General features: G+C 37.6%; 3 protein-coding genes across 3 annotated transcripts; all 3 read right to left on the bottom strand.

The window, feature by feature from the left end:
- Positions 1–34,255: 34,255 nt before the first annotated feature.
- Positions 34,256–35,656, bottom strand: LOC122003767. Its single transcript, XM_042558793.1, has 2 exons — positions 34,683–35,656; positions 34,256–34,579 (listed from the first exon to the last, which is right to left on the bottom strand). The coding sequence occupies exons 1-2, from the start codon at positions 35,646–35,648 to the stop codon at positions 34,322–34,324; spliced, it is 1,224 nt and encodes a 407-aa protein (XP_042414727.1). The 5' UTR covers positions 35,649–35,656; the 3' UTR covers positions 34,256–34,321.
- A 20,967-nt stretch (positions 35,657–56,623) lies between these two features.
- Positions 56,624–65,064, bottom strand: LOC122005825 (peptidyl-prolyl cis-trans isomerase CYP63-like). The gene is made up of 14 exons (XM_042561044.1): positions 64,884–65,064; positions 63,538–63,634; positions 63,379–63,433; positions 63,002–63,090; positions 62,731–62,755; positions 62,608–62,646; positions 62,393–62,510; positions 62,038–62,198; positions 61,568–61,958; positions 61,338–61,477; positions 59,481–59,700; positions 58,978–59,322; positions 58,820–58,900; positions 56,624–57,091 (listed from the first exon to the last, which is right to left on the bottom strand). Exons 2-14 carry the CDS (start codon positions 63,613–63,615, stop codon positions 56,743–56,745), a joined length of 2,091 nt encoding a protein of 696 aa, XP_042416978.1. The 5' UTR covers positions 63,616–63,634; positions 64,884–65,064; the 3' UTR covers positions 56,624–56,742.
- Positions 65,065–69,046: 3,982 nt separating this feature from the next.
- Positions 69,047–71,815, bottom strand: LOC122005821 (heat stress transcription factor A-2b-like). The gene is made up of 2 exons (XM_042561040.1): positions 70,681–71,815; positions 69,047–69,948 (listed from the first exon to the last, which is right to left on the bottom strand). Exons 1-2 carry the CDS (start codon positions 70,984–70,986, stop codon positions 69,208–69,210), a joined length of 1,047 nt encoding a protein of 348 aa, XP_042416974.1. The 5' UTR covers positions 70,987–71,815; the 3' UTR covers positions 69,047–69,207.
- Positions 71,816–72,089: the final 274 nt, after the last annotated feature.

Here is a 72,089-nt window from a genome sequence, read left to right as displayed (position 1 = left end):
TGGAGTAACTCCTCTCAGATAAGATGTGATTCGGGAATACATGTAATCTTCTACCGTGATAAAGAATCTCGTTCTTATCACATGAAAATTTTATGTGTAGTCCAGAGACTACTCTGCTACATATAAACTGAAGATGCTGATCTCTAGCTTGAGCCCTCTAAATCTGCTCAACAATAGGTGATTAAGCAACCATGGACACCAGAGTCCCTCACTCTACCTCTCTCTGCTTTACCAATCTCAACTCAGAAACTTTGCATCAATCCTATAATCATAACCCGGTGACAATCAAAACTCCTAATGCACATTAGCTTTCCCTGGAGGATAGCTAACTCTAAATCATAAACTTTATAATTCTTCACATGTTCTTTCAACTAACGAGAAGCATACAATACTACTCGCTCGTGCTGCATCAAAATTGCACCAAACCCCTGGTATGATACATCTGTGTGGAGTACAAATCTATCTACAAAAGGAAGGTAAAACTAAGATGGTTGATGTTACTAGCTTTTACTTAAGCTCCTAAGAACTAGCCTTGTAAATCTCTATCTAGGTAAAATTTTCATTCCCTTCCTAGATAGTCAAATCAATGACATAGCTATGTTGGAAAACCCTCAACAAATCTCTTGTAATATCCAAAGAGAGACCAAGGAAGCTGCGAGTCGCCTGTACAGACTTCAACTACTCTCAACTAGTAACAGCCTCTATCTTCTGTTAATCTACTGATATGCCCCTACTAGAGATAATGTGTCCCAAAAATCCCATAAAAGATAGCCAGAATGGTTATTTACTGAACTTTGTATAGAGATATTCTCTTCGAAGCATCTCCTGAACTATATGATGATGTTGTTCGTTATCCACTTTAGATTAGGAATATATCACAACATCATCAATGAAGATAATGACAATTGGTCCAAACACCATAGGAATACCCAGTTTATCCAGTCCATGAAACATCTAGAGTATTGGTAAGCCCAAATGACATTTCCAAGGACTCATAATGTCCGTACAATGGCACACACAACCATAAGATCACTGGCAATGATTTATTATCTGATCAGCCATTACAGGTCATCAAATCCATAAATATCATAGACATACTACTCCTCATGTCACTATCAACAAAAAATATCAAATAATAGACCATCAAATCAAATATCCGCTAATAGATCATCAGAAAATTACATATCACAACATCTGATTTCACCATATTCATCAATCCCAAAATCATCCTCAGCATCAATCAAATATGATAGCTTTCCGCACAATAATAGAGAAAAAAAAGGAAGACATCCAACCTCCAACATCCATTGACAACAAATTTAAATATAACCACCATGGTTCAATATTACATGTCTATGTTGTACCAACTAAAATGGATTATACCTAGTGGGCAAGTTTAACATCGTATATCTTTAGTGAGATAGATCAATCATGTGATCATAAATCTAACTTCCAATGATCAATTCTCATTATTCTAGATACTTAAATATCTACGATAAGGAAATGACAATCCGAAGTCCAAAGAGTCTACCCATTAAGAGGGTATCTCCACAACTCTCATAATCATGCTCGTAAATGTCTTTCGACAACTGTCAACCAAAGGTCGAACACTTTGATAAAAAATATAGACGTCGAGACCTTGGGTAAATGATCATGTGATCAAGGTCTTAAGCTACTTGATGTAGACAATGCTAATTGAGTCGACTAACCATTGTCTTGTAACACATCACACTACACCTACTCTACTAAAGGTTCAGAAACCTCTAACGATAAGTTATGCACACAATGGTAGAAGAGCACTATCACTAAATAGTTGGTCGAAATAATTGTCAATCTACACTTTGCTCCTCGAAGATTATTTTTTTTCAATTTCCACTCCATAACAGTTTGATTTCATTGGTGCAGGTCACATATGTCAGTACCCCAACACTACAACAAAAACCCTCATAGACATCGGTGGAACAACAATGATTTTAAGCAAAAACCGATGTCTTTGAGTATTTTACACCGGTTTTTTCAAAAACTGGTATCTATGAGCGTAGATTTTCGCTCATAGACATCGGTTTTTTAGGCGATGTCTATGAGCGCCTTTTTTTTCATTAATAGACATCGATTTTAACAGCGGTTTTTAAAATCCGGTGTTAATAAACTAAAATAAAATATTTTAATTTTCCCACTTGCCAAAATTTGCAACACTATGAAGTTCCCTCCAAACCTAAACCTATATCCCACCCCTTCATCCGACCATTTCTCTCAGCCTAAACCTAAACCTAAACCTCCGACCATCTCTCTCAACCTCATCTCCCTCTTCCCCTTCCTAGATCGACGCTCCTTCCTCTCCCGATCAGGATCAAGACACGATGCCCTTGCTTCTCCGTCCAATCACACTGCATCTCCTCCAACTCCTCCCTTTGGGTGAGAAGAGGAAGCCTTCTTCATATTTTGGTATGTTTTTTTTCCACAACACTTGTTTTTATATTCCGCAGTCAAAGACTAAGCTCTTCCCAAATCCGTCGGGTTTCCCTGAAAACAGACCATTTTTGTTCTTGCCTTCCCAAATCCGTCGGGTTTCTCTTTCCCGATCGCCATGTCCTCCTCCCTCCTCCTCCTCCTTTCTCTCTTCTTCCCTTCCTCCCTCTCCGCGGCGGTGACTGCCCAATCGTCGACCTTGCCGTCCAACAGCTCCACTGTCTACGACATCCTCCAGGAGTACAACCTCCCTCCCGGCATCCTCCCCGACACCGTCAAGTCTTTCTCCGTCGCTTCCAACGGCTACTTCGTCATCGATCTCTACGGAGAGTGCTACGTCGACTTCGAGTACGTCGTCTACTACGCCCCGCGCGTGTCTGGCTTCCTCGGCTACGGCTCCTTCTCCAACCTCGAGGGTGTCCAGATCCGGAGCTATCTCATCTGGTACGGCGTCAGCTACATCAAGGTTGACCTCCCCTACTCCGATTTCATCTACATCCAGTTCGGCTAGGTCACTCGCAAGCTCGGCATTGACCAGTTCCAGCACATACACTCTTGCAGAGGGAATCTCTCTCTGTTTCAGCGCGCCAAGAAGGTTGTCCGTTCAGCGTTCGAGGTAATGCCACTGTGTAGTTTCTGCGTTTACAATCGATTTACTTTAGTCCATGAGTCAGAGACACTTTCCAAGTAGCAAAGGTTGTAGGGAGAATTTAAAAGGGCTTATTTTATCCTTGCTTGATAGAGAAACTAAAAAGAATCCAGCTGGACTTCATTGATTCAATGTTCTTGTGAACAAGTGGAACGATGTCTTTAGTAGTATGAGAATTACAGACTCCGTCGGTCTAACTTTGAACTAAATCTTGCTAACAAAACAAAAAAAAAAAGAAGAAGAGAGAAATAGATAACCCTAGTAGTTTTTTCAATGTTCTTTTTGTCATTTAGTATAATTCAGGGAAATATTGAAGTATAGTCCTGAAATTGGTCAAAGAGAATCTCTTCCATAGATCTTGTTTCTTACGAAGTGTTTTTCTTTTCATTAGTGTTATTATAGATCTATCAAAACTTTTATAGGGATTTTTATAGGGATTTTCCGAGCTGCTCCACTGAGTCAAGGAATCAGCAAGTTTTAGTTCAGAAAGCAACAACAACAGAGCCATAGATACATGAATCACCATATGAATCTAATTCATTCTTGTAATAGACTAATTTCCAAAGCCTCTTATTCTTTGATATTGTACGGGGAAGCAAGCCCCAATGAAGCAAAAGTAGGACCTTGGCAACAACTTCCACCATACAAAGCCATTTGGACAATGAGGAACTAAACTATAGATGTTTGCCCTTTTTGCATTGTTAGTGTAAAATTTCTCATATCTTCATTCTTTTTGGCAGTTATGAGGAGCTAACCTTCATGTGTGACACAGAGTGAAGGTGAATTTTCCCTTCCTATTGCTTATAAGAAAGGGCTTATATATGTTTCAGCATTGTCAAGGTAAGAGAATATAGATATACTGAACACTATAGCATAATTAGTTGATTTCCAGAAAATTCAGTGATAACTAGTACATCTATCTTTCCTTGCCTTGAAAACTGGTTTCTGAACTATAGATATATAGAGAGAATATCTGCGGAGTCAATATAGGCATGGGTCATGTTCATTTTAGTTAGCATCATGCAGTGACTTTGCAATCCTGGTTAGGATGTTATGGACAAAGGAATCATAATTAGCTCAGATGAATATACAAATTGAAACTGTGACTCACAACATCTTGGACATATACTGTGACTTACTTACCCTTGAATCTCTAACCCCACAGCTGCTGAAACCCTCCCTCGACTTTGCTGGTGCCAGCCTCAACAACATCTAACTTGACTCCCTGCTGGCGTATTACCTTAATGGTGACTTTGCCTTCCTTGCCAACTTCACAAATCATTTATTAATTAACTCTTTTTAATGTTTTCATAGATATGAAATTCCATAGGTTGTAATAGATTTATTAATTAACACTTTATTTTATGCAAGTATGTCTATGATGGGGAATTTTGTTATTGGTTATATATTGAACCATTTTTTTTCCATTTCAAAATATTTTTGTTCCCCAACTTTGAGCAAGTCATGTGAAAGAAAGAACCATACTGCCCTTTTTTACAAGAATTTTTGTAAGAAAGCAGTTGCAATCAACATGAGTTGTAAATTTTACATATACTGCTTTATGCATTTCATTATACACTCTAGTCTGTGAACTTCAATTTGCCCATGGAGTATGTAAGTTTGTCATGCACTATTCATTCCCTTGGAAAAATGCTTGAAATTAATAGAATTTAATCTCTATCGTACATAATTTCCATTCAGGATGACAACAGATATAACTCAAGTAGAGGTGCACATTTAAATCTCAAATGTGCAGAAAAAGCTCGCATATTGGTTAACCAGATTCCAGGTATGATTTGCACAACCTTGATAAATTTAATTTTAGCTAAAATAATGGCATGTAGCCATGAGGTAAGGAATGTATCCGATCCACCTGGTGAAATAGGTTTGCTTTTTGAGTAATTATGATGATTTTCTTTTTTGTCTCCCTTTTACATATTTAACATACACTTAGTACTTGGACACTTTACAGTGGCAGCTTGTGACTTGTTGATTATTTTTTACGTTTATGTGCCTTATCTGACGATTCTCATGACTTGCCTTGAAACAAGGTAGTAGTAAATTCTATAATTGTGTGAGTGTAGCTGATGGGTAACTTTTGATTACAAAATGTGTATTATAACCAAGTTAAGGGATTTTTTCTTCCCTTCAAATGGAATCCAAATTAGTCCTTTTGCCGTCTGGATACAGAGAAACTAGGAGAAAAGGTGTTAATTATCAGAAGGCTAACTTGTCATATTAACACGAGGATCAATTTGAAACTGTTCAACCCTGAGCCTAAAAGTTTATGTTAGCATGTATGTCATTTGAATGCTAATTTATGGGTTTTTTTAGATTGTTCTGTTAGCTGAGTGGCGCTAATAATTCTGAATTATCTACGCCACAGCTAACTTTGCATTGGACTGATAAAGTGATAAAGCATTTTAAAGTCTCTCTTTCCATGTATAATAATTAAATTCTTTGTTGCTGCAGCTCTTGTTGATACTCTGGTCGGTAAGACTCATGATTGGGAGGAGGATCGTGGCATGATATTCATGTATGACAGTGTTCTGCTCCTCTCAGAGTGTCCACTTTTCATATGTAAGTAGGAAACATGGCAGTTTCAATTGGTTTTAACTATCAGTATTGTCTTTCAACTGATTTAGACCCATTTGTCGATCTTTTCATGTAGTTTCCATCTTTCAACACTGCAGATTCTGTTTTGGAGCACCTTTTTAACCCCTTGCATTGTTCTTATATCTTAACAACCTAGTGTTTGCTTTCAGTATGAAAGATTAGAGGAAGGGTCAAACAAAAAGAAGGAAATTCTCTCGGAGATCATTGAGATGATTATGCACAGAGCACACCTTGACAGTAGCATCGAACTCATCGGCAGTCTAATTTTTGGATCGGCTATTGCACCTTCAGTCCTCAAAATCGTGAGGCCATCTGGTCAGGCTCTAGTTGGTGATTGGGTTTGCTTGAAAACAGTGGTAAATATTGTGCTCTAGCATATTCATCTTCACAATCTATTTTATTAAACATGACCATGTGTTAACAAAAAACCTTAGGTCCAAGCATTCGAGTCGCATTGTGGATCGCTCACTCAATATGGCATGAAGTATATGCGAGCTTTCGCAAACATATGTAACGAGGGTGTCTCAAAGGATGCGATGGAAGAAGCTTGTGGTAATGTTTGTGGAAGCTACAACTCAGCTAAGTGGAGTCCCTTTATCCATGGCTACAGTGCATGATCTTGTATCTCAAAATTGCACGTCTAGTGCAATGTAAGCTCATCAGTGCTCATACATAAATATATACACACTGGCAGTAGGAATAGTCATATGCTTACTTAAACTTGTTCAAGGGTGTTGTTTCAGATAGCCAGAGCCACCTAAAATCTCGATCTTGATATTTTAATTGACAATGCATGTTAGCTAATATAATTAATTTAAAGTGGTAATTGGGTCAATACTGGAAGATGGTTATAGAATTTTAGTATTTATAAAGTTTGAATGTATTCTTGAGGTAGTCTCCTAACGTGAAGTTGCTCAACATTGATTTCAACTCAATTTGATTGTTCAAGGTGGAATTCTCTTCCTCAAATTTTGACACAGGTTGTATCTTGAATCTTCTTGGTAAGTCAAATTCAGTCTTCTCCTTGAGTTGTATTGACAAAAACTACATCAGCAATGCATTATTAACTGCATGTATTATTCTTCTTGAATCTTCTTGGTAAGTCAAATTCAGTCTTCTCCTTGAGTTGTATTGACAGAAACTACATCAGCAATGTATTATTAACTGCATGTATTATTCTTCTGTTTTTGTTCTTTGCTGTAGTTAAGTAGACCAAATGATACTTTTGTTTGACAGATTAGAACAGTGGATGTTTTAACTCAGAAAACTAGACATTTGAAGGTGAAAAGTGGTGAGATTAGGGAAATGAAAGGCGCAAGAAGAATAAAGCAGTATAGCAAGTTGAACAGATTCTGATTCTCATAATTTAATGTAGCCTCAGCTTGATTTTTGACTCACGATGTTTTACCTTGATGTGTTGTTAAAAGAATGTTCTACCTTGATTCTGATATCTATTAGCTTTTGATGTAAAAAGAATATTTATGTATTTTATGAATACTGTTGTAAGAAGAATATTTATGTAATTTGTGAATATTTGTGTATTTTATGGATACTGTTGAATGAAGAATATTTGTGTAGTTTGTGAATATTTGTGTATTTTCTTGGTTATTGTCGGTTTTTCACTGTTTCGGAAATCAAATTTGTGTTGGTAAAAAATATTGATATTACATCGGTTTTCCATCGCTGCAAAATCGGTGTCATTAACTAATATTACATCGGTCGTATACCGCTGCCAAAACTGGTGTTATTACCATATAATATTACATCGGTTTTACACCGTTGATGAAACGGTGTCGTTAAGTGATACTACACCGGTTAATAACCGATTCGAAAACCGGTGTCGTTAAGTGATACTACACCAGTTTTAACCCGATGTCTAAAATGGCAGACCTTTTACATCGCCTTCATAGACATCGGTCGAAAATGTAATAGACACCGGTGGAAAATCGATGTCTATGAGGGTTTTTGTTGTAGTGCAAGGTAATTTTGATGTGATCAACCAAATCAGGTTAGGTCCTATGGGTATTTAACCCTTGTGTCTAAGTGCGCAGGAACATAGTGTTAGTGCAAGTTGCATTAATGGTCTAACTCAGGTTTTGATGAATGACAAAGTAAGTTAAACTAGGTTTATTGTGATCTAACAAGTTAACTAAGTGTGCAGGAAAAGTCCGGATAGGTCGACGGACCGACTGGATAGCTGGTACAAAATCCAGCTAGGTCGACGGGCTGACCGAATAGCTCGTACGAAGTCCAAATAGGTCGACGAGCTGACTAGATATCTAGCACGAAGTCTAGTTAGGTCAATGGGCCGATCAGATAGCTGGCACGAAGTCCAGACAGGTCGACGGACTGACCGAATATTTGGCAAGATAGTAAGTTAAGGTAAGTCACAGGAGGAGAGTGACTTGGTGAGGACATGTTCCCCGTTTGAGGGAACAGTAGGCGTCGATCCAACTTAGATCCATTTTAGAAATCTAAGTCGAGATCTTGACTACATTCTGGTCTCAAGAAGATAGAATATAATTACTACTATGTTTTTATAATTGTGGTAATTTTTGTTTTGCAGGATAGTATAATGTTTATTGCCTCAGACTAATCTTTTTATTGCAGGAAAAAACTTTGCTGGAAAAAATGGTCCGGGCGCCCGGAAGGGATCCGGGCGCCCAGAGCTGGTCCGGGCGCTCGAAATTGGTCCAGGCGCCCGGAATGCAAAAGTTTATCTCATCGCAAATATGGAGCACTCTGATTAGTTGGGCCGACGTCATGGTCTAGGCACCCGTAAGGGATCTAGATGCCCAGAGCTACCTATATAAGGAGCCTCCACCAGAGCATTAAAAACAACTCTTTTCCCACGATTACTTTGTTGTGCACTGCTCTAAAGACACCCCTACGACGCTACGAAGCTCCTCCGACAACCTGCGACTATGTTTTAATTTTCTTGTTGTCGGTAATTTAGTTCTATAGTTCTTGTACTAATCTTGTAACTCTTTTTACGAACTATTAATGGATTGTCCAATAAAAGCACTCGACAAGTGCGGGCCTTAGAGTAGGAGTCAACGAAGGCTCTGAACCAAGTAAAATTGGTTTGTTAGCATTGTTTGTTTTTACTTTCCGCTACATACTCGATTTAGTTTACGATTTTTGACGATCGCTATTCACCCCACCCCCCTCTAGCGAACTTTACGATCCAACAAGTGGTATCAGAGCAGGTACCGCTCTAATTTGGTGCAACCACTAATTAGGCAAAGGGGGTGATTTTTTTTATTATAAGTTTTTTTTATATAATCCAAATTGGTATAATTACCTCATTGAAAAATTCTTTTTCGTAGCAAATTAAACTGAACTGGTGCAACACCAATTCAGTCTTAAATTTTTACTTTTTCTCCCGCACTGCTAAATCCAAGACCATGTGTTAGGATCCTCTTCCTTGTTTCTTTGTGTGCAAGAGTTATGGTCCAAATCGAGGGATTCAACACTGTCCGTCCTCCCTTGTTTAATGGCGACGACTTTCCATACTGGAAGAAGCGAATGGAGGTCTATTTGAAGATCGACTTCGACCAGTGGTTCAGTATCACCAAGGCTACAAGGCTCCCATCGATAACTCCGGAAATCCAATGGACTCGGAACATTGGAATCTGGAAATGAAGAAGAAAGCCCAGACCGACTTCAAAGCTCTCAACACACTCCAGTGCGAGCTAACGAAGGAGGAATTGAACCACGTCGGCTCGCATGAAAATGCAAAAGAACTATGGGATAAGCTGATCGAACTGCACAAGGGAACCAACGACGCGAAAGTAACCAAATAAGATCTCTACTTGAATAAGTTATTTAATATTAAACTTCAGGAAGGAGAATCTATGAGTCAACTCCATGCGAGGATAAAGGGCATCCTCAACGGGCTTCACACTATCAACCACCAAATGGAGAACCGCGATTTAATAAGGTACGCTCTAAACGCATTTCCTCGAAATGCACTGTGGGCATCCATCGTGGATGCTTACAAGATTTCGAAGAATCTTTCCAAATTAAACTTGATGAATTATTTTGTGAACTCGAACTCTATAAGCAGACTAAATCAAAACAGGTCGAGAAAGGAACCGCTCTTTTTGCAGGTTCCTCCAAGGAAAAGTCAAGCACCAAACTTGAAGGTGAGTCTGACCAAGACTCAGAAGACGAAGAATACCTAGTGAACTTGGTAAGAAAAATGTTCACCAGGAAAAAGAAGAACTTCAGCAGAAATGACTTGCATAAGATCAACTCCACTAATGACCCAAAAAATATGACCTGCTTCGGATGTAACAAGAAGGGTCACTACAAGAACGAGTGTCCAAAGCTGAAGAATGACAAAAAAAAACAAACAATAAGAAAGCACTCAAGTTGGCGTGGGATGAATCATCAGATGAATCGGATGTCGAAGATCAGAAGCATCGAACCTACCTCGCGCTGATGGCCCGCGAATCAGAATCGGAAGACGGGTCCAAACTTGAATCGAGCCACGAGTCTGTACTCGTTTTCGAAGGTTCCGATGAGGTATACTTTAATTTAAGCAAAAAGTTTTTTAAAGTCATCTCATGCTTAAATACAAAATTGACTGAATAAGAAAATCAAAACAAGATGCTTCTTGAGGAAAATCAACGCCTCAAGGAACAAATCGAAAATTCTAATCCAAATCAAGTTGTAAAACTTGAGGAGGAAAACTCAACATTAAAAATTAAAATTAACAAACTTAAAGGACTACTAGAAAATTTTACAATTAGATCCAAAAACTTGGATCTAATCCTTAAAAATCAAAAAGCTATATACAACAAATCTGGGCTTGGATACAAGCCCAGTTTAACAAATAAATCATTTATATCACTAGTAACTCAAAACAAAACACAAACTAAAGCTTAAGTTCCAAAAGCGTGCCTAACGTAACTATGAAAGTAGGAATTGACTAATACTATATATCTAAAAATAAAATATATTATGTAAAATCGAATAACCCAATTCAAAATCCTAAAAACAAAACTAAATCAACTAAACCAAAAATAAATCATAAAAATAACTATAGAACAAACTCAAACTCAAATCATCATCAAGTCTATTATAATTACAAAAGTAATCGACATAAACCCAAAACTAAAACTTAAAAATTCATATCAATAATTCAGGGGGAGGCTCCAAACTAGTTGGCACCTCCAAAAATAACCTACTCGGCAGGGTAATTAGGATTAGAGTAAAAAGGGACACAGTTTAACTTAACCTACGGTACTGGTGAAGTTTTGGATGATAGTAGGTTAGGGAAGCTCTGTCTATGCATGTCTAGGAAGATATGACTTCGTCTTTGTGCATTTGATTTATCCTTGATACTGAAAGGAAATTCTATCAATCAAACTGCATCTGCTGACACTCCTTCACAGTTCACCATATCACAAAGCTCTATAAATATCTCAAGGTGCAGATAAGGCTTTCTGATACTTCTCCTCTAAATTTGTGACCTAGTATCATAGCAATTAACTCTGGGTCTAGTTGGAAACTTTCTACTTCAATATGAGACTGCATAATGGGAGACATAAATCTAGCAGAAATGGGTGCAGAAAAGTCTCTTAAAGGCCTACATGACATGTTAGTGCTCATGGTATCTAGAAAAAATAAAAATGAAGAATTAAAGGCAAGAAAGAAAATGTAGAATTTAAATTGCAGAAAAGAAAAGTGCATAAATTAAGGGAAAGGAAAAAATAAACAGAACTAAAAGCTAATAACAAGAAAAGTAAATACAGAAATAAAAATAAACAAATAAATGAAAAATATATTAACAAGTATAGAATAACTCATATGTTAATCAACTAATGTTAATTGAAAACAGCCCCCGGCAATGGTGCCAAAAACTTATTATGAACCGCAAGTACACGGTTACGTCGTCAGTAATACAAAAGATATCGAACCCATAGAGACTGTTGATTAGGCACTAGTTAACTTCACATGATGAGTTGTCCAGACAATCGAAGGTTAATTGGAAAAGAGAGAGTGAAGGAAAGAGAGAATGTAAAAAATTGAGAAAGAGGGAGAGTTGGATTTGGGGATGGATATATACTAGGATTTCAGTTTCACTATGATGCTAGTTAATGACCCTATGTATTATTCATCTCCTTACCTCCATTCTTATGCACATGTAGAAAGTTACCGACTCTCCCCTGCAGTGAACAACCGGTAGGGTAGTTAGATCAACATCCCTTGCAATTAAATATAAATGATTCCTATGAAGTCCGTTAGCGGGATCTGCCTGTCGCTAGCGTCCCTACGTCATACAACATAGGAACACATGCACTACTTAATAAACATAAAGATGAGGATTACAATTGACTATGACTACCTACTTCCTTGTAGAGAATTTCTTCTCCTTTCAAGATGATACCCTAGACATCTGTTAACGGGATCTGCCTGTCACTAGTGTCCCTTGGTCATACGATCTAGGGTATCCCTCTACGGGATCCACAATCAATCCACATATACATATTTGCACCATTAACACACTTCATCAAACACATAGAAGGCACAACACAAATAGAGCACGACATAACACTTCATTGAATAAGGAAATATCCAAATGCATAGTTCATACATCCACAATCACATCATAGTTACTTCTTACATCCTAGATCTAGATATATACTCCATAGCAAAGGAAATACAACCAAAGACGAAGAAGAAAGCAAACTACAACCCAATACAAATAAGTAGAGAGAGGAGAGTGCTTATCCTTGAAGTGTGGCGTCCTTGGAGATGTCCCCTTGCTCCGGAGGTGGATGGATCAGCGAAGATGAGGCTTCTATGGTTCTCCCAAGGGGGAGAACCCTTCTCCAAGGAATGGGGGCAAGCCCCAAGCCAAAGATCCATAAAAAGGGGAGAAACCCCCCTTTTATAGCACTTGGCATGACCCTTGCACAGGCCATGACACGGTCGTGTGAATCCACACGGCCATGTGTTGCCTTGGTTCTGGTCTGATGGCACGGTTGTGTGGTCCACATGGCCAAAGTCTTCTTCTTCTCTGGAACTTCCACACGGGCACGTGTGGATCAACATGGCCTAACTCTGCTTCTTCTCTGGAAATGTGACACAGTCATGTGCTCCACACAGCTAAAGGCTTCTTCTTCTCTAGGAATGTAACACGGCCATGTGGTTCACACGGCTATGACTTAACCATTGCATGACCCTTGACATGGCTCTACATGGCTATATCTCATTGGAACATCTTTTAGACCATCAATATGGGGTTTTCTCTAGTTGAAGTATTCATCAAAGTTGTAGATCTTGAAGTTATCTACATTTTTATATAAAGAACAACCCGTAACTCTAACCGAACACAAAGTTATGATCATTTTAGTTTCAGTCTGTAGTACTAAAAATTTCACACGGTCGTGTGGATTCCACATGGCCTCCACACGCCCCCCCCCCCCCCCCCCACACACACACACACACAGCTTCCACACAACCGTGTAGTTTCCACACGGCTAGAACATGGAAAAACTTAGTTTTCACATGCCCGTGTGAGTTCCACATAGCTCGGACACTTTGGAAGCTCTAGACTTCATTTAAGCTCCGTTTTTACTCTAAACCACGTCCTATCAATCAAAATAAACAAAGAGTAGATCTTCAAACAAAAGGAGTAGAATTATAATATTATAATGAAATAGGGTGCAATAAACATAGATTATGCTAATGACATATAAGTATATGTGTGTTAAAGTATGCATAAAAGTGTATATAATCTACGTACATCAATCGCCGAAAGGGCAACTAGCTAGAGGTTGAAGAAGTTGAAGCAATAGAATCAATGAGTCAAAGATTTCAAAAGCTCAACTTCAAATGGATTTTTGAGATGGACTTGGATACGACACAAGGATGCCTCCACCATTCACATCCATGAGCTTCAATTCTTGGAAATCAAGAATCAAAAACTTCTTAATGATAGAGATAGAGTAATGGTTTACTCTAATGGAAGACTTTTAAGCTCCAACAAATGATAAAGGCAAGCTCATCAAGAAGAGCAAATGGAGCGAGGAACAAGTCAAGAAAAGTGAGGCCAATGACAAAGTGACCAAATTGTTAGTCAATTTATTGCCAAGCAATATCTTGAGCAAGATAAGAGAATTTGAAGATGCCAAAGAGCTTTAGAGAAAATTGTCAAATATTCATGAAGATCCCTCCACTGTACCAAATTAAGAAAAATCCAAAGAAGGAGATTCATTGAATCAAGAAGAGGAAGAGGACTCCGAAATTGAGAGGTGTTCAACATTGAAAGAAGAAGATGTCATCCTTAACAAATTACAAAGACAAAGGCAAGGAGAGAGCATACTCCTTGTTTTATGTGCATGAGGATGAGAATGAAGAGGAAGAGGCCTCCACCTCTAGGATTGAGGGGGAGTGTCACTCATTGACACTGGATCAAGAAGAGACTTCCACCTCCAGGTCAAATGAAGAGGAAGATGGTGCCACCTCCAAAAAAAAAATCAAATGGAGGATCATATGTCAACCCTATAAATAAAGAAGGTATAACAATTTTAATTTATAAAAATAAAGATCACATTATTTGCTTTGAGTATAGGAAAAAATGCACTACAAGAGCAAGTCTCCCACATTGACTATGAAGAAAGCTCAAGTGGCATCCAAAGTTAAGGAGAAGCCAAAGGAGGTTGGTCCCATGGTACGCAAAGGCAAGGAACACATTGTGTGCTTCTCTTGCAATCAAAGAGGGCATTATCAGAGTCAATGTCAAAAAGCGAATAAATCAACAAAGCTTAAAGGAGGAAATATAAGTCAAGGGGAAGCTCTCAAGAGCAAACCCTAGGTATCATTTATTGAAGAAATTCCTTTAAGTAATGATAACAGAGTCGGTCCTTGTTGTTTAAAGGCCCTGGGCAAAACTATTAATAATGCCCCAATTTTATCCTTCTATCAACCTAAATAATAATTATTTTAATCTATAAAATTTTGTTTCCTAAAATGAGATAAGGAAAATTTTTAGTTGGAAGATGATTTTTTTTATCATAAGATAATTGTTCCTTTTTTATTTAGGTATAAATTTCTACTATTCTAACATAGAAATTAAGAATGAAGCACCAATTCCAAAACTATTGGTATAATTTTTTTCCATTCCTATACTATTAAATCATCTAAGAATGGCAACTCTATTTGTAATCAATTTTATTCAAAATCCAAGAGGTATTTACAAAGAATGATCACTTTAATTCTTAATTAAAGAACACTGACAGAGAAGGAAAATTTATAATCAATTTTTATGAATCTTAGTTTAAATCATTTACCTTTTTTCTTCAGTCAGAGAAGAAAAAAAAAGATGGTATGAAAGAGTGTGTCACCAATTCCTTCAGAACATTGGTTTCAAGTTCCAACTTCAACTAATCAATTGAAACAACTCATGGATTCAAATGTAAACAAATAAGGACGTGATGTAAATGAAACACGAAAGAATAAAATCTACTTAAAACTTTCTTTTAACTCAAAAGCATTTTATTATTCCGGCCTAATTAATGTATATACTTGCCACATATGATATCCTACAAAAGGATAAGTGTCACCAAATGGCACTCATTTAGCATAAAATCAAATTTCAGTTGTATGATCTCAATATGGTGTTGAAATAAGTGAGTAAACTAATCATAAATCTTCTACTTATATAGATTGAAGATTTGTGATCTAATACGATCAAGCAGAATATTTGATTTTAGAATTAACAAAACCACCACACAAGATGATGTTAACGGCATCACAAAGGTCTAACGAACATAAGAGTAAAAAATTACAGTATTGATCCAAAATTATTGATGTTTAGATGAGGCAACAACCTGTAATAGGTAAATAAAATTGTTACCATAGCAAATTAATTCCCTGTCAGAAGTGAGCAGGACAATATTGGAGTTATGTTTTGAAAATTAGCAAAATCAGACAATTCACACCTGAAACAATAAAGATCAAACGCAAACAAGGTCAAGAGGCTTGCATGATACATATGTGACAACTCCACATTGTGACCTTCATCAAATATTTAGTAGCTTACAGGGGAGAGTAGTTGGAGTTGGTTGAAAATTATGAGATGAATTATAGACAACAGCTTTTGAATTACGTTCCACATCCAATCTCTTTCTCTCCTTTTGTATATTCATCTAAATAAACTACTGTACACTCTTCTGAACAATATGGTTCTAAAAAATACTAAACCTAGAGTGAAATTACTAATTTCCCTCAAATTACAGACATTAACTAAGTAACAATAACACTAGGAATCACAAGATCTGAAGTTCATAGCACACCAACAAAGCCTAGAACAATCTACTAGAATGCAAATTTTTAAAATTTGAAAATACTCAGATGTCATATCCTAGATCAAAATAAGCAATTGGAAAGGCATTCCTACATCATATTATTTACTCGAACACTGCAACCAAATCCCTAATTTGGAGCAACAATAAGAGAAAAGGTGGGAAAAGAATAGTAAAAATTAATGTAATAAGTGGATTAATATGGCGAAAATTGATCGCTCAAAGTGATCAACCGAAATAAAAGAGACGATTAAGACCTAAAAACAAATGGACCAGAAACTATCAATTTGTGCAGAAACGAAACATGATCAACAAGAAAATAAAAAACATGAGTGTTACCGGCAACGACAAGGGAGCTTAGTCGTGGTGAGGGAAGTTCGGGCACAGCGAGGAAACTCAACAATGGAAGAGAAAGCCTTGTCACACCGATGTAGGGCACCTTTGAGAGAGGGCTTGTAGTTGTCACGGCGAGAAGGGAGGCACGGCGAGGGAGGGCTTCGGCTAGGAGAATCGCGAGGGCGAGGGAGCTGGGGCTTTGCCGCTTCAGCGAGGGGGGAGGGGAGGGCTTCGACGAAGAGAATTGTGAGAGGGAGAGAGCAGGACTTCGGTGAAGATTTCGATGAGAAAAAAAAAGAAAAAGTTGAATTTCATGAATGCACAAAGAGTTTGGTAAGTGATTAAGCAGGGAAACTTAATCGCTTACAGACTATTCTCGCGTGAACAGAAAGCTTCCTAATTGATTAGGCTAATTGATTAGTAAGGCTTAATCAATTAGGATAATCGATTAAGCTTGAAAAACTAGCCGTTATTAGCCCAATAAAAGGCTTTGGCATGCACTGTTCTCACCAGCGTTCACAGATCTCCTCTCCCACTCTCTTCGCCAAGCTCAAAGGTCATCATCGCCAATTCTTGAAGCTTCTTGGACACAAGTACTGCTGCACTTCCAAGGTCAAGATGTGTTCCTAAAGAAGAAGAAGAAGAAGCAAGCTAGGGTTTCATGATTGTAATCTTATAAGATTTCATTTTGTATTAGCTTGTATTTTTCTCTTCTTATACTTCTTTGTGTATGAGCTTGTACAAGGCTTCTAGATTATTTTCGAGAATGAGTGTTTCATAGTGGAGAGTGTGCATGAGGGTCAAATCCTTGGATTAGTTACCTCTTCTTGAGGTGGATACTAAGTAAATCCATCTTGTTATCATTGGGGAGCTTTGCGTCGAGTTTATCTGTTGCACATCATCATCGACAAAGCGCGAGAAGCTATTCATCCCCTCCCCCCTCTAGCTCCAAAGTGGCCCAACAGTAGTTGCCCTTCATCAAGCAAGCAAAGAAGTCAGGATTGAAATGTTCATGCCTTCTCACTATTTATCGCTAGAGGTGATGGCGATTTAAATGCAGTAGCCACCAGAAAATAACCGATGATATAAAGTATATATAATTTTTGTTAACTAACCCAATAATTGTAATATAGAAAAAAAAATATATAGTTTTAAATGTTTGAAATAGTAATTAAGAATAAATCATATGAAAAATAAATACTTATTAGATTTAGATAATTGATTTTAAAAAAGAGGCTCTTATAACCTTGGCAATGAACTATCTCGATGATGATTGAACAATTGATATTAAAGAGATCCTATTTTTTTCCATTGACGAGTTCATGCTATTAGTTGTAGTGAGGAATAACTGAACTCAATTCTTCAGGGTGGAAATTAAAGTGAGGTGAGGTGATTCTTCGGTGTGCCATCATGTGATACAAAAAGGGTGATGTGCTCGCCTTGGTGGCTCTCCTTGTCCTCCCCAAGACATTTAAAAGGGAGGTAAATCATGATACTCAAATGCCCCTCTACTTGTTCATTAAATTTATCATCCTAGGCATTATAAATCGGCTTAGACATGGTGGTTGTAAAAATAATGGATGATAAAGTATATGTTGGTGCTAGGGGCATAATATTTAACCCAGAGTTTTGATATATGATTAATGTTAGAGTTAGGTTAGTTGTGATCTAATCAGTTGTGTTAAGTTTGTAGGTGTAGGATGCTTAATAGGTGTTAAAGTCCTACTTGTGAACCAGGCAATGACTAAGCCCTAGTGAATCTTAGCATCTAAAGTCCTGATTGGGAATCAAGCATGATTTAAGTCTTGGTTCAGAACAGACAAATTTCTAGCTAGAGGTTAGACGAATCAAATCCAAGTAATTAAGACTTGATAGATAAATTCCTAGCTAGAGGTTAAGTGCTTGGTAGATAAATTCCTAGCTAGAGATTAGGTGAATCAATTCTAAGTGATTAATGTTTGGTAGAAAAACTCTCAAGTTGGGTGCTATGTGACTCAAGCCCAAATGGAGTTAGCTGGGAGCTGAAGGCTTATCAAACAAGTCCAAGTGGAAGCATCTAGCTGGAATCTATGGCTAGACAACTCAGTCTAGATGAGTCAGTTGGATGCTAAACATCTAGACCCAATGTAAGTGAGAGTAACTTTATATTCTGTATCCTACTCATTATGTGTAACCTGTAGGTGCAGCGGAGGCCGGCAATAGGGGGTGAATTGCCTAAAAATTAAAAATATACCCTCCTCAAGGCTTTCAACTCAAAATAAATAGCAACAATAAAATCTAAAATAGAAGAATAAAAGAAGACCAGAAGTTTAACTTGGTTACAACCCAGGAGGTTGTTAATCCAAGGCAGTCGAACAGCTCTACTAGAAAAATCTCCTTCACTGTAGGCGGAGAAGCCTTTTTTACACACTAAGAACGCTTATAAGTGGCTAGGAATTGATCACTGAGTAGAATGATTATTTCCTAGCTCCAAGAGCCTTTATATAGCGCCTGGAAACTCTATCTCGAGTGTTGAAGGTACCTCCAAGAGGGTTCAAGGCGCCTCCATAAGGTTTAACCGGATAAAACTCTATCCAGTTGCAAACGGCACTTTGGCTGGGTCCGAGGCGCCTCAAATAACCTTGGAGGCACCTCGGATTGGGTCTGAGGTGCCTCCAAGCTGTCTGAGGCGCCTCAGACAGTGGAGGTAGCTGAGGCGCCTCAGATAGTGGAGGCAGCTGAAGCGCCTTCAGCATTGGTCTAAGGCGCCTCTAGCTAGCTTCTTCAGCTCCTTTTGGCTTCCTTTCTCCTTCCGAAGCTCCGATTGATTGGGTGATTGCGGCCAACCGAAATAGGGCTTACCCGAACCCAATTTCCGTCCTTTTCCTCAAGCAACCTTCCTCTCCGGCTTAACGTCCCTCGAACGCCGCACACGTTCTTCTCGCCCACCGGTGTACTCTTCCGCAGCTCTCTCGTCCTTCGGACGCACCGAGCCCGTCGGCTCCCTTCCCGTGTCGTCCTTCTCGCTAGCTGTGTCTTTCGCTCGACTTCCTGTGCTCCTAAGCTCCTGCACACTCAGACACATGGATCAAACACAAAGCAGGACCTAACCAACTTTGTTGATCACATCAAAACACTCACGGGGTCCAACAATCTCCCCCTTTTTGATGTGCATCAACCCAAGTTCAAGTTAGGATATAAAAATAAATAGTAATTTTAAAGAAATTACTAACTAACAGTTTAAGCATAAAATTTGCAATAAAAATTTGCAATACTAAAATAATTTTGAAATTCTTAAATATTTCTAACTTGTACATATTTCTCCCCCTTTGATCACAACAAAAACGGGGTAAACTGAATTTTTTGAAAATTTCAAGTAAACTGATTTTTTTTAAAAAAAAATTATAAGTTTAAAACAGAAAGAATTTCTAAGTAAAAATGATTTTTTTTTAATTTTCCATAAAAAATTTCTAAGTTAAAAATGAATTTTTAGAAAGAATTTCTAAGTAAAAATTCTAAGTAAAAATGAATTTTTAGAAATTAAAAAAAATTCTAAGTAACCTGAAGTTTTAGAATTTTTTCATAGTAATTTAAAAAAATGAATTTTTTAGAGTTTTCAAGAAAAAGTTTGAAAAAACTTTCAAAGTATTATTTAATTTTTAACTTTTAATGCTTTTACCAGAAAGTTGATTAAACATTTTATTTCGATATTTCGGCTTCCAGGTCGTGGCGAGGCACTAGGCCTTCTTGGTTATTCGAGCAACAACTACTTCCTTAGATAAAGCTTCATAAAGAAATTCATTGTTTAATTTACTCGCTGTAAGCTCTAACTTCAATAGTTCTAATTTATCAAATACTTTCGAATCCAATATAGATTCCTTCCTACTGGGTTACTCAAAAATTTAGGGGGTACATAACTTCTAGAGACTTTCCTAAGTTGTCCCTGATATTTTCTAATATACCAATTTAATTTTTCATTAATTCTTAATTTTGATTTTGGAAATTTATTTAAGCATGCATCATTATTCTTCAATTTCTCAATTTCAACTTTTAATTGTTCATTTTCTAATTTTAGATTATCATACATTTCTACTGGACATGCTTTTGCTAGGTTCAATTTCAATTCAGCATTTTCTTTTTCTAATTTGAATAAGTCTTTAGAAAGAGACTTAATAAAGCGAAAAGACTGAGTTGGGGTTAGATTGCGTACCTGACTTATCTGACTTGGTGAGGCTCCCCCTTCACTGCAGCTTTCCTCTTCTGATGTTCCTCCCCCTTCATCTATGCTCATCTATGAGCTTGACTCTTCTTCCATCTGCTGGTTAGCCATTAGCGCTAACCCCGAGAAGGCTTCGACATCTGATTTAGAAGACGACGAATCTGACCAAGTGACCTTCAGGTTCTTGTGCTTGGAGGATTCTGGCTTCTTGTACTTGACATTTTCCTTTTCTTTCTGCTTTCTCTTTAATTTCGGGCAGTCATCCTTGATGTGCCCTTCTTCATTGTAGTTGTAACAACGAACCGTTCTTATTTTTCGCTCATGCTTCTGCGATCTAAATTTGTTAGATTTAAGAAACTTTTAAACCGTCTTACCATTAATGCAGTTTCGGATTCATCGATCGAGGCTTCAGAGTCAGAATCATTTATTCTTACCTTTAAGGCAATGTTCTAACTTGTTTTCTCCAGTTTATTAGGCTCTGCAATCCGAGATTCGTGAAGTTCAAAAGTAGAAAACAAATTTTCTAAGGTACTTACCTCGAAGTCCTTAGAGATATAGTACGCATCTACTAAGGAGGCCCACTCTGGAGTTCTGGGAAAGGCATTGAGCGCGTACCGGATTGAGTCCCAGTTCGTTACTTCTTCTCCAAGGTTGGTTAGTTGAGTTATTAACTCCTTGATTCTTGCTTGGAGTTGCACTACCTTCTCGCTGTTGTTCATCCGAAGGTTCGTTAACTAGGTCCAGAGGATGTCGCGCCTCGCTAGCTTAACTTCCGAGGTACCTTCGTGAAGCTCCAGGAATTTTCCCTAGAGCTCTTTCGCGGAGGAGTAGCTTCCGATTTGACTTACCTCTTGTGGTGGCAGCACGCTAAGTAGGTGGAATTCTGCCTTTCCGTTGGCAACAAACTCGGCGTGCTCCTTCTTGCTCCACTGATGCTCTTCTTTGTCTTTCGGAACTTCAAAATCATATTTCATAGTTAGTAAAATATCGAAGTCGGTTTTAAATAATACCTCCATCAGGCGTTTCCACGTTGCGAAGTCTCCGTCGAACTTCGGGGGATGAATATTCATTCCGGCCATCGTCTTGATTGTTGTGCTTCAGTCGGCGGTTAGTCCTTCTGAGGCGGTCTTGCTCTGATACCAATTGTAGGTGCAGCAGAGGCCAGCAATAGGGGTGAATTGCCTGAAAATTAAAATTATACTCTCCTCAAGGCTTTCAACTCAAAATAAATAGCAACAATAAAATCTAAAATAGCAGAATAAAAGAAGACCAGAAGTTTAACTTGGTTACAACCCAAAAGGTTGTTAATCCAAGGCAGTCGAACGGCTCTACTAGAAAAATCTCCTTCGCTGTAGGCGGAGAAGCCTTTTTTACACACTAAGAACGCTTATAAGTGGCTAGGAATTAATCACTAAGTTGAATGATTATTTCCTAGCTCCAGGAGCCTTTATTTATATAGCTCCTGGAAACTCTATCCCGAGTTTTGAAGGCGCCTCCAAGAGGGTTCAAGGTGCCCCTATAAGGTTTGACCGGATAAAACTCTATCCAGTTGCAAACGGTACTTTGGCTGGGTCTGAGGCGCCTCAAACAACCTTGGAGGCGCCTTGGACTGGGTCTGAGGCGCCTCCAAGCTGTCTGAGGTGCCTCAGACAATGGAGGCAGCTGAGGCGCCTCTGGCTAGTCTGTTCAGCTCCTTTTGGCTTCCTTTCTCCTTCCGAAGCTCCGATTGATTGGGTGATTGAGGCCAACCGAAATAGGGCTCACCCGAACCCAATTTTCGACCTTTTCCTCAAGCAGCCTACCTCTCCGGCTTAACATCGATCGAACGCCGCACACGTTCTTCTCGCCCACCGGTGTACTCTTCCGCAGCTCTCTCGTCCTTCGGACGCACCGAGCCCGTCGGCTCCCTTCTCGTGTCGTCCTTCTCGCTAGCTACGTCTTCCGCTCGACTTCCTGTGCTCCTAAGCTCCTGCACACTTAGACACAGGGATCAAACACAAAGCAGGACCTAACCAACTTGGTTGATCACATCAAAACACTCACGGGGTCCAACATAACCATTGCAGGGAAACATGTTCAACAATACTAAAAAATTGGATGGAGTTTGGGGGCGACTAGCTAGTGATAACTCTTGAGGAAAGGATTTTAGTGGGTCTAGGCAATTGTATAGGGTTGAGAGTGTTGGTCCTAGAAGTACCAAATAATTAAACCTAGTTTGATATTGGAAAAGGGTTTAAAGTTAAGCTGTGTTGTGATTTGATAAGGTTAACTAAGTATGCAAGTAGGTCAACAGAAAGTTCTAGTATGTCAAGTTGACTGGATACTAAGTAAGACAAAAGTCCTAGTGGATGCTATGTAAAGGGAAAATCTTAGTTGCAACTTGGCAAGTGGAAGTCCTACTTGAGGTTAGGCAAGGAAGTTTTGGTTGGTGGGACAGTCTAGGAAGACTTGGTGGATCGAATACACCAGGCGAGAAGTGTAGACGGGTATGAAAGACTAGACATCTAGTAATTTGATGGGTCTAGAGAATCGAACATTGAGAGAAAGTCCCGGGGGTCAGAGGATCATATACCAAGCAAGAAGTCCAAATAGGTCTGGAAGACCGAATGTTTGGCAAGTCAGGTAGCTTCTCCTAAGAAGAGTAGGTGAGGACGCATTTAATAGGTGTCAAGCCGACCTAGGGTTTCATTGGAAATCCAAAAATCAGGACCTGATAGTCCGAGAATGTCAAATTATTTAATATCTACTTTGATATTATGCTTGTGTGCTAACTCTAGATGCAGACAGTCGAAGAAAATGACTTGGATGAAATTCTAGACATCTGGAGGAGTTTCTCGGCGCCGAAAGGTTCCAAGGCACCCTAGAACAATCTAAGGTGGCCCGAAATAATTCAAGGCACCCCAGAAGGTTCCAGGTGCCTAGGATCCAGGCGCCCTGGATTGAACTCTTATCATAGATGGATAATGATCGAGCGGCCGTATCAGATCAGATAAGGTTGATTTGAGGTGCCCTAGATGAAATATAAATATAGCTTTCTACAGAAGCTTCTATACACTATCTTGTTACTCTTCTTCTAAGTGCTCCACACTTTAAAAACACCGTTACGACATCGAAATGTTGCTTTAACAATGATGCTCTTCTTTGTCCTCTACTTTTCAGTGTTGGTATCATTTGTTTTCATAATTCATCTATTTGTAATTGGTTTTAAAAAGGGAACGGTAAACATGTTACCTTCCTTTATCTTTTGTAAACGATGAATTGATAATGTACTACTCATCAAAAGTGATCAATGATTTAGACTAACAATCACCGGGATGTAAACCAAGTAAAAAAGAAATGTGTTTTTCTGTGATTGTCTTTATCTTATTTCGTTGTGTACTTTTCAAAAATCATGAAAAAAAATGGCACACACTATTTACTCCCCCTCTAGTGCTTTTCTTCTATCGTACAAGGATGAAAGGAGAATACAGGTGACTGGAGCAGCTTCCAAGGGACCAGGAGATGACATTATCAGCCATCCAAGAGAGGTAGGTCAAGATGAGATTTGAGCGACCAAAGGATGTCCAGTCGACCGGAGAGCTTCATTTCCATTATCTAACAGATAGAAGTTGTAGTCATGTCAGCATGAATACAAACAACCGTAGGAGTGTTATATAAGGAGCTTCGAAGCAGAGTTTGAAAATAGCTCATTTACATAAAATTCACTCTTGTTTTTGTGCTCTAAGTCCTCATTCGCCTTCTATGTGCGACAAGCTGCAACGCACACTTCATTTCTAATCAATAACACCTAGAACAATATTTTTATTTGTTTTAGTGTTGCATTATTTGTTTTATTATACTTTAATTTTTAGATTCTTTTTCTATAAAGTTTCTTCAACATAGAGAAATTTAGAAATAAGAAACATATTCTATAACTGCTCTGTGTTTATACTTTTAGTTTAATTGATCAACTTACATGCTTAAACTGTTAGCTAAATCTATTGTATGCTTTATTTTTCTTTGTCTTAATTGATTAAATCAGTCTAAGTAAATTTTATTTCTATTGTGCTAACTTTGATTGATTCAACTGATTTATTTATTATTTGTAGATTTTTAACATTCATAACACTATTTACCTTCTTCTAACATCAAGTTCGATCCGACATTATATATTTTTTGTAAAACGGAAAACTCTAATTTAGACAAAAAAAAAAAAAAAAAAAAAAACTAAAAAAAAGTTTAGAAACATTTTAGCAAAGGACGGATTCAATTTTTTAGATTTTTCAAAAGGTGCATCATAGTTTGATTTTTATACTAATTTTCAAAATATATTCCATTTTATTTCAGTCCTAAATTAAAATAAAAAAAAAATAATTTGACTTATTTAAATAGCCAGTCCAAATCAGATAAAAAAATAAAAACTAAATTATTTAATCAAGAAGTTTTATAAAAAAACGTCATTGATGATTTTAAAAGGCTCAATATTTTAAAAAATTTGATGTTGGCAAACACATAAGGCTATATCCTAAGTTTATCTATTTTTAAATTTTAGAGTTTTAATAAAAAATTTAATTTTAAAAAATATAAAAGAATATTAATTAAAAAATTTATAAATTTAAAAGGACCTTAATAAAAATAAAAGATATTTTAATTTTAAAAATTTTCTATTTTTTAATAGTAATTATAAAAAATTAAAATAAAATTAAAATAAAAAATTATTTTGGTGCACCTTTGATTAAAAATTAAAATATCTGCACCTTGGTCCTATTTTGATCAAAACATTACCACTTTGATATAATTTTGACATCACCACGCTAGTGTTAACTTCATCAAAACATTATCACCTTAATATTAATTTCGTCAAAGTATCATTACCTTGATACTATTTTAGTTAAAGTATCACCAACCTAGTATTGATTTCGTCAAAGTATCACCACCTTGATACTATTTTAGTCGAAGCATCACCACCTTAATGATCCAAAGATAGAAATATTAATCAATTTAGTCTAAAATATTTCTTTCAATCTCCTTATTCTCATGATACTAAAAGGCTCTTTATCCATGAACTCTATCAAATATTTGGAGATTTTTTAAAAAATCAATTTTTTTTACTTTTGACACAACAAACCCCTCTAATTTACTTTAGGTCAACATCAACAAATTTTTTTTTACTCTCTTAATTTTGTCCATTGTTAAAATTTTAAATTTTCTTTTTGGTAATCTAGGTATCCAACTCTTCGAACCAACTAATACTAGAAGTGACTGATCAGGCCCCACAAAAATTTTCCACCTACTAGTAGGATAAATCGAGAAATGCTAATGGAGGCTCATTCAAATAACCAGTATTCTGAGGTCTACTTCTCACTGGAGGAAAAATCTCTATAGTGCGCCATAAACTCGAATCTCAAATGACTAGTAAATAAAAAATGTTATGCTTAATGAAGAACAAATATAAAATCTTACCATATGCATAATGAAGATCTGAGAGTGCAAGAATCAGCAACGATAATGTCACCTCTACTGATCAATAGGAAAAAGATATGAAACATAAACAGATAAAATATATAAAGTTAATAATATGACAGTATATAAACGACTAATTGAGCTATAAATTTTATAAGTTTACAGAAAAAAAAGGTTAAATTTAATCATTAAAAAAAATTACCTTACATGTCAAAAATGGTCCTCATCCTCCTCCTCGTCATCGTCGTCGTCGTCATCATCATCGTCATCGTCGTCGTCGTCATCATCATCATCATTCTCATGAAATTCACTGGCATTCACGTTTATCACTATGCCACTAGGATCTCGTAACGTTGGAATAATATATTCCTTGGTCTAAAATGTTTTTACAACTTTTTCTTGTTGATATACAATGTCTTTCCAACGTTCCTCAATTTTTTTCCCGGGCTTTTGTTTTACAAACAACCCACCAGTCAATTTTATCACTTTTCAAACTAGGATATGAAGCATGGAAAACTTGAATCGCTTGTTCTGCCAAAATAAATGATTCATATCTCTTATACAATCTTTTATGATTTATTTCAACCAAATTATATCGTGGATGCACCTTCATCCCTCTAACAGGGTCAAACCATCGACACATAAATAAGATAACTCGCATTTCTGAGCTAGGGTATTCTAGCTCTATAATTTCATCCAACAAACCATAAAAATCATTGCTTGCACCTCCATCGGTGGATGACTGAACACATACCCAACTATTCATTGTAGTCTTCCCTTTTCCATATTCTTGAGTATGAAAATTATATCCATTTATGAAATAAGATGGCCAAGTGTGTACCATTACTTTTGGACCCCATGACAGATGGAATAGTCATTCTTGCTCAAGCTGAGCTTGATTAGCATAAACCTAAACTCAAATGAATATGTTATTCATTTAAAAGTTAAGATATATGTAGACCAAATTTAGGTAAAACTACTTACATATGATTTGAACCATGATGCAAATTCTTAATCGCAAAAGCGTTCAAACTCTAGTGTCGGCATTTTAGAATATAAATTTTGGAAAATCCTATTATAAAAAATTGAATTATAACACTAATAATTTATGACATAAGGAAAAAAAATAGAAACTATATACTAACTCGAAATATGATGATACTTCTGGACAATTAAGTAAAATATATGTCTGGGCTGCCCGCCACTTGGTTGACCAAGATAGTTAAAAATTAAGAATGAGTTCAAATTTGGATCAATAGGACCATCATCATTTCTTCCCGACCTCTGTCTTTTAGTCTGAACGTGAGACTCAAAATAATATGATGCAGAAGTTGTTACTTCCTCCACAATGTATGCATTAAAATAGAGGCTTCAACATGTGCCTTATTTTTGACTTTTTTCTTCAAATGATATAAGAATCTGATTATCATATAGCCATTAGTATTGATATTAATATAATAAAAATTTATCAATTTTTATGCATTAATAACAAAAAATAGAAGATGTAAATTATACCTTTCAAATGGATACATCCATAGAAAATGAATAGGTCCTCCAACTTTAGCCTCATATGGTAAGTGAACCAAAAGATGTTCCATTGAATCAAAGAAAGTAGGTGGAAAGATCCTTTCTAAATTACACAAAATGATTGGAATGTCTCTCTCTAACTTCTCCATATGTGAATATGTGAAAACTGTTGAGCAAATATCATGAAGAAAAATGCTTAATTCCGTAATAGCACCCCATACAAAATTTGGTAGGAGTTCCTTAAAAGCAAAATGGTTTACGTTGTTGTTGACTCCTTCTAGTGCTCTTGTACCTATCTTGATTACAAAATTTACAAATAATTGCATCTACATCATCTCCCCAATATAGCATACAACCGCTTCTGCAAACATCAATTTTTTCCACCAAAAGACATAATTCTTTCGTAAGTTTTTTCATACTGTAAAAATCATTAAGAAGTATATTATCATGAGGCAATGCCTCTTCAAAAGTTTGAACCATAGTATTAAAACAATCCTCCGATAGATTAAACTCTGTCTTGACATTCAATAGTCTTGCGGTGAATGATAATTTTGTGTGATTGTCACAACCAGCTCATAATGGTTCATCTGCAACACTCAATACTTCCTGAAATTTGAGATATGTTTCATTATTTACAATTTCATTGACACCTGGTACTTGTACCTCTTCTAACGGTGATGCATATGTATTAAACATTTGCTCAACTGTTGGAGGGCAACTAGAACCGACACCATGTGGTTCAAAAATTAAATTCGGACCCGCTGCATCAAATATCATTCTCTGATATGAATTTAGTTGATTATAATCACGTTGATCCCTAGAGACTTGCATATTGTATCCATAATAATCCTCATCAGATATGAATGGCTCACTATGACATGCCCAATTATAGTAATTCAGAATAAAACCAAATCTAAAAAGATGCTCTGAAACTTTACTAGACGGTAAAAATTTACCATTATGACACTTTCTACATGGGCATTGTATGTTATTACCATCCATAAACTCAACATTACTAGATGCAAAATTTAAAAACTGTCTCAACCCAGTAATAAACTCATCAGTTAAACCACGACATTCAGGTAAATTTTTATCATACATTCAACTTCTTTCATTCTGCATTTTACCTGTTTCCAATAAATTACATTAATAAAAACTCCTAGACAACACATTAATGATTAATATGTACTTAGTTCACATACAAATAATATGTACTTAGTTCACATACAAATAATATGTACTTAGTTCACATACAAATAGAATTAAAACTATTCATATAATAAAGAAAAATATATCATTCCTATACTATTCTATCACTATCAAAATATATTAATCCAACACGAATGCTATCATTATCAAAATATATCATTACTACACTAATTCTATCATTATTAAAATAACATGTGTAAATAAATATACCTAATAAAGGTGAACAAAAACGAATATCTCCAAGCAACGTCAAATACAAACCTGCAAAAACAACAATATAAAGTTAACAATTAAATATAACAGTCCACAAATTACCAAATATAATCTTGCTCGCTAGTAGCCAAGATAATCCTAGCCACGGCCACCAGGGGACCACCACGCCCGCAAAGGGACCACCCAGGCCAGTGGAGGCCACTAGCAGCCAAGACAACCCTGCCCAAGGCCGACAGCAGGCAGCCAAGGCCAATGGAGGCCGCCAGTGGCAAAGCCACCCGACAAAGGCCGGCCCCGACCGCTAGCGGCCGCTAGAGGAAGGAAACAGTAACCCACTGCAACTAGTGGCAGCCGCTGGCGGCTAGGGAAAACAAACTGTGGCCTCTGGCGGCCTCAGGTGATCGCCACCAGTGGTCGCGCGAGGCCTCCAGTGGTCGCGCGAGGACTCCAGCGGTCACATGATGCCTCCAGCGATCGCGCGAGGCCTCCAGCGGTCGCGCGAGGCCGCCAGCGGCCGTGCGAGACCGCCTGCGGCCGTTCGAGACCTCCTGCGACTGCGCGAGGCCTCCAACGTCCGCGCGACTCCGCCAACAGCCGCGCGAGGCCTCCAACATCAGCGCGACTCCGCTAGCGGCCGCGCGACGCCTGGTGCCATCGTACAAAGCCTCCAGCGGCCATGCGAGGCCGCCAGCGGTGAGAAGCAAACGAAAAAATAAGAATACTTACCGACGAAAAATCTTCATCTTCGTCGAAGCCGCTGGACAGAAAACAATGTCGCCGCCACTATAGTCGGATCTAGATTTATAATATTAGAGGTTTTTGGGACAAATTTTTTTTGTCCCTAACTTCGTTACAAATTTGCAACGAAAACATTGTTTTGTTGCAAATTGGGACGAATAACTATTTCGTTGCAATTTTCAAAAGATTAATTTTTAATATATATATATATATATATATATATATATATATATATATATATATATATATATATATATATATATACATGTGAAGCCAGTTGATGGACCTAGAGACATCGGAATTCGATGAAATCAGTTCCTGTGTGTTCATATATTTGTATTGATTATATAAATGTTCTTATTTTGTTTTAGTTAGTATATTTTTTTATGATTTTTAGATCACCTGCGTGTCCAAAAAATATATTTCGGGTTTAAAAAATCACGCATCCAAAATCTATTGGGTCAAAATGATTTTTTGAAGACATGCGTATAATCAGGAGAACTATACGGACACATAGAAACTAATTTTGTTCCATTCTGACCTCTGTGGCATTAATTTGTAACTTTAATAAGTTCCACTAATTAATTTTCCTTTCTAAGTCTAATATGTTCAACTGTAATTAAAATACATCTATTTTACTTAGCAATGAAAAATATATATATAAGGTCAAAAAATTATTTGGTGACATTACATAATCATGAGAATGAGACGAATACATAGAAACTTATTTCATCACATTCCGAGCTCCCTAGGTCCATTAACCGGCCTCGGAGTTTTTTTTTCATCACCAAGGTTTGCAACGAATTTCAAAATTCGTTGCAGATTTGCAACGAATTTCAAAATTCGTTGCAGATTTGCAACGAATTCTGAAATTCGTTGCAAATATTTGCAATGAATCTAGAAATTCGTTGCAAACTTTGATTATATACATGCGAAGCTGGTTGATGGACCTAGAGACGTCGGAATTCGATGAAATCAGTTCCTGTATGTTCCTATATTTGTCCTGATTATATAAATATCCTTATTTTTTTTAGTTAGTATTTGTTTTATGATTTTTAGATCACCTACGTGTCCGAAAAATATATTTCGGGTTTTAAAAATCACACATCCAAAATCTATTGGGTCAAAATGATTTTTAAAGACATGCATATAATCAGGAGAACTACACGAACACATAGAGACTAATTTTGTTCAGTTCTGACCTCTCTGGCATTAATTTGTAACTTTAATAAGTTCCACTAATTAATTTTCCTTTCTAAGTCTAATATGTTCAACTCTAATTAAAATACATCTATTTTACTTATCTATGAAAAATGTATATTTTCGGTCAAAAAATTATTTGTCGACATTTACATAATCATGAAAATGAGACAAACACATAGGAACTTGTTTCATCTTATTCCGAGCTCCCTAGGTCCATTAATTGGCTTCGGAGTTTTTTTTTTCATCACCAAGGTTTGCAACGAATTTCAGAATTCGTTGCAGATTTGCAACGAATTCTAAATTCATTGCAAACTTTGATTCTATACATGCGAAGTCGGTTGATGGACCTAGAGACGTCAGAATTCAATGAAATCAGTTCCTGTGTGTTCGTATATTTGTCCTGATTATATAAATGTCCTTAATATTTTTTTAGTTAGTATATTTTTTTGTGATATTTAGATCACGTACGTGTCCGAAAAATATATTTCGGGTTTTAAAAATCACACATCCAAAGTCTATTGGGTCAAAATGATTTTTGAAGACATGCATATAATCAGGAGAATTAAACGGACACAGAGAAACTAATTTTGTTCCATTTTGACCTCTCTCTCTTGCATTAATTTGTAGCATTAATAAGTTCCACTAATTAATTTTCCTTTCTAAGTGTAATTAAAATACACCTATTTTACTTAGCTGTGAAAAATACATATATTTAGTCAAAAAATTATTTGGCGACATTTACATAATCATGAGAATGAGACGAACACATATAAACTTGTTTCATCTCATTCCGAGCTCCCTAGGTCCATTAACCGGCCTCGGAGTTTTTTTTTCCAGCACCAAGGTTTGCAACGAATCTAGAAATTCGTTGCAAATCTGCAACAAATTCTGAAATTTGTTGCAAACTTTGATTCTATACATACGAAGCTGATTGATGGACCTAGAGATATCGGAATTCGATGAAATCAATTTCTGTGTGTTCATATATTTGTCCTAATTATATAAATGTCCTTAATTTTTTTTAGTTAGTATATTTTTTTGTTATTTGTAGATCACCTACGGGTCTTAAAAATATATTTTGGATTTTAAAAATCACACATCCAAAATCTATTAGGTCAAAATAATTTTTGAAGACATGCGTATAATCAGGAGAACTATACGAACACACAGAAACTAATTTTGTACCGTTCTGACCTCTCTGGCATTAATTTGTAACTTGAATAAGTTCCACTAATTAATTTTCCTTTCTAAGTCTAATATGTTCAACTGTAATTAAAATACATCTATTTTACTTAGCTATGAAAAATATATATATTCTGTCAAAAAATTATTTGGCGGCATTTACATAATAATGAGAATGAGACGAACACATAGAAACTTGTTTCATCTCATTCCGAGCTCCTTAGGTCCATTAACCGGCCTCGGAGTTTTTTTTCATCACCAAGGTTTGCAACGAATTTCAAAATTCGTTGCAGATTTGCAATGAATTCTGAAATTTGTTGCAAATGTTTGCAATGAATCTAGAAATTCATTGCAAATCGCCAACAAATTCTGAAATTCATTGCAAACTTTAATTTTATACATGCAAAGCCGATTAATGGATCTAGAGATGTCGGAATTCGATGAAAGCAATTCCTGTGTGTTCGTATATTTGTCCTGATTATATAAATGCCCTTAATTTTTTTTAATTAGTATTTTTTTATTTTTAGATCACCTATGTGTCCAAAATATATATTTCAGATTTTAAAAATCACACATCCAAAATCTATTAGGTCAAAATGATTTTTGAAGACATGCGTATAATCAGGAGAACTATACGGACACATAGAAACTAATTTTGTTCCGTTCTGACTTCTATGACATTAATTTGTAACTTTAATAAGTTTCACTAATTAAATTTCCTTTCTAAGTCTAATATGTTCAACTGTAATTAAAATACATCCATTTTACTTAGCTATGAAAAAAATATATATTCGGTCAAAAAATTATTTGGCGACATTTACATAATTATGAGAATAAGATGAACACATAGGAACTTGTTTCATCTCATTCCGAGCTCACTAGGTGCATTAATCGGTCTCAGAGTTTTTTTTTCATTACCAAAGTTTGCAACGAATTTCAGAATTCGTTGCAGATTTGCAACGAATTTTGAAATTTGTTGCAAATCTACATCTAATTCTGAAATTCGTTGCAGATTTGCAACAAATTATAAATTCATTGCAAACTATGATTCTATACATGCGAAGCCGGTTGATGGACCTTGAGACGTCGGAATTCGATGAAATCAGTTCCTATGTGTTCATATATTTGTCATGATTATATAAATGTCCTTAAATAGTGTTTTTAGTTAGTATATTTTTTGTGTGTGATTTTTTGGAATTCGTTGGACAGTTAGTATATAAATGTTTATTACCGGTTGATTTTTTTTGGACCTAATTAGTATATTTGCAATGAATTTATGAATTCGTTGGAAATTTGCAACAAATCTCCTATTTGTCGCAAATTTCAAGTTAAAATTTATTTAAACAATATCTACAACGAATCCCGAATTCGTTGCAAATTTTGCAATGAATATGGTTTTCGTTGCTAAATTTGCAACGAATAGTTTTTTGTCCCAAAACTTGCAACGAATAATTTTTTTTACATCACCGATTTTGCAACGAGTCTATTTTTTGTCGCCAAATTGGAACTAAATTTAGCGATGAAATAATTTTTCTCGCGGATTTGCGACAAATTAGTTCGTTCTTAAATTAGTTGCTAATTTGCAATAATATTTATTTTTGTTGCAAAATTTGTTGTAAATTTGGGACAAAAATTATTCGTCGTAAATATTCATCCCTAAATGATTTTTTTTTAGTGATTGGAGCATTTAACCATTGCACCGTTGTCCAAGGGACTAAAATTTTAAACTTTCTAAAGTATTTTAAGTCATCAATTTGATGGATCTAGAGAAATCAATTTCAATTTAAATTTTATTCAGTAAGTTATTTCACTCTCTTATGTTGTAAGATAACTTGGTCGATAAGATTTTAATAAAAAAAAGTTTGAATAAGTTTGATAAGTAAATAAAAAAAATTCTAGCACTATTAATTTTGGCCGATCTTGTTTATACCCTCAATTACACAAACAATAATATGGTGGATGCAATTTTTTTAAATAAAATTTAGGATTTATGAAGCATAAATAAATTGATCCAACAAACTTAATTTACTCTTTCAAAAATTAATAAAAAAACATTAAATTTTCATTTCAATACAATTATCAATAATGGAAGATACTTTGAGAAAAGACTCCTCGGATGCTAATATATCCATGAACTGTTCTTTGGTTGTGCGACTTCTCAGTATTTCAAATCCTATATACTTAAATTTCTTCATCTTCTCTTCATCTGAGAGAAACTCTTCAAATATCCTGCATCAACATTTGTAAGTTAATCAGCTCCAATTCTGTCGAGCCATGGAGCAAGTGTTGGTCGTCCTTTGTTGTTTCAGTGTTGATATGCATACGCGTAGGATCTACATATATATTAAATTTGGTACAGCAGTTATTGCACTTCTTCAATAACTCGGTCAATATCGTAGTCGACGACTGATCTTTCAAATTGAAGTCGAGCCTGAAGATCGAATTAACTTCACCAATTTTGTTTGCTGCTATTAATATCTGTCAATTAAAGCAAGTATTGTCAAATATAGATGTGTATATATCAATCAAAGAGAGTATACATGAAAATTAAGAAGGCCTTGATGTATCCATCTTTTCTCACGTTTGGGATTTTGTTTGGGATTTTGCTAGAATTCAGCCAGAGATGAGCAGCTCCCGTTCGAAAAGAAGCTCTGAAAAGCTTCTTCAATTCACCTGGAGGATCTGTCGGAGGCTTGAGGGAGAGAAGGAACGACGCGTTCTGGACTTTGGGGGCTTCTATGCGCAGCGTGGTTACGACCGGGACGATGAGCGACTCGAGCTGTGGAGCGCGGACGTCGATGATGGAGGGAAGCTTATCGATCTGGAACGACAGGAATAAGCTTTTGATGGAGGCGGAGTGGAAGCTTAATTTGTTCATGCCGTTCTCGAGCGCATAGCAACGGAAGAGTTGCAGATGCTCGAGGAAGGGGCAGGAAGCGAAGAGGTTGACCAGGAAATCATCGCAAAGGGCGCTGAATTTCATTTCAAGGGAGGTGAGGAGGGTGCAGCCCAAGGGCGAGAGGGGGAGGCAATTGGAGTATTTCGACACCCGGATTCTGTCCAAGGAGAGGCTCCTCAGCGACTTGATGCGGAAGAAGCTGCAATCCCTGTCGCTGAAATTCAACCATCCCTTACCCTTGAAGTTTTGGAGGATGAGGTCTTGCACGCCCGCTTCAACGAGGTCGTCGACGAGCAGCTGCTTGAGGTGTTTGGGTAAATGGGCCACGTCCTCGGGGAAGATGAACTCTGGGTGGACGTCGATCCGGAAGAAGACGACGCGGCATTGGCGGATCAGAGCACGGGGGAAGGTGAGCTCTTGGTGGACGCTGACGCCGCCGGGAGGGAGGCCGACGTCGAGGCGGAAGGCGTCGAGTCGGGGGATGGAGGGGAGGAGGAGGCGGAAGCGGGCGCTGACAGCGGAGAGGGCGACGCGTTGCTTGATGGAGAGGAAGGAGAGGATGGAGATAAGGAGGTCATCGTCGAGGGAAGTGAGGCGGTCCTCCAGCCTGCCTTCCTGTTCAAGCCAGCGCTTGTTGTGGTCCGTCATCAGGCCTCGGGATCAGAATGTCTCTACCGCCGTCTCACTACCGTTTTACAAAAAAAAAAAAAAAAAAAAAAAAAAAAAAAAAAAAAAAAAGTGTGATGGTTCAAGTTCAGGATAGGTCAGGGTTTAATAGATGAGGTAGAGTATCCTTAATAATACTATACCAAATATTTCTCTTAAATATTTATAATTTATATATTCACATCATCAATCAAATATCTCATTCCTTAAATATATCAAATCTTATAATTAAATATCTCACCCTCCAATATTCTAAATTCCACCTACGGTGATTTCGAATCTCCTCACAATATCCCCTTTCAAGTAGGAGATATTTTAAATTAAGGATATTTGGAGAAATATCCTCTTTACAAATTTTTTATATTAAAAAAATATATTTCATGATAGAATTTGAAATATTTGATAGTGGGTATTTAATAGATGAGTCCATAAATATTTGATATGTGAAATATTTAAGGAATAAGATATTTGATTGATTATATAGATATATTAACCATAAATATTTGAGTAAATTTTAGCGCAGAGGTTAGGAGAAAATTTTGTTATTAGATTTCGTTTATTACCCTTTTATTTATTTATTGTTTTAATCTAGAAAACATCAATTAACTAAACATTATAGTAAAAATATTTATTCATTTCTATCCCTCAAGCGTCTTACTTCTAATGTTTAAACAAACTCATAATTTTAACTTAGAATTATAGTAAAAAAAAATCTAACATTTATTAGTTTTTTATCCATCGATAATTTAATAAAATTTATTTATTTCTATTGAAATAAGTTTAAGATACATTTCACATAAGGTTCGACTATCTGATTTAAATTTTATTTTATTTTATATAACTTATTATTTTTAGTTGATGTAAAATAGCTATGATATTATACAAAAGGTAAAATCTGTTACTTAGGTCCCACGACTACTCCACACTATTGGGGGAATAAATTAGAAAACCGAAGTAAGTCATCACATGGGAGGGTATTTCTTCCAACTTTGTCAGAAATCGACCTTTACTCCATTTTGCATATAAACAATATTAATATTCTATCTCTTATGTAAGAGATGAAAAATGTAATGTGTGGTTTATCAAGAGAATGCATTCTAGAGATCGATAATACTGTACTTTTTTCACTACAAGAAAAACCCTCATAGACATCGGTGGAACAACAACAGTTTTAAGCAAAAACCGATGTCTTTGAGTATTTTACACCGATTTTTCCAAAAATCGATGTTTATGAGCGCAGATTTTTGCTCATAGACATCGGTTTTTTTAGCCGATGTCTATGAGCGCCTTTTTTTCGTTAATAGACACCAATTTTTATAGCGGTTTTTAAAACCCGATGTCTATGATAAATAAAATAATTTAATTTTCCCACCAATACTTAACCAAAATTTGCAACACTTCACTCTTCCCTACAAACCTAAACCTATATCGCGTCGTCCTTCCCCTTCCTATATCGACGCCCCTTCCTCTCCCGATCAGGATCAACACACGACTCCCTTGTGAGGTTTGCGGAATGCCCCGCTTTCCCAAACGGCCACATCCATATCCTCTTTCCCCTTCTCTTCTCCTCTCCCTTCCGTCTTTGCCCTCTCGCAGGTTGCTCCATCTCTTAGGGTTTCTTCTCCTCATGCTTTATGGTTTCTCCGTTGATTCGTCGGCGGCCTTTTCCCCGAAAATCGTCTTGATTCCGTTGCTATTTTCGCTGCTGGTGCTCGGATTTGGCTCCTCGGGGCTGCTCCTTCGTCGTCTGCACTCATGGCAGCTCTCATCAAATGCGGAGGTGATCCCTCGTTGATCCTTGTATGCTTAGCTTGTTTCTTAGTGTTTTCTTGGAGGAAATCGGTCGACTCGGGGCTGGATCTGTTGGGATTTTTGAGTTCCTTGTTGGAATTTCTTCGCGCTGGTTGTTTTGATGGCTAGACTTTCTTTTGAGGGGTTTAAATCTTGTTAAATTAAGGTGATGGTGTAGATCTATTAATATTTTTTAGTATTTACTTTTATTCTTGGTTTTGACTTCGCTTCTCAGGTCAGAGGTACAAATCTTTGATTGGTTTTGCTTTTGCCTCATTTTTTTTTTGAGGGACAATTAGGGTTCTTTGTCCGGGAGTAGATTTTTTGCTATGCTTTTAAGGATATTGAACATAAGTTCATGTGTTTCGGCTATAACTTCATAAGAAAAAGTGAAATAAGAAATTACACCATAGCGTCTTGTCTGTTTGTAGTGTGCTATGCTAATTACATAAATACTCTCACCTCCCTGGACTGAAAATCACCCTCTTGTCTTCATTGTCTCTGCAGACGTATGTGACAGAACATCCAGTGAATGCTTGTGCAATATCTCCACTTCTTGATCATGTAAGCAACTATTTGCTACAAAATATTTTCTGCTTACCTTCTCATTTGATTGATTCTGCTTTGTCAATTTCCAGTAGATGAAAGCAACCAAGCATGCAAGAAATGTGAAATTAAAAGTATCTACTTTACATAAACAAAGATATTTTCCTTTGTTTTGGTAGATTTGCCTTTTTTTTAAAGCTCCCCCCTATTGGTTTTATTTAGGTGGTTATTGGATTTTAGCAATTCATGTTTACAAAGATTTCATGATGAAGATTACTTAAATGATTATTTGTATTATATGCAATACTGGATAAACTTGAATTGGTTTGGACCTTTTGATGTGATTAACAATTCAATTTTAATTATTGTTCCTATTTTCCTGTGTTTGTAAGAATTCTATTGTAATGCTTATTCCTATTTTTCTGCATTTGGATCCTCTGTATGAGTATGTTTTCCTTCGTAAATCAGTAGTCTTAACTCTTATCAGTTCACTTCTATTAATCTCTTGTTAATTCTTTGGTACTCTTTCATATTATCCCATTTTCTGAGAAGACAATAACAGTTTTGTTTTGTAGAAGAATAGGACACATTGCTGGCAGATTATTCTAATACAAGTTGCATAACACCTAGTTTTCTGTAAGTCTTATGCATGCCTCATCTCAACCTCTTTGATAACAAGAAATTACTAATAGAATTTTTGTAAGTTTTAGATAGATTGCAGAGAGAACTTGAAATACTATACTTGATTACCTTACAAATTTCACTGATATTTTCTCTATATTTTGGTCATTCTCTTAGTATTCCTAATCTAAATCAGGTTGTATTTATACACTTTACTATTACACTTTACTATCTGTATAAGGATTTTGGTCAATTATCCCATCAATTTAATGGTTATTAATATTGAGGTAAAGTGTGGTAAAGGATTCTACTTGGGTGAGGAATTGACATGTCTTATCTTTATAAACGGTGGTTTTCTTTTTCAATTTTATTTGTGCAATTATGTGACATTTGTTTTTATTTGGCAATTTGTCATAGTATTTGTTCTTAAGTATGTGAAGATCAAATGTTATTTATTACTTCTTCCATTGATATTCTGATTTTCTTTTGATGCCTTGGAGTTGAATAAATATTATTCCTTTTGCTTTGATTCTGTTTAATTTTTACCAAGATTGTAGTTATATCTAAGAGGTCAAGGAATATGCAGGCCAAGGTTCTAGGTGCTCTCTAGCCCACATTTTGCACCTCCTTTAAGCTGGAGCATTATTTTTTCTGGAAGAATTCATGTTCCTTTTCAATCTCATGTTTAATGAACCTTTCAATAAATTAGTGTTAATGTATTCGGATCACAGAATGTGAATTCACATCTATTGATTATGTGGAAGTTTAATTATAATCATGCCTCCTCCATGCTGCTTAGATTTATGAGGTTTAAGAATGAAGGAAGAATCTTTCATTTTGTTCTTTTGAAAATTTATTATGTTAATATAAGTAGAATCTTTTTGAAGATAGTGTGAATAAATTATTTTATATATTCCAAGAAAAATCATAATAATCTACTATACACCATGCATCACTATATTTAGCTTCTTTCAAATCAGTTGTCTTATAACATATTATTTCAAATGTGCAGATCAAAGAAGCTAAGCAAACAAGTAAAAATTACCAGTAAAAGGTTACTTATCTCATTTTCAATCTTTATTTGAGTAGAATTTACAGCATCTTTAATTTCCGTTATGCAAGCAACAAACTGCTTTATATCCATATTGACTATTTTATTCTATTCAGGTAAGAGAAATGGAGAATCAATTAAATGGTGAGAGGACAACCAAGAAGGATGTTGCAAAGTTCCCAAAGCCTCCAGTGACTCCTTTAAGATGGAGGCCTCCTTTACAAAGAATCACCAATCAGTTGTCACCCTCAGGACATCAAACAAGCAGAAGTGCCCATCCAGTAATAGATAAATAGAATTGTCTATTAACAAATAAAACTACTGGGGAAGATTTAGTTAAATCTCTGCACAGAGTAAGAAGGATAACGTTTGTGTCGTTAAACAATACTGATATTACATCGGTTTTCCACCGCTGCAAAATCGGTGTCATTAACTAATATTACATCGGTCGTATACCGCTGTCAAAACTGGTGTTATTAACATATAATATTACATCGGTTTTACACCCGATGTCGTTAAGTGATACTACACCGGTTTTAACCCGATGTCTAAAATAACAGACCTTTTACATCGCCTTCATAAATATCGGTCGAAAATGTAATAGACATCGGTGGAAAACCGATATCTATGAGGGTTTTTGTTGTAGTGTTTAAACAAACATAGGAGAACATCTATTATTTAGATGTCCATCTATTATCGATTTATGAAGGAGGATTAGAGTGGGACATGAGATGTCCACCTACCGTCCACCTACCGATGGATACTTTGGGTTTTTGGATGGTATTATAGATGTGGATGGCTACAGACAAGGTGAGACATCTTGCTTTACCTTTTTTGATCCACCTTATATGGAGGGGATGTGATAGTAGTTTTTTTTTGTGATGGCCAGTTGGATTGTGAGAGGATTTATATGAGTACAGATTCATATATACATACATTAGAAGTATATTCAGATTTGATAATTTATCAGACAAGAATCACTTTTAGCACCCGATTATGATGTACTTTTGTAATTTTATATATATATATATATATATTTGAATTTATAAGTATAAATTTGACATAATAAATCCATCAAATGATGCTCCAGTGATCACAAAATCTCATCTAACCATATGAAAGCACTAGTAATCCTAGCAAATTATATTAAAGCCTAAAATTATCATGGAGCGAGTGATACATGTAGGGCTTTATAGTAGGTGATGCAGTTAAGATAGAAGATACATTGATTATCCAAGGTTGATGGAAAGTTTAGCGAGCATAGATTATCTAATAGTTGATGATACTTCGTAATAATTTGTAATTATAGGAGGTGGGCTGACTGAGTTGGGCTCATACGGAAAAATAAGTTGGGCTATAGAATTAGTCCCAAAGCCAAACGACAGTCGGCTTTAAAGATCAATTCTCAGGAAGTTGGCTCGGGACCCAACAGCTTGCAGTAACATAAGTAGGGATTCAAGGAAGAGGAAGTGAGCTCTGGAAAGAGACCATGTGATGTAGGATAGACCTAATATGACCCTTTGAACTTTAAGTGATTATAACTTTTAACTTGACACTCGGAATCAAGCTCTACATCCAGCTGGAGTGATAGAGGATGTTTTTGTTAAGGTAAGAGAACTTACATTTCCTGCTAATTTCTACATTTTTGATATGGAAGATGATTTGCCAGCAAATAAGGCCAACTAATTCTTGGCAGACCATTCTTTAAGACTGCAAGGACAAAAATTAATGTGCATGCAGGAACTCTTTCTATGGAGATAGGAGACAGTTGTGAAATTTAATATTTTTGATGCGGTCAAGTATCCTATAAAAGATCATTCTGTTCTTAGTATTGATTTATTTGATGAGATGGATAATATGAATTTTCTTACTAAGTTGGATTCTCATTTGTATATCTCTAAATCTTATGAGTATGGATCTGAGTCTGAAGATTCTGATGAGGTGTAAGGCATCGAGTCGGGGGATGGAGGGGAGGAGGAGGCGGAAGCGGGCGCAGACAACGGAGAGGGCGACGCGCTGCTTGATGGAAAGGAGAGGATGGAGATAAGGAGGTCGTCATGGAGGGAAGTGAGGCAGTCCTCAAGCTTGCCTTCCTGTTCACGCCAGCGCTTGTGGGAGGATGCACGAGCCTGTGCAGCGATGCTACCTTCAGGCACCCTGGCCAACAGTCACACTCAAATGACCACCGGGATAAACTTTTTATTGTAAACTCCTAACTAACCTCCATTCGGCTATGATCTTTTCCTGTTTACCCGCAGTACTGGGTGGAGAGCATGTCCATATGCCACAGGCTCGCCTTCTTGGAGGATGAGTTCAAGAAACTCAAGGTTTTGAGCGGCGCCTCCTCCTCCCAAGGGCCATCGATCTCTGATATCAAGAAGCTAAGGGCTGACCTGGAGAAGAGCAATAAACTTCTGGAGGTCGAGCGAAAAAAATCCGTAGATCAGGAGGTAATGCTGGCTCGGCTCAACAAGCAGGTCACCATCTTCGATAAAAAGATAGAGTCGGCCACTACCAGGAAGCAACGGGCCATTGACGACCTGGAATTGAAGAACAAAGAGGCCCGAGGCCTGGCCCAGAAGCTTAAGGAGGCCGAAGATTTTTTGATCGCCGAGTGGAAAAGTCGTTCGGGTGAAGAAAAATCCCTCCATGATAAAATCGCCTCCAAGGATGTCGTGTTAGCTACTGTCAAGGATGAGCTGGAGGGCTCCCATGCGGGGCTGTGAATCTACCAAGACGATGAGGGGAGTATGTTTGAAACCATGAAGCAAGCTTACCTCCGTTCGGACGCGTTCTGTGATAGGTTCACCAATCGGGCCCTTCGTCTGTTTGACTTGGCGATTGAAGGGACGATAGGGCAGCTTCACGAAGGGGGCCACCTGCCGACCGTTGTGACCAATCAGGTCATAAGCCGGGATAAGTTGACTGCCGCTCTGCCAAACGACGTGCTAGATTACTTAGAGTGAGTGTGAGGGCTCAATCTTTTGTAATCCCTTTTGTAAGCCCTTCAAGTATTAATGCATGTCAGGCCATTCGGCCAAGCTTCCTTTTTTGTTGTCTGGTATATTTTCCCTGGTATTGCAACCTCATAATTTTTCTGCTCGGTAGCAGCTTATAATTTTTTCTCCGGTCTTTTTTCCCTCGATTCGCCTTTCTTTCCGAGTTGCGGAGTTGGAAGTATTTTAGTACATTCTACCGAACGAGTCGTTCATCTGTAATTTCGGCGATCTGGAAGTATTCGCAGTCCGTCATTCGACCGCCCGCATAGACTCAAGTCTATCGTTGATACTCAACTATTTGACGAAGCCCTAGTTTTAGCATTGCCGCTCAACGATTAGAAATAGGCCCGCGTTTAACGTCGCCGCTCGACGGTTTAGTAAGACGAGGGTTTAAGGTCGCCACTAGACCGTTGACAAAGATGAGGGTTTAAGGTCACTACTCAACAATTGATGGAGACGAGGGTTTAAGGTCGCCGCTCAACCGTTGATGGAGACGAGAGTTTAACGTCGTCACTCGACGATTTGTATGCGCGCGTACTCAGGTTTAAGGTCGTCGCTCGACCATTGGCGAAGATGTACTTAAGCTTCTGCTTTTCTAATTGAACTTTGCCCTGCATTCGGCAAATATACGACAACTACTAAATACAGGATTCACTCACGCACCTCTCACCCAGCCCTGTAGGGTTGAAGATGGTTTGCGCTCCAAGACCTATTGAGCTGCCTTCCTTCTTTACCCTCCAAATAGTAAGCACCCGATTGGAGCTTCCACACGACCTTGAATGGTCCTGCCCATGGTGCCTCGAGCTTGGCGACATCACCAACTGACTTTACTTTCTCCCAGACGAGATCGCCGACCTTGTAGGACCTCGGGATCACTCGCTAATTGTAATTCTGCTTCATGCATTGCCGATAAGCCGTTATCCGAACGGCGACTTTCGCCCTTGCTTCATCCACTAGGTCGAGCTCCGTTCACCTTCGTTCGGCGTTCCCCTCATCGTAGTGCTGCAACCGATCATATTCTACCCCGACTTCCATGGGGATGGTTGGAAACAATATCAAAATGTTGTCAGAAGTAAGGGTATGGTTGTCCAAATAATTTGATATAAAGGACTTGGGAGAATATATATATTTTTGAGATCAAAGTAATAAGGGATCGAAAGAAAATATATTTTACTTATCCCAAGCTTGATACATCGGAAAATCCTTGCTTGTTTTAAGCATGCAAAACTCCTCGAAAGGTTTCTTACCTTTTAAGCATGGAGTGTCTTTATCTAAAGAGATGTCTCCGATGATATCAAAGGAGATTGAGGACATGTAGGCAGTTCTTTATGCTTCGGCAGTTAGACAACCTAATGTATGCTATGCACGAGATCAGAAATCTGTTTTGCCAAAGGCATAGTTAGCAGATATCAAAGTAACCCTAGACAAGGATATTGGACTGCAGTAAAGCATATATTAAAGTACCTTAGAAGCGCTAGAGATTATATGCTAGCTTACAAGGCAGTTAATTTGGTCCCTGTGGGTTACACAGATTTTGACTTCCAATCGGATAGGGACAATAATAAGTCGACCTCGGGGTTTTGTGTTTACTTTAGGAGGAAAAGTCATAACTATGGAAGAGTGATAAGCATAGGTGTTTTTCTGGACTCCACCATAGAAGCTGAGTATATGGCAAGCCTCTGAGGTAGCCATAAAAGCTGAATGACTTAATTACCTCAAGATAGACTTAGATATGATTTCTAGTTTGTCCAAAGATTATTACAATTTATTGTAATAATAATGGTGCAGTAACAAACTCGAAGAATTCATGAGTCTATAAGGCAAGTAAACACAATAGAGCGCAAGTACTACCCAATACGAGAAATTGTATAACGAGGAGAAGTTGTTGCCGCCTAGATTGCATCAGATAATAACCTAAGGTCCTTAAGGCAAGAGCTTTTGATGGGCATGTTGAAGGGTTGGGAATCAGATGTATGGCAGCAGATATGACAGCTTAGTCTTTTAGTATAAGTGGGAGATTGTTAGAGTGTATACTAAAAGCCTAGCTTTTGGTATAAACATTTATAAGAATCACATTGGTCAAATGTCTACATTTATGATAAATGTAGTTGCTCAATTAATTTATATTGTAGATAACATGGTGTGTGGTGTCACATACAGAAGATCATGTTATCGGTTCCTTATAAATTATAAACAGTAGCTCACGACCAAGATGGAAAGGAACAAACCATTGGAAGGTCGTAGTGTAATTAGGTATTAGTTTATCTTAACTATATAATTACACTAGTACACTTAGAGTGTATTGAGTAGGACCATTTGAGGTCGTTCCTTTTATACTGACTTTATAAAGGAACAAAGACCTCAGTTATTATGGAAGTGTGCTCTTAATCCTAATATAATAACAAGCACATATATTTGATATTTATTTCTTTAATTTATCAATGGGTGAGATTTAGTTCGATAAATCAATAAGCCCGATAAGTTGGGAAATGATATCACTTATAGTGTGTGTTGTTGATTATAGAAGGAAACTGTGTCCTGGTGATCTAGGTTGAGAATGTCCCCAAGAGGAGCTCATAAGGATTGTCATGTTAAACCCTGCAGGTGGACTTAGTCCGACATGATGATGAAGTTGAGTGGTACTACTCTTGGAGCTAGATATTAATTAAGCGAGTTGTTAGTAACTTACTTAATTAGTGGACATTTGTTATCTTAAACACAGGGAGACTAACACACTCATAATAAGAAGGAGCCCAAAATGTAATTTGGGATTGGTGCGGTAGTTCAATAATAGTTCTTTAGTGGAATGAATTATTATTGATGAAATTAAGTTGTGTATTCGGGGCGAACACGGGATGCTTAATTTCATCGGGAGACCAAAACCAATTTCTCCTCTCGGTCCCTATCGTAGCCTCTTGTATATAGAGATTTATACCCACCACATACCCACCTTCTTACCCATCCAATGGGGCCGACCAAGCTAGCTTGGAACCCAAGCTAGGGTCTGCCAAGACCAAGTGGATGAGCCAAGTTGGTGGCCGGCCAAAGCTTGGGTCCCAAGCTTAGGTGGTCGGCCACTAGAATATTAAAAAGGATTTTTATTAAAATTATTTCTTATGTAGATATCATGGTTTTAAAAGAGAGTTTAAAAAAATTAAAAATTTCCTTTTATAGCTTTCTACAAAAGATTAAGAGAAGAGATTAATCTCTTTCCTTATTTGTAGATTAAAAGGATGGTTTAATTTTTGGTAAAAACTTTCCTTATTTGTAAATCATCTACATGTTTAAAAGAGAGTTTAAAATTTGAAATCTTTCCTTATTTGTTGATTAAAGGAGGATTTTAAATTTTAAGAAAACTTTCCTTTTTAACCATGTCCATGATTTAAAAGAAAGTTTAAAAATTAATAATTCTCTTTTATTAGTTTCTACAAAAGATTGAGAAAAGATTTGATATCCTTCCTTATTTGTAGATTAAAAGAGATTTTAATTTTTAGAGATAACTTTCTTTCTATCCACATGTTTAAAAGAAAGATTTTAATTTATTAAATTTCCTTTTTATAAACCAATTATGAAGGGATTAAATTATTGGAGAAATTTTTATAAATTTCCGGAAGCAAATAAGGAAGTTTTAATTGGTGTTTAAAATTTTATTTGGTTGGAGATTTCTTGGTGTGGCCGGCCATTGCAAAATTGAAAAGAAAAATTATTTTTAATTAAATAAATTTTTCTTTTCAATGGCAAAAGAATTAAGGAAGGTTTTATTAAATTTTCCTTATTTGCCAAGACCAAGGATTATAAAAGAGGGGGTAGAGGAGGCTTCAAGGCTAATAACTCTATTCTATTTTTCCTCTCTTTTCTCCTTGGGTGTGGCCGGCCCTTTCTTTCCTCTCCTCTCCTTTGTGTGGCCGAAACCTTCTCATGGTGGAGATAGCTTTGGTGGCCGGATCTAAGAAGGAGAAGAAGGAGAAGCCTCTTTTCTAGCATCCCTTGGAGCATGGTGGTGGTGGCCGAACCTCTTCATCCTAGGAGAAGTTTTGATGGCCGAAACTTGCAAGGAAGAAGAAGGTGATTGGTGGTTTCTCATCTCGGAAGAACGTTGCCCACACAACGTCCGAGGTTAGAAGAGGAATACGGTAGAAGATCAAGAGGTCTTTCTAGAAGGTATAACTAGTAATTTTTTCTTTCCGCATCATGCTAGTTATTTTGGAAATAATACTAAATACAAGAGGCATACGATTCTAGAGTTTCGAATTTGTTTTCGATATAGTATTCTTTTGTTTTTATTTTCCTTGTGATTTGATTGTTCTTTTCGATTAACCTAAAGTTATTTTAGGAAATTAAATATTAGCTTTCCATAAAAGGTTTTGTCTAGTCGGTGGTGGTTGCTCCCATATCCAAGAAGGCCATGTGCCTCGCCACGTCAATACTGGGAACCAATTATGGAAATTAATATTTAATGGAATTAATAACTTAAGGTGACTTGGGTCAAACGTGTTAAGTTCCGCAGGAGATCCAAGTCAAAACCTAAAAGAACAAATAGATTAAGTTTTGGATCAAATGTGTTAAGTTCCGTAGGCGGTCCAAAATTTAATTTAAAAGAACACATGGTAGCTAGGAAAAGGTTCAGACCTTTGTACAAAATTTTTGTACAGTGAAACCTCTAGGTTTTCCGAGTAGCAACCAACACCACCATCCAAGTGGCATCCTCCTAGAGGGTCGGCCAAAAGTATCCAGTCAGAAGTATTTTTCGAGCCAATGCACGGCTGCCCGGATGACCTCCGCACGAACCTTAGTGTCCTTATTCAGGATGTAATCGACATCTTTCGGTTCGACGCATTTGAGCAGGGGTTGAGAGAAGGCTTTTTTATAGAGTTGGTCGTCGATCAGCGTGAATCGACTGACCCTCTTCTTTATTAGGTGAGCATCCTTCAAATTGATAGGCGCAGTTCCCGAACGCAAGAACTCTGTTAGGGTTGTCCTCCAGTCATTCGAGAAGGTGATTCCCTCCATACGATCGATGTGGGCAATCAGTGAGCCTTGATCACCGTTCTGGGTTAATATTGGATGTCGAACTCGCTGAGTTCGGTCGTCCACTTGATTAGCCATCTGGATGCCTCTGGATTGAGGAGGACTCTCCTAGAGCGTTGTTAGTCATCACTATTATTGAGTGCGCCAAGAAGTACGGACGAAGCCTTCGCGCGGCGAGTACTAGCATATAAGTCAATTTTTCGAGACTAGTGTAACAGAATTTAGCATCCTTCAATATATGGCTCAAGAAATATATAGGTTGCTGATCGTAGCCGCTCTGCCTGACCAGAGCTGATCCAACGGCATGTTCATTGGACAACAAGTATATCAAGAGAGGCTCGCCCGCGATTGGCTTGGCCAACATAGGCAGTGAGTTCAGATACTTCTTCAGCTCCTTTAGTGCCCGGTCACACTCGGCGTCCCATTGAAATTTTATGGCTCAGCGTAGTATCTTGAAGAATGGCAGACTTCAATTGGATGATTTGGATATGAACTGGGGCAGCGTTGTGATCCAACCGATCAACCTCTGAGCTTCCTTCAAATTCTGAGGTGGGGGCATGTTCTGCAAAGCTTGAACCTTGCTTGGGTTGGCTTCGATGCCCTTTCGGTGACGATGTAGCCCAGGAAGCGACCACTCTTGGCGCCAAACAGACACTTGCTGAGGTTCAATTTTATGTCGTATGTCTTGAGTGTCCGGCACATTTCGTTGATATTCGTGTATAGGTTAGCTGTATGGAGGGATTTGATGAGTATGTCATTGACGTATACCTCCATATTATGGTCGATCTGTCGTTGAAATACTTTATTCATTAACCTTTGGTAGGTGACTCCGATGTTTTTTAATTCTAACGGCATGACGTTGTAGCAGTATGTCCCATTGGTCATAATGAAGCTGACCTTTTCTTGGTCCTCCTGGGCGAGCGACACTTGGTAGTATCATTGATATGCGTCGATTATACATATCAACTCGCAGCCCGCCGTCGAGTCCACCAGTTGATCTATCCTGGGCAACGGATAGAAGTCCTTCTGGTAGGCCTTGTTGAGGTCGCAGAAATCAATGCAGACTCGCCACTTGTTGCTCGGCTTGGAGACTATCACAACATTGGCTAGCCAGCTCGGGAATTGGACTTCCCTGATATGACCGACCTCCAATAGCTTTTCTATCTCCGCTCGGAGGATCACATTCTGTTCTACGCTGAAATCCCTTTTTCATTGTTTGATCGGTCGAGCGTCCGATCAGATGTGAAGCTCGTGCTGGGCTACGCTCGGGGAGATGCCAGGAAATTCATCTGTCGACCAAGTGAACACATCATGATTCTGCTTGAGGTTGGCGATTAGCTCGGCCTTCTTCTCTTCCTCTAAGTCAGCTGCCACGAAGGTCGTGGCCCCCGGCCGGCTAGGATGGATCTGAACCTCCTCCTTCTCTTCATACACCAGAGTGAGAGGTTTTTCAGTCCTAGCATTTACCTCTAGCCGCGTTGTCTTCAGATCGGTCTTGGCCTCGGTCTTGATCATTTCTTCGTAGCAGCGTCGAGCGGCCAATTGGTCGCCCCTGACCTCACCCATGTAGTCATCCACTGGGAACTTTATCTTTGGCAGTAGGTCGACACTACTGCCCGGAACTCGTTGAGAGTCGGTCGGCCTAAGATGACGTTGTAAACCGACGGCGCGTCCACTACTATGAAGTTAGTGGTCCGGGTTCTTCTCAACGGCTCTTCTCCCAATGAGATGACCAACCTTGCTTGACCAATCGGCAAAACCTCATTGCCAGTGAACCTGTAAAGCGGGGTTGCCATGAGCAGCAGCTCACTCCGATCGATCTGTAGCTAATCGAACGCCTTCTTGAAAATGATGTTCACTGAACTTCCCGTGTCCATGAAAGTCCGGTGAATGGTGAAGTTGGCAATCACTGCCCGGATGATCAAGGCATCATCGTGAGGGACTTCGACCCCTTCTAGATCGCTGGGGTCGAAGCCGATCTGAGGCCCTTCGGCCTTCTCCTTGCTGCATCCTATGGCATGGATCTCCAACCGCCAAGCGTGCAACTTTCTGGCTCGGTTGGAATCGCCGTCGATCGGCCCTCCGGCGATCATGCCTATTTCTCCCCACGAAGCGTTGTTCCTGTTTTCCCCTTCCCGGGCAAACGGCCTATTTCGTTCGGCTAGGATCCTGGAAGGGTCGGTCTCCCCCCTCAGCTGATGGTGATGGTGCTCGGGCTCCCTTCTCTCTTCACTCCGCTCGGTTGAGCGGCGACGATCCCGTCAATCAGGAGACGGGGAGCGGCGGCGATATCCCCTGGGGTCGGTCGGCTGACGATTGGTGTCAGTTCTTGGCAGTCCCATGTGTTGTGCGTCGTCGACTGGTAGAACGAACAGAACATAAGCATCCATACCTTGCCCTTGGACGCCTTGGGCCGACCAGATACCACGTGTTGTACGGCATGTGCCTTGGTCTCCTGGTGCAACCGTGCTCCTTCAGCCCTCGTCCCTTTGGGCGGCAAGTGGCTGCTTTCCGGTCGACGCTCGATCGGCGCGGAATGCTCAGTTGGCGCCTCCTTTCTTTTGGCTGCCTGGGCTTCCTCCACATTGATGTACTCGTTGGCCTTTTTCAACATGTGGTCGAAGTCCCGGGGCGGCTTCCAGATGAGTGACCGAAAGAAGTCCCCTTAAGTGAGCCCCTGGGTGAAGGCATTCATCATGGTCTCAGACGAGACCGAGGGGATATCCATAGCCACTTGATTGAAGCGTTGGATGTACGCTCGAAGCGCTTCCTTGGGCCCCTGTTTCAGGGCAAAGAGGCTGATGCTCGTCTTCTGGTAGCGTCGGCTGCTAGCGAACTGGTGCTGGAAGGTGGCTCGACAGTCTCCGAAACTTCATATTGAGCCGTCTGGCATCCTTTTGAACCAGCGATGTGTCGACATGGAGAGAGTCATGAGAAAGACTCTGCACTTTACTCCATTCGTGTACTGATGCATCATAACTTAATTGTCGAACCAATCCAGATGATCATCTAGGTCGATCGTCCCGTTGTACGTCCCAATCGCCAACGGGATGTAATGTCGAGGTAGAGGGTCTTGTAATATCTCCTCAGAAAACTGTCTGTTGATCTGTTCGGGGGGCGCGGCACCATGGGGTGCTTTTCCTTTCCGCGCATCTCGAACGAGTGCCTCATCGGATGATGATCCCCGCTCCTGATGTGCGTGGGCTATCTCCGAGGGGGTTTGGAATAGAGCCCGATGGAAGGGGATCGACGCAGGCGGCGCTTCCCCTTGGGTATCGGTCGGCCTTCAGTTCTGTCCTCATACGGAGAGTTGCTCCGCTCGGTCTTCTTGCCCTACTCTCCTGTCGGCCGCCGAGGTCGCAGGTTGCGGTGCTAGCCGATCAGCTATTGCCTGTTATTGTTGCTGCTCCACCATTTTTGCCGCCCGCGCTTGCACGAGCATCTCCAACTCTTCTTGAGTGAGTGTCACGGTGGTTAGCCATCCAGCGTCTTCCATTTCCTCAGATCAGATTCAGGTGACGTTCCCACAGACATCGCCAAATATGATCCTGTCCGAAAGTCGGGGAGACAGATGCTAGGGACGTGGCGGTCTGCTGCTCTCCTGTGGACTTCGCTCCCACCTGCAACACAAGTAGCATTAGTACCGAGCCAGGGAAGGGGTCCCCAGTGATGGTCTTCCGACGCTCAAATCAGTCTCCGGCGAAGTAAGCAGAAATAAGAAGCAAGAACTATAGCTCAACAATAGAAATCATGTGTTAAGCATACCTTCGACAATGCTTGGACCCCCCCCCCCCCACCCTCCCCCTTTATATAGGGCTCCTATAGTGCGCATGCACACTTCTCAAAGTGAGCATGCCTTCCCAAGCTTTCCCCGAAAAGATATGTCAGTAAAATATCTCTGACACAATACCTTAACAGACCGAGCATATCTCTGAAGTGACAGTGGAAGCTTCTGTTGTACGATCTTCTACCTGACCATGCCGACCACCATGTCGTCTGTCGGCGGCACTAACTCCCAAAAGGATCTTGCCAGCTAATATCCTGTGTCTTTTACTGGGTTGAGCGAGATGGCCGCTCGGCTCGAGTCTACGTTGTCTGCCTGATGAACCTACTACTTGGTCGAGCGGGTTATCCGCTCGACCGCTACTTCCACTGTCTAGTTGTTGAACGTGTACCTTGTCCGAACGGGATAGCCGCTCGATTGTGGTAACGTTGTCCTTGTGTAGTCTGCTCGGTCGTAACTCTACTCCGCTATTCTGTTCTGAGTATTGATGTAAGGTCGTAAATTTTATCTACTTGCAAAGTCGATTTGAAATTTGTCAGACACAACACAGCCATCAAAGCTCCTACTTTGACATCAGAGCTCCCACTCTGACATGGCTCCGTCGAAGGAGCTCCCTCCCATACATTATTGAGCAGCTTCTTCAACTTTGTTTTTTATTTTTTTATTATTAAAATGATTTTATTTTTATAATATTTGTTAGGAAAGAAAATACAATGTAAGTCGTCGCACAACAATTTGTTAGCCATTTTTCAAATTAAAAATTTATTTTTCTATTTAAAAAATAATCTATAAATACATCTACAATTCCTCTTTTTTTCATTCATCCTATCATTCTTTTCACTCTCTACTTCTTCTTTCTTTCTTTCATTCTTTATTTATATTTGAGATAGATAGAATATGTCAATACGTCTTTTATAAATCAGTTGGATTCTTCAAATGGGAAAAAAAAATATATCTTCTCAAAATACTCATATTCCTCCAAATGTCCAATATCCTCATTTTTTCTCTCATATAATATCTTCTAAATTTTTAAAATATTTTATATACTCCACGATATCCTTCAAATTTCTCAAATTTCCAAAGTTCTCAAAAATTTTCGATGAATCCAGGTAACGCTGCCCCAGCTCCATTTAGTATATATCCATCCCAAGATTGGTCAATCATGGATAGTTAATTTCAGATACCTTCTCTGTCTTACGTATTTTTTCCTCCTCAACTCACAGTCATGCTTTCGAATGAATCAAAAAAGGCATCTGTCAATGACAAAGAATCTCTAATGCCATCATTTGTTCCAGCAACTCAATGGTCACCACACTCATCATAAGAAGAGCGTGAAGTTAAACTAGAGAAAGATGATTCGAAACGAAAATTTTAGCCTCTCGATGAAAACGTGGTTCTTGTAAAGTCATGGGCAACTATTAGCACCAACGCAGTCATTGGTAGACTAGAAGGATTAAGCTTTTTGGAAACGTATAGTTAATTACTACAACAAGCATTGGCCCACTAGAACTTTGACGAGAAGCTATCAGCGGTTAAAATCACATTACCATAAGTTTGCGCCGATAGTAAATGACTTTTCTACAACTTATTTGTATACTCATCGTCAAAGTGGTTAGAGTAATGAGAATATATTGAAGAACGCACTGAACATGTGGAAAGCCAATAACAAAAATAAGGACTTCAAGTATATGTATGTGTGAAGGATTCTCATGAAAAATATATTCCACAATAAGTTGCTCATTACTTTAGCAAGAAAGCAAGGAAATCTGAATCAGGGGGAACACTTCAACATCAAATCCAAATACGAGTATTAATGTGGATGACTTTGAAGTCCGCATTTGTTCAATAGGACAAAAGGCAACGAAAATGAAAGATAAATGCAAAATTAGAGAACGTGTCATAATGGAACAAAACATTGATAAACAATGGTAAAATATTAAAGAATAATAAAAAAAATGATTTTATGAAAAGTTGAGATCTTTAGAAGGATTATGAAATTCTTATGAAAAATATTAGTGAGGTGAGATGGAATAGAAAATAGTTGAAAAAATTAAAGAGAGACGTGATCTAATATAAATGTATTTAAACTTAAGAACAGAAAAAAAAAATTTGATAATGGAAACATATATACGGGGTTCTTTACTTTTTGACGTGGCTTGGCAATGAATGAGCTCTCACTGTGGATGCACTCAGTGCCCACCAAACAAATTCGCAGTCTATGCACTTTACAAGAAGATTATCTCCAACGAAAGAAAGAAACAAGACTTAGAATCATACCTGAGAATCAGTGCCTTAGTGGCTTGGTGGACCGTGGAGGAGCCAGGTGCCCCCATGTTTGATGTGTCTCTCGCTCCTCTCATGGTCCATCGTCAAGGCCGCTGCACAGATCGTCTCTACCATTCTTGAAACCTAGATGAAAAAAAAAATTAAATATTATTTTAAATAAATATTATTAGAAATATTTAATTTTATTAGTTATAGTAAAAAGTGAAATTTGTCATCCTAGCAGCTCAACACGATTGACCCTATGACTATCTGTGAAGAGGTAAATCGGGAAGCTACAGTTGACTACTGCGGAGAGAGCATTTTTCTTGACTTTATCGAGATTCGACACCTTAACCATTATAACAATATCTACCCGTATTAGTCAACTTAATCATGCCCCGAGGGCGACATTTAATTCTATCAATAAGATTTAAAAGAGCATTTTCATATATTGTCAATGATTATTAAAAAAAAAAAAATATGGAACCGTCACATCAACGGCCCCCTAGAGCCGGTCCCATGGATATGGAGGGAAGTAAATGCAGGTACACAGCTCAAAGCGCATGACCAGGATGCTAACTCCAGGCAATGACACCTCGAAGATCGAACTCAGGACCTCTCGACCACGAAAAGTATGCGGCCCCAGCTGTGTTACACCCCGGGGATACTTTGTCAATGATTATTTATACAATTAGAAGCAGTAACCAACTAGGCCACTTAGCAATAACTTTATCTTATGTCAAACTTTATTTTTTTATTATTAGTAAAATTTAAAAAAATAAAAAATATTTTAATTAGAAACAGTAATAAATTATTGTAATATTATTAATATATATTTTAATTATAATTTTTTTAAAAAAAATATCAATTATTTTTAACTTCGAGGAAGAAAAGTTTTGACACAACAGTAAAATTATTATGTAATCTAGAGAAAATATATTCGAGTACTAGATATAGTCACTACGTATAATAGACACTTCCTTGGAAGGAGCTTCGTGAACTAAACTACCTTTTTATTAATTTTAATTTTGATAAATTATTAATAAAATTTATTTATGATGATGAATTATTAAAAAAATAAAAAATAAAATAAAATTTAAAAAAGAAATAATACTACATAATATATTTTTGACTTTCAAAAATATTTTTATCAAAAAAAATATATATCAATTAAGTGTAACCAATAAATATTTTTAATTTATTAACAAAATTTAATTTTGATTAATAAATTAAATTTTTATCATTAAAAATTTTAAAATTACTAATTAAATTTTAATAAAAAAATAAAAATAAATTACCAACTAAATCTAATTTTAATAGTAAAAAATTAAAATGATCAATTAAATCTAATACGAATAAAAAAAATAAAAAAATTTAAAATTTAAAATTTTTGACCCAATATAATTTAACTAATAAAAAATTAAAATTACCGATAAAAATAAATCTCCGTTAAAATTTATTTTAACTATAATTTTAATATTTAATATCTATACTCATATTAAAATTAATATTCGATGATATTTAATTTATATAGATATATATATCTAAAATTTGCAGACCCCAATATAATAGGAGAGGTATAGGTCTTACTAGCCTATGTCTTGTGCTGGCCCTGCCGCCGCAAACCCCTTCTCCTGGTTGATTCAGCGGAGACGGCGAATTGAAATGTAGTGTCGCGGCTCAGGTAGGTCACCGCGGCGAAGTTCAACCCAGCGACGACGAACGCTTGCATCGGCTCCGCTGAGCAAGTGGCCAGTACGATGTCGGCAGACTTCGCGAGCTCCGGCGCCGCCACTTATTGGAAAGAAGGGGCGGCAGTGGAAGACGGAGAGCGAACGGAGTGAGGCAGGGCGGACCTCTCGATCTCTTCCTCGCTCTCGTTGTCTCCTCGGATGCCGCGAATCACCCAAGACAACAACGGCTGCTGATTGCAATATTTATATGCGACCCACAGAACAAATTTGTAATTAGTCCTACGTGGCAGCCGTCAAATGGTGCAACCTGTTCTTAAAACGAGCCGTCATAAGGCCAACATTCTAGATGTGGACAAGGACTGAGGCAATGGGCCGCCAATTAAAGCCCCTCCTTTCCTTGCTAATTTGTGCCGTCGAAGCTACACTCCTGCTATTTCTTCTCGTCTAAGAATGAGAACAAAGGCCAAATAACCTGTGCGTTGGTGCAGTTTGGATCTATATAGATATTTACTTCAATGAATCCTGAGAACAATTCTTAAGTGTCTAACCCAATTAGTTCAATCCAAAACTTGAGATAAAAGATGTAGGCCAAAAAACAATTCATTCATAAGTGGAAAAACAATTCATTCATAAGTGGTTAATGAAGTTGAAGTTACTAAATTTTAAGAAGACGGTATCAATTGTATAATTTCTTCATATATAGTTCCTCGAACTACATTTTCTAAACGAATAAGAGCCACACGAAATTGAGTTTATTTTTCAAGTGATTCATATCATGAAATGCACCCATTCCAAATTTCATTCCGATCAAATGATTCACCGTAAAATACCTCATTAAGTGCATAACCTCCATATACTAAAGATGCATCTTATCATGGGACCAACAATACTAGATCATCTGAAGTGAGTGATATCACCTTTGCTCTAAGAGGACGAGGCAAAATAGATCTTTAACTTCTCATTTCCATCCTATATAAAAAGAAGGCCATGACTAAGAATTATATAAATTCTTCTTCCCCAGATCTTCATGTTTTGAGTCAGGTTTGGTGCAGAGCAATGCAACTGAGTTTCGATCAATTGTTGTCCGTCTCTTCTCAGAGACCGAGGCCAAAACCGAAACTAGGGCACAGGTAAATAGGTTCTAAGATTCAAATACAAGAATATAAACACCTGAAAGATGTGGAAAATGCAGTTTCAAATCTGAGATAATAAGGAATCCATCTTGGCAAGTCCTGAGCAACTTTCTAAGCAAAGATAAGTCAACAATCCTGACGACAACATTGATTCTGCACAGGAGCTACTTATCAGGGCTCCCATCTCCGTATGCAACCAGTCCATTGGCAGCGGTAGGGCTGCTTGACCGAGAGCTGCTTCCAGATCTTCCCTTATCAGCAGTGTCCATGTGTTCTGCATCAGATCTAAACTTCGAACGGCCAGGACTCTTTGATCCTGATCGCCCTCTGGCAGAGCGAAGATTGTGTCTTTGTGAACCAAGGCGAGAATGGAGCTGACTGCTTAGCGCAGGCTTCTGCCTATCCAAAGGGCTTTGGCTTCGTCTGGGGTTTCGGCTCTGGCTCCGATCCCTCTGCCAGCCACGAACAGGACTACGTGATAAGCTCTTGCTCCGATCCCTTCTGGTGCGATATCTAAAAAAAAGAGAATAACATCACAAAGGGAATGTGAGAATGAAACATAGGAAGACCTCATGGAATTCAACAGCTAGTAGCATGTACCAGTTTTAACGAATTTTTTGACTGGTTCACTTGGATGGGATGTTGGCAGGGGGAGGGCTAGGAAGAGAGCCATAAATTTACACACGAGGCTCCATTTCTCATGCATTCTTTTTTTCCTTTTTTTTTTTTTCTTTTTTGCATAATTTTCTCTCCACCCTCTCCTCCTGTCCTTTTTTCGGAAAATGAAAAGAAATGAACTCTATCATCATAATTTCACCTATTTCATTTATCTTGTCCAACAGCTGACATATTTCCATTCATGAGTGTGTAAAACTTTATTCTTGTCCATTTCAACCCGATTTGGGAGGGAAATAGAATTGAGAGGAAATGGATGGAATTAATAACTTTCTCTTCTCTCTAGTTCCTTCCAAGTTAATAAGTGAAATCAAACATTTTATTTTATTTCATTTGTTTTCTCTTTTATCTATCCAAGTAAACACAGTAATAGTTCAAAAGCCCATATGCGAACTATCAAGTAGGAAAGAGGGGGGAAACTCTATTTGCCTCTTGACCATGGCTACAGAATTTCATTGGTTCAGGATGGAACAGAAAAACGATGAAGAGTCATAGCCTATGGTTGGATCACTAGAATCAAATCAATAGAGAATCAAAAAAGAGGGTTGGTGAGAATAAAATTATTTTATTTACTAGAGAATATAATAGGAAAAAAAAAAAGGACAGCCAGGTGCACGAAGCTCCCGCCATGCGGGGTCCCGGGGAAAAATTCATTGTATGCAATCTTACCCTGCTTTTTACAATAGGCTGTTTTAAGAGAGAATACAATAGAAAACAAAACAAAAAGTTCATCAATTGGAAGCATTATTATGTTTTTGTTTTATTAAATTTTAATATTAATAATAGGCAGTGTAAAATAACAAATAGTAAAATTAATATAATTAGACAAATAAATACACATTATTTACTAAAATATTAATATACGATATGTACTAGAAGTACATAGAGTACAAATGTGCAATAAAGAGATATGATCCAAGAAGCTAATCACATATAGTTCACAACGATATTGTTATATTAAACAGAAGTTAACAATTTAAGGATTTTATCCAATAATATATAATTATGTAGCTTCAATAAAATCATATTGTTTGATATTTCACGTTAAAAAATTTAGTTGGATTCTCAATTATATCCAAATTAAAATTTTATTTAAAGGAGAGATAAAAGCATCCATTGAACAAAAGAGGAAGCAATGTTCTCTCTTGATCGAGACTAAGACAAGGAGAAGGGTGAGGTTCCAAGTCAAGTTAGAATTGTATCATGAGTAACACGGCCAAGCTAGCAGCATCAAAGTTGAGTGATTAAACTTAGCATTGCAATAACCATACTGTAACTTCAAGTGTGTGTTCCATCCATTTGTCATGTGTTTTCTTAAAATATCTTAGACAATCTTCACAAGATGCCAAGATTCTAAAGAAAGATGGAATCAGCCTTCACCGACTGCAACCAATCAGTGTTAATAGTTTTCCTCAGCTACAAACAGACACATTTTTTCCTCATCTAGTAATTTCATTGACTCCAGAGAGCAAGCTCAATCAAGTTAACGCAATAATTATACCTAAAAGAAAAATTAATAGAAGGGGAAAAAAACTATAAATGTAAAAGTACATAAGCGGCAAGTACCTGGGTGGACTATTGCCTCTTGGAGAGCCTCGGTACCGTCTTACTGGAGAACGATCAGCGTAGAATGGATGCCTTGGGTACCTAAAAGATGAATTTACATCAATGTTTATAGAAGATCTATGCAAGATTAAAGCAAATTATTTCAAGTCCACAGATACCTATTTCTTTCTCTTTCTTGCTCATATCTGCCTCTGTAGTAGTGGGAGCGAACAAGAGAACGCTCTGGTGATGGTGTCCTGTACTTCCTTACATATGCATACTGTTCACTAAAACCACGTCCCTTCCGAATGCGTTTTGGAGGACCTGTCGGTGATGGCTTTCTAATTGAACCCAATTCCTGCCTTGGACTCCTTGAACAACTTTTGCTTCTTCTACTTATTCTTTTGTCCAAACTTTGGTCAGCACCACCAGAATGTTGAGCTCTGGTCGGGCTGGATGTACGCTCCACAATTAGGGGAACCCTAGGACTTCCGATTGAATATTCTTTAGGTCTAATTGGGCTCCTGCATAACAAATTGCATATAATGCTAATTACAGATGAGACTGTAAATGCAAGAGCCAGTATATGTACATACACAAGTAATACCTGCATAACAAATTGCATATAATGCCAATTACAGAAGAGACTATAAATGCAAGCGCCAGCATACACAAGTAATACCTGGATTGTCTTGACCTCTCAATTGAATTGGGAGGTTGATTGGTCCTTTCATTTAATTTGATAATTGAGTGATTCAGTGCTTCAGGATAATCCCCCTTTTCTTTAAAAGCATGTCCTGCTTCATGTGAGGCATTAACATCAAGATCTATCCTTCCACTTTTGGTTGGGCTTCCAGTAGCTACTGCTTTAACGGGTGCTTCTGGAAGAGATTGTTTCCTTCCTATTGAACATTCAAGATGCTCAGCTTTTCAGAAACCAACACAAATAACAATTGGGAAGGGGGGAAAATCTGGCTATCTTCATATCATGCTACAATGTCAATAAACAACCCCCAAGACAGGGTTGAGTTGGCTAGTACGAGACAGAGTTGCTACCATAAGACAAGGATTTGAATCTCGACAAAGCCGAGGAAAAAAAGCTTCCCCACACTAGCCAACTACAACTTTCCGATTTATCTCCTCACATATGGTCGTAGGGCCGACCGTGTGGGACCGCTGGGGTGGCGGACTCCATCTTTTGCTACTATACAATGTCAACATACAAAGAGATATGTGAAGTGACCAAAAAAAATCCATGTTTATAGTGCAGAAAGTATAATCAGCCATTTGACATTAAACAATCATGAGTCGCACAAATATCTGTCTTTTCATGTATTTTGGACACTTAATGAACGACAGATCACTGAAACTGAGGTTCAAGTTAATTAATATTCTTGCATGAAACGAAAAGCCAAGTATGAGGGGGGATGATCTAAGTTTGCAGTACCTCTATTTCCAGAAAATGGATACATAGAATGAAAGGAGCCACAAGCTTGTAATCTTTATTTTGGAGCATTTGAAATGTAAGTATAGTTTCACATTCTTTATGGAGGGATATCAGTGTATTTGAGCTCGTTCATAGATGTTGTCTTCAAGCCACCCAAACTACTTGGGGTTGACTACATGAACTTATCCATTGGTTGAGCAAATAGAAGAGTACATCACTACTAATATTCAAATAAAATTAAGTCATTCTTTATTATATTGAAATATCAGTTCATATAACAAAAGTTGTCATCCACATAAATGTTGTGAAACCAAACTTATGGCATACATAAGGAAGAGATATACCACTAGTTAATAATTCATAGTTTTTTCCATTTACAAAAAATAAGAAAACAAATGGGCCTTCACCATCACAAGTAAAGCCGTCAATTTGGATTGAATCCGTCAGGTTAGCCCGCCCCACCAAACAATTTAAGAGGGTTGAATTAAGATTTTATAACTCATTTTAAGGCAGGTCCAGAGGCGGACCGACCCACATAGGCCCACGGCCCACTCGTCTTGTGGTGGGCTCGAATTGGCCTGTGGGTTGAGGGGAAAAAAATCTTTTAAAATTTAAAACTAAAATGAAAAACTTAATGGGTTTGTTTCAACCTTTTTTATATATTTATTTATTTATTCATTAGTGGGCTTGTGGGCTGGCCCGACTAACCGACAACCTACCTTGGATTGGGTTGGGTTAAAGATGGCGGGCCAGCCCCACCATATGGTGGGTTTTTGGCAGTTCAGCCCGCTCAGCCACGGGTTGACCCATTTGACACTACCAATAACAAGAATTTGAAAATATTGAAATATATCGATTATTATATGCCATATAAGTGACCGAGGATGTGTATGCAAAACAGACCAACAGCTGCAAGTCAAAATTTTGTTACCAAATTGGCAAACACAAACAATAACGAAACAAACAAGAAACATATCATTGTATGAAATAGTACAAATGGAATGGTGTAAAATACCATAGTAATTAATACAAAACAACTTAGTCTGAAAACAAATCTTATCTGATAGAAAGGAAGTAAATAAGAGCAATTACCATCGTTTTTAGCAGAGATATCAGTAGTTTGTGCTGATTGCTTGGCTTTCTCAATATTATCATGATGACGAGGTTTTTCTCCATCAGAGCTACTATTCCTTGTACTTTCAGTCTCTGAATCACTGGTGCTTCTTGAGCTCCTATAAAATGGGACACATTTTAAAAACATTGTTTGCATTTCTTTTGCAACACATAAATTACTTTATTGAAGCTGGCATTAACCAACATACCGTTTTGGTTTGTAAGTACATTTATTTTTATGTTTTTTTTGCCACCTATCTCCATTACGATCTTTCTTTCTTTTACCATGTTTATCTTTGTTTTTTCTTATTGTTCTCTTTCTCCTCTTGTGCCTAGAACCACTTGATGAACTTGTATATGATGAATCAGAATCTGAATGAGAGGCACTATCAGATGAGTGAGGGTCTGAATCAGAATCTGAACTGGAGGCACTATCAGATGTGTAGGAATCAGAATCATCAGAGCTATAAGAATCTGATGATGAGTATTTTCTCTTTCTCTTCTTTGTTTCATCTTTAATGCTCCTTTTCTGATTTGACCTTTGTTCTCCATCAGAACTATCACTAGATACGCTATCTGATTTGACCTTTCTAAGCTTCTCTGCAAGAACCACAAATGTGTCAGATAAACTAGCAAAACAAACGGTGCTTTGTGCTTTCATGCATGCTCCAGATCATACCCTTCTCTTTTCTTGGTGCAACTTGAGTCTTACCAACAGAAGCTTCACCACAATCAACAATTTTTGCCATGTAAAGGGTTTTTCCTTTCTCAGAACCTGCACGTTCTATCTTCTTCAACAAGGTTGAACCACTTAGTACCTTCCCAAACACAACATTTTTGCTGCAAAACATGTATATATATGTTGTGAGCATCAGTAAGGTGTCATGATAAAAAGTAACCAGCAGAAATAGCAGCCTTCAGGTTGCATAGCTAACTAGAGAGTAAACCAAAGACAAAATCTTCATATGTACGTAAACAGCGAATCTTCATATATCATAGTCCATCCAAAACATTCACAGAAAGGAAAGAGTTACCCATCAAGCTCCGGAGCAGCCCTGAAGGTAATAAAAAATTGAGACCCATTTGAGTTGGGTCCAGAGCTTGCCATGGATAGAAAGCCAGGTCCAGAATGCTTGAGCTTAAAATTTTCATCTATAAAGAAAAGATTGGCATCAGAACAACATGTTCCATGATTAAAACAAACAAAATAGCATGCCAGAAACCATGTGGTGCCCCCCCCCCAATGTACCTGGAAATTTTCTTCCATATATGCTCTCACCACCAATGCCTGGAAATAGCACATTAATTGGCTTTCAAAGTATTAGCAAGAGGTCACATGGAAAGTAGAAGCCTGGACATAACAAAGAAATACCATCTTGTCTTGATAAATCACCACCCTGTTAAATAATAAACATCATTTCCCATTGATAATAACTGACTATTTGACATTATTATAAAAATAAAATCCAAATTACACTAACTCATTGAAAATGATAAATAAGAAAACATATTTCCATAACTGACAAGGAAACAAAAGAAATAACCCAATAAAGAAGTATCAACAGGATACATCCTAATGAATGGATATGAAAAGCAACTATGAATCATTTTTTGAACAACAATGAACAGGGAAAGAGACGTACTTGAGCAACAAATCCTTTCACAATTCGATGGAAGGTTGAACCCTTGTAACACAATGGTACTTTTGTAGAAGCTCCAATGCCTTTTTCACCTTGACAAAATGAATATTTTCTCATTAGTATAACACAAAACGAAAAACATAAGGGACGAAGTATCTGCCTATTTGCAATTCTATGGTACAATGTCATATTTTAGCACTGTTAAGTCAGTCAAGAATCAAGATCCTTATTACCTTCAAGTATCTACATATTATATGGCATGCAATTCTGCAGAGAAAAGATGCACCTTACAGGGTATTTATTGTTGTGTGGATTAATTTTCATTAAAAGTACTAGTCATATCTTACTGTGGAGAGTTAAAATGGTATTGGAGAACATACCAGTACAAAGTGCTCGAAAATTCTCAGCAGTTTTTGGAACTACATCAGCAAAAAGCTGTATGATCAAAGGAGACAAAAAGTAACACAGAGGTATAGCAAATGTAACCAGATATCTTTCAAAGAAATAAGCCTAGTTATGAAGACCAGTAGAATACCTACCTCTATATCCATTCTGTCAGGAGGCTTTCCATCCACCGAAATCTCAAGAAAAACAATGGGATTCTTCTTCATTGCCATATTTCCTTAGTTGAAAATGCTGCATTTAATTGTTAAAAAAATCCCTCTCAAAATAGTAATTCAGAATATATATATTCCCAGTTCAACCATCATTACTGTAAATTGTTTCCGAAAAGATCGAACTAAAGACTCAACTCTCAAAGATCCTATTTAAGGTAAGGGAAACATGGGTCAGGCCAATTTGGTTTTCAACTAAAATTTAGCACAACCCTTATTCGGATCAAGGAATATCAACCCAAACCATGCCCAGAACCAAGTTGGGTAGAATCAAACCAACACAAGTCAGATCAGATAGGAATAGTTACCAGTTTTTAGGCCACATCAAACTACTTACTAATGTTAATACAAGAAAAATTGTTTCATGCACCAAGAATTAAGTTATGTTATTATAAATTAAATATTCATAACAAAAGATCTCAAAAAATATATTCAATGTCATACAGTTATAAATATAAACATATAACATAATAATCATACAATGCATTAAAGTCTCCAAGACAAACCATGAGATCCTATATGGGTGATTTACAATCTATGCAATTGAATTCTGAGAAAATTATATCTTCATATAATTTAATGTAGGGTCAGGTCTGGTTAACTGGTAAATTGACTTAGATATAAAAAAATAACACAACAATCCAAACTTTTGGATTGAATTTAGTCAGGTCAGATATCCCTTGGATCAGATTTTTCACCCACCCCTAATTTAAGGATGAGACAATAAGAATAGATGTTGGCACTTAAACCGTAATTTTTTTTCTTCTAATATCTTATATCCAATTTCTTGAACAAGTGAATCTGCCAATCCATCTGACCGGTAGTATCCCACTCTACACTACCTGGTGGTTGTGTTGCACTCTGCAATCTGAACCTAGTTAAGATTATAACACATCTACTTTATTAAAACATCAGAAATGTAATTCCTCCATCAGAATCCACTGAATGGAAACAAGGCCATGGGTGATCAACCACAAAAGCAATACCATTCTTCTCCATTGCCTAAATATCCATCCCTAAAGCAACAGCTAATAGAGAAGTTAGAATACCAAGGATCTGCTAATGTTTCTATATGATTCTTCTCTGCATGAATCATGGTCACAACTGTGCAATAATGGCTAAGAAGAACATGGATATTTCCTTTAAAAAAATTTTATTCTGAACGAATTCAGATACGCATCGATCAAATTCTTCCTAGATAGTAAATCAGAAATCTACTCAGAAGGAGAACGTAGAGTATCAGTCAGTAAAAAAAAAGAGGGCTTCCCCACCGTTTTAATTGTTGGACAGAAGAGCGCAGGAGTCGAGCAGAATGAGGCGGCGATTGTGTGGAGTTCAGGGGGCGTTAGGGAGGTGGCGGAGTAAGCAGGTCAGGGTGCGACGTCGCCGCCGAAGCAAAGGGAGACCGAGAATGAGAAAGGAGAAGGGAATATTATTTAGATAAGTTCTAGGGTTTCTAAGTTGGGTGCATTTCATTTCAGTCCAAAATAATATATTTGAGTCTTAAAATTAGTAAATTCATCAAAACGGCCATTATCTTTTTCAAAACTGTCATTGTATCCCTCGGCTGAATGATTAGGAGGTAAACTAATAAAAGCTTAAAATTTATTAGGAGCATTTTGTTGAATTTAAATGGGATCCTCCAGTCCATTTTTTAGATTACGGGATGGTCTATAATATAATTATGATTAAATCATGATCGTAATTCGATTATAATTGATTGTGATCCCTGACTGAGTTCACTTTCCCATTCAGATTGTAATTTGGATGGGGATAGATTACTGGAGGCCGTCGACGGTGGGCGGGTGGTCGGGTTACCAGGCATCGAGCGTGGGACGACCTCCGACCACCCATCTTGACTCAAACTATAACTTAGATGGGAAGATGAATCCAGAAAAGGATCGCAATCAATCACGGTCGCGATCCGACTACAATTACATTGTGGATTATCCCCTGATCCATAAAAAGTGAGGGGGGTTTAGCTTTTTTTTACCAAATCCGAAATTATATAGAGTAGTTTATAAATGACCAAATCCTGTGTTCATTTATATTTTTACCCCTATAACTATTCCCAGTCTGATTTTTTGGCCACTCTAATTGATTTTGTTTTTTATTCGATATTGATTGATTTATGTTCAAAAAATTTCTACTCTCAATATATTTAGGGTTGTAAATGAACCAAGCGTTCGTGAACAAGCTTGGTGTTCGACTTGGTAAGAGCTTGTTTATATTCGTTCAATATACATAAGATTAATTAAACAAACAAGCTTGAATAGCTCATTAAGCTAAACAAATAAACTTGAACACATATGTGTTCAACTTGTTAATGTTCGTGAATAACGTTTGTGAACAATGTTCACGAATCATATTTATTAATAAAACTCTTTTCAATATGTTAAATAAACAATAAAATAAAATAAAATAAATAAATTTAAATTATCGATTTTAATAACTAATCAAACAATTAAAAGTTTCAAACAATCAAACAAGCTTTAATTGAAAGCTTGATAACATCTAAACAAACCAAGCTCAAACCAAGCTCAAGCCAATCTTGAACCAAGCTCAAGCCAAGCTTGAATTGAGAGCTTGATAAAATCTAAACGAATCAAGCTCAAACCAAGCTCAAGCCAAGCTCGAACCAAGCTTAAGCCAAGCTTGAATTGAGAGCTTGATAACATCTAAACGAACCAAGCTCAAGCTAAGTTTCAAACAAGCTCAAGCTCATAAAAAATAAATCAAGCCAAGCTTGAACACTCATTCCAAAAGCTTTGTTCATTTTAAGCTCGGCTCGGCTTGGCTCGGCTTGTTTATAGCCCTAAATATATTAGGTAAAATTAATATTTAATAGTATTTTTACAATCAGAAAAACTGGATAAATACATAGGAATTGATTTTATATCATTCCAATGTCTCTAGTCCATCAGTCGATTTCAGTCGAAACTGACTGATAAATCTAGAGATCTTGGAATGATATAAAATCAGTTTTTATGTGTTTTTCTAATTCTCCTTATTGTAAAAATTATTGGATCAAATTAATATTTGAGAGAATGAATATAATAATAAGAACTAGACGAACTCAAGACCTAGTTTCACATCATTCTAAGTACTTAGGTTCAAGCTTGTGGCGAGTATTCCGGCCGGAAACCGATCGCGGCCAGAATCGGCAGCGTTGTGGCGAGGTCGGCGAAGAAGACAAGAAGAGAGATGATGCCGCGTTTTTTTTTTTGGCTTTGATGTGGAATGCCAATTCATCTCTACCGCAACAAAACCGCAAGAATGACACCGCAACATAAAATTTCTATGAAAATACATTCCATATTTATTTCATAGCATTCATGGCATTCCATGCAATGTTTTTAATATAATTAAATATACAAATGTTTTTTAAAAAATAAAATTATATAAAGCGTACGAAAAGACGCATTTACACTTAATATAAAAATTTATTTAAATATAATTAATAATTAAAAAATCTATATATAGTTGAATAAAACTTGATTATTGTAATGATATAATTAAACATATTGTTATTTTAACATTGTTTTATAATTAAATTTTATTAAAAATGAAGTATATTTAAATAATTTAAATTAAAATTAATTAAAAACATTATTTTAATATAATAATATATTATTTATAAAGAATTTTCATTTAACTAAAATCATCTGACTTTAATTAAAAACACTAATAAAGATATTTCTAAAACGAAAAATATTTTTTAAATATATATTTTTTAAAAAAAATAGGAGCCTTTTATTTTCATTCTACCTATTGAATTTTTCAATGTTAAAAATACATAGTTATTTCTAAGGATATAAAAAATTGATCCGAACTTCAATCCGAATTGACTTAAAAAAAGATTAAGTTTGAATTACGGATTCAAATTAGAGTCGGATTTAGAGTTTTTAGAGTTGTGTTAGGATTAGATCAAGCTCGGATTGATCGAGATGGACTTGGATTTAAAACTTAGTAGATGATCCCTTTCGGAAGCGGAAGCTGAGTCATATAAGGGTATTGGTGACGAAAACAAAAACGTTATTAAAGAGAGGAATCTAGGACTTGAGGGAGATGATCACCAATGGTACCCACGACTCTATAAACACCACAGATCAATCATCCAAAAGCATTATAACAAGAACTAGGGAAGAAGTCTTTAACGTAGACCCTCTGATGCTGAAGTCAGAAGAGAGGCCGAGCAAAAAAAAAAAAGGAAGAACAGTAAATGCATGCGCATAAGTAAGACTAATGTCTAGTGCATACATGGTCAACAGAAATGACCCTCTTTTTATACTATTTTTTGTAACCTCCATAATCGTAAGACATCATAGAATGTTGAATGCCAGAGGGTGTCGGGTGAAAGGAGATGTACAACAGATTTCCATTGGGTAGATGAAGGTTCCACGATTTGTATATGGTAGAGTATTGGAATATCCCCTAATGAATAGTTGTTATTCTCTGACAAGTTATTGCGATTATTTGACAGCGTTGTCCTTATGGGGGTCGACTGGCTAAGAGATTGACTGAGAGTAAGGTTGAGACGGTGCCCAGGAAAAGGGGACTAAGCCCCAGGGTTCGATCGGCTAAAAATCGACCAAGAGTAAATTAAGAGTCTTACCATGAGAAGTGAGGGGCAACCTTGTGGATTCCAATTGACTAAGAGGTCGACCTGAGTAAGGTTGGGATGGTGCCCGGGAGAAGGAGACGAGCCTTGGATTTCCGACCGGCTAAGAAATTGACCGAAAGTAAGGCTGGGATGATGCCTGTGAGAAGGGGGCTGAGCCCTGGGGTTCTGACTGACTAAAAGGCTGATCAGGGGTAGATTGAGAATCTTGCCTATGAGAAGTGAGAGGACTTAGCTCTAGGGATTCCAACCGATTAAGAGACCGACGGGGACTAAGGCTGGGATGATGCCCAAGAGAGGACTGAGCCTTGGGGATCCGACCGACATAAAGCTGATCGAAATTAGATTGGGGTCTCACTAGGGATTAAATTAGGAGCCTTACCCATAAAAAGTGAAAGAATTGAGTCCTGAGATCCGATCAGTATAAAATTATCCAGACGTAAAGAAATGAATTGTCTGAACACATAGTCTTTAACCCTAACTACTACCTCCTTTTTTAACTGGCACATCATCTTAACTATCATTTCTGACCTAGTATCAAGATCATCCACTATTTTAAATATCAGTAGATTTTTTTTAGGGTTCAGTAATAAAATTATAGAAAAATTAATAAAAAAAATTGTTTTTTTAATTAAGCTATTCGTATACGAATTTGAATTTAGAATCTAAATCTATCCGAATTTAGGGCCCTAATTTTTTCCGCAAATACCCCTGCAACGAAGATTCATTCCGTCGCAATGAATTTTAAACGAGACCGCGACAAACAGAATTGCAAGTGAGAACACATAGAACAAGCTCAAAACACCTACCAACTAATAAACATCGATGTTTTATTTATCATGACACCGGAATATTGCTTCCAAAGTTTCTCATACAAATTAAGCAGTTAGAACTACGTGACACAAGGAGACTTTTGAAATCTGATGCCTTGGTGCAGCTTATTATGATTGAACACATGCTTACAGCTTACCATCCTACCTGGGACTGGTTGAACTCAGGAACCCTAATTTATCAGCTAAATTATTCACATCATCTCTGCTTCCTGCTTCAATTGCAAGTTTTAACTCGTCTTCACCGCCGCTGTCGATCCCCTCGTTCAACAAATCCTCCCAAAATTCTTCATTCAAATCCCCATCTGGCAGCCCTGCTTGTTCTTGGTAATCATCCTCACTGACCAGTCCCTGCATCTCCATGGTCATGTCCAACCCCAATGCCTCCATGCTGAAGTCTGCAAGATCATGGCTTTCGACTTTGATTGGGATGCCACTTCCATTAGTTCCCTCAATTGGTCGTCGCCTTTTCCTTGATATCGCATCTTTGAGTTCCTTGAACCTCTCCTTTTGCTCGACCAATTGGTGTAAAAAGCTGGGGTTCCGCATCAAGCGTGCCAAGAATTCCATCATCTGTTGTTGCTTCAGTTCAGTTTGATGCAGCTTCTCCTCCATAGCTCTGAGACTGGATCTCGTGTTCTGCTGCTCCTGTCGCAGCTTCACCAACTCCATTAACAGTAACTGTTTGTCGCGCTTCAGCCTGTCAATTTCGCCTTCAAGACCGAATTCTCCAACTTCGAGGAATGAACCAAGAGGCTGCTGCTGCTGCAGAGGAAGATGAGCAGCTGACCTTCTTCTCTTGATGCTCTTAAGGAGATGTTTCTGGCCTCTCAGGAATCCCTCATTTGCGAACTCCCACCGATCAGGATCCACCTTCCTGAAGCCCTGCATCAACAATATCCGACAAGAAAGTAAGATTAGAACTGTCTGGTGAAACATAACTCTTCTTTCAGATTCAGTAACGAAAAACAATCAATGGATGGTGTTCTACAAAGAAAGTGGCAACATAAACTTGAAACACAAATTTTTGCAATTTCAGTGGAAAAACCTAACCATTTTGCCAACTTTCCTTCACAATGAACTGGATATAATAATTAGGAAAGATCAGGAAAAAGAAAATATCCCAGTAACTCAACATCCTAACATGAAAGTAGTATAGGATCTTGTCCCAATTAAATTGTATAGCAAATCGACTCAAGGTCACTAAAAAGTTCAATTTCTGTTCTCCTGACATGAATCTTTATAAGGATGCTTGTCCATTGAGAAATTATAATACCTACAACTTGAAGACAAAAGAATGATACACTACTGTTTGAAGTTTCAAGAAGGTACTGAATGAAATATCTGGTGAACACATTTTCTCAAACTAAATCTGAGCATACAAAATTATGTTTGATTATTTCCTCCATTCAGCCAAATACAAAGATCAAAGCAACTAAAATTCAGTTATCTGTAAAGCATTTTTATGTGCATGAAGTGGCATATTTGCTGATGCAACTCTGCAAGTAAACTGAAGTGTTTGTTGCTTCTCTTTGCACACTTTCCCTACTCAATAGTTCATCTACAGCTAACAGTTCGCTAGGAGAGAGCTAAATGAGCTATTAAAAAAATACTTACATAGGTATTTAACTGCCGGACAAAGCTGGAGAAGTTGTTGTGCTTGAAATATCTAGGAAGAAGAGTCATCGCGAATGCTTGAGGATCCCAGATAACGAAACTGTTGTTGGTAGGGCTCCATGACACAACCTGGTCACTGTTAGGATCATCAACTATCTCATAGGTTTTTGTCAGAAATGGCGGTGGGCCGACATCATGCAACCCATCTAGTGGCCTAGGAGGATCCACGGCTCCATTGACAGAGCCAGAGGAAGCATCAGAGAAGTCCTGGTGCTCCTCTTTCACTGGTTTCACAATGTGATTCATAGATTAAGCGAAGACAAGAGCGGGAATTTGGAAATCAAGTAAAAGATGGAAGTAAATAGTCCTACTGCGAAAGGGCAATAGATACAAGGAAAAGCAATTCTGATGTAGACGTTTACAAATCTTCGGGTCGAAGATAGATACAAACTCCGCTCAGGAAGCAAAATGCTATATTCTCCAGAAGTTTCAGGTTAGAGCTAAAGATTCTATTTTTTTGGAGGAAAATAGTAGCCAAGGAAGACAGCAAGCATAGAACAAAATCGAGAAGAACAATATGAAGTGACCGTTGGAATCCGAACGAAACAGAGAAACCAATTACCGACGCTTTACCACCAAATTCGTTGCTCGGATTACCAAGATATCAACAGAAAAGAGTGGAAATACAACACTTTGCAAAGAACAAATTGCAGAAACACTACAAGCACTGAACTTGATGCGACAAATGGAATTCGAACGAAGCCGAGACAGCAGTTACTGAAGCTTTACCACCAAAACAAAGGAAAAGAGTGAGGTGTGAGCATGAACAACGGTAATCAGTCCTTCACCCGATTTTCGCTTAGAAAAAAAGGGAAATCGGTGGAAAAGCAGAACGAAAAGGGGAGAGAACGATCCAACCGAAATCGACCGACAAAGCTTTGACGAAGAAAAAAGGTTGAATTTACCGGATATTCTTGCTTGGAGTCGAATAGAATGCGGGTTTAGGAATCGTTAGCTCTGTTGGAGAGTGAGCTGAAAGAGAGAGTGTGTCATCGATACCGGGAGGGCGCCGCGTTACCGCCATGAGCGAAGAGGGGTAGAAAGGACGGCCAAAAATAGCAACTTTTCTCCTCTGCAATGGAACTATGGAAGATTCTAGAGCTACAACGGTGGCGCTGGAAGATTCTAGAGAAGACAGGTGTCGTTTTATTAGCGTGGAACTGGAAAGCGATGCAATGGTAGAAGATTCTGGAAGCGGTCATTTAAATATCTAGTTAGATTTTTTATGTAACTAATTTAAGAAATAATTTTAAAAAATTATAGTCACTTGATAATATTTTCTAAGTTTTTAATAGTTACCCATCTAATTAATCTGGAAGATTAGCAATCTTATTTTAATTTATCTCTAT

This window comes from Zingiber officinale, chromosome 7B (assembly GCF_018446385.1).
Source record: "Zingiber officinale cultivar Zhangliang chromosome 7B, Zo_v1.1, whole genome shotgun sequence".
In the NCBI taxonomy this organism is placed as follows: domain Eukaryota; kingdom Viridiplantae; phylum Streptophyta; class Magnoliopsida; order Zingiberales; family Zingiberaceae; genus Zingiber; species Zingiber officinale.
The sequence above is the reverse complement of the archived record's forward strand: the minus strand, read 5'-3'. Positions and strand labels throughout refer to the sequence as shown.

Coding starts and splice junctions, on each gene's coding strand:
- LOC122003767 (XM_042558793.1), bottom strand. CDS start 35,648: ATGACGGACCACAACAAGCGCTGGCTTGAACAGGAAGGCAGGCTGGAG. Junction 34,580..34,682: donor TCCCAAACAAAATCCCAAAC/GTGAGAAAAGAT, acceptor TTTAATTGACAG/ATATTAATAGCAGCAAACAA.
- LOC122005825 (XM_042561044.1), bottom strand. CDS start 63,615: ATGGCAATGAAGAAGAATCCCATTGTTTTTCTTGAGATTTCGGTGGAT. Junction 62,647..62,730: donor TGATTTATCAAGACAAGATG/GTATTTCTTTGT, acceptor TGCTATTTCCAG/GCATTGGTGGTGAGAGCATA. Junction 59,323..59,480: donor GAGAGGTCAAGACAATCCAG/GTATTACTTGTG, acceptor TTTGTTATGCAG/GAGCCCAATTAGACCTAAAG.
- LOC122005821 (XM_042561040.1), bottom strand. CDS start 70,986: ATGAATCACATTGTGAAACCAGTGAAAGAGGAGCACCAGGACTTCTCT. Junction 69,949..70,680: donor TCCGGCAGTTAAATACCTAT/GTAAGTATTTTT, acceptor TTGTTGATGCAG/GGCTTCAGGAAGGTGGATCC.